We start from the raw sequence: 72,089 nt of genomic DNA, 5'->3' as shown, positions 1-72,089 counted from the left end.
TGAATGAAAAATTATTGCACATTCAAATGAGCAAAAATACAGACTTTTGGAATATAATAAGCAAATGCTTGGTGGAAGAACCACCCTCTTTCATAATTTATTGTAAAATGACAATTGATGGGTAGATTCTTCTCCCAAAAGGCAAGGTATCTTGATATAATTTTGTCATCTTAAACATATGTGGAAAATTTTGTCTGTCACCCACTAGGCAAGTGCAATTTAAAGCATTTGAAAATGCCAATTTGTTCAGGCAATGGAACAATAGTCAGAAAGGGCTGATGTGAGCCCCCCTTTAGTTATGGAGAACTATCACTGAGTAACCACGTGCCAAACAGTCCAGCTGACTTTTCAGAGAAACCATTTAACATCCAGGGATCTGGAATTCACTCATGGGGGTGGGTGTGACAGGCTGAATCATAGCCCCAAAGATATTCAGGCTCTAATTTTTCGGACCTGTGAATGTTACCTTATATGGGAAAAGGGTCTTTGCCAGTGTGATCAAATTAAGGATCTTGAGGTGGGAGATTACCCTGGATTAACTAGGCAGACCCTAAATGTAATCACAAGTGTCATTATTAAGAGGGAGACCGAGGGAGATTTTAAGACAGAAGAGTAGGCAAAGAAAACAGAGATTGGAGAGAAGGGGCCATGAGCTGAGGAGTGCAAGGACTGCAGCCCTAGAAACAGGAAAAGGCAAGGAACATATTCTCTTCCAGAGCCCGGAGGGAGTGCGGCCCTGCTGCTCTCCCATAGTCTCCCAGGGAGCACAGTCCTGCTGGCACCTGGATTTTGGCCCAGTGAGCCCCACTTTAGACTTCTGAGCTTCAGAACTATGAGACAATAAATTTGTATTGTTTCTAGCCACAAATTTGTGGCCATTTGTTACAACAGCCACGTGAAACTCATACAATGGGGGAGGAAAAAGCCTGAATGAAACAGAGACCACCACACTGACCCAACCTAAAAGCCTAAATACAACTAAAGACACCATAGTAACCTAACCTAAAGCCTAATTCCAACTAACCACCACACTAACCTAACCTAAACTAAACATTTGGCTTGCAAATGAGATATTTAGCCAAGCAGGAAATGACAGTGCAACATTTACCTTTGTCATGGTTTGGATTTGTTTCCCCACCCAAATTTCATGTCGAATTATAATCCCCCTTGCTGTTCTCGTGATAGTGTGTGATAGTGAGTTCTCACAAGACTTGGTTGTTTCAGAGTGTGTGGCACCCCCTGCCTGCTTCGCTTCTTCCTGCTCTGGCCACGGAAGGTGTGCCTGCTTCCCCTTCCCTTCTGCCATGAGTGTAAGTTTCCTGAGGCCTCTCCAGCCGTGCCTCCTGTACAGTCTGCTGAACTGTGAATCAATTAAACCTCTTTACTGCATAAATTACCCAGTCTCAGGTAGTTCCGTTTTGTTTGTTTCTGTTCGTTTGTTTTTGAGACACAGTCTTGCTCTGTCGCCCAGGCTGGAGTGCAGTGGTGAGATCTCAGCTCACTGCAACCTCTGCCTCCTAGATTTAAGCAGTTCTCCCTGCCTCAGCTTCTTGAGTAGCTGAGATTACAGGTGTCTGCCACCACACCCGGCTAATTTTTGTATTTTTAGTAGAGATGGGGTTTCACCATGTTGGCCAGGCTGGTCTCAAACTCCCGACCTAAGGTGATCCACCTGCCTCGGCCTCCCAAAGTGCTGGGATTGCAGGCATGAGCCACTGCACCTGGCCTCTTTACAATCTTTTTCTTACTTCCTGGAACTTGATTTGCACTTTCCTCTTGGTTGCTGTAGGTGTTCCTGGTGTGGCCCCGTGTTACACTCCCTCAGGTGTACCCAAGCACAGAGAGTGTCTTCCCGTAGCAGCTACCAGAGTCTCTCTGAGCCATAGTCGCTTCATTGATAAACTTTAGGGGGCTGAACTGGATACTCTTTTAAGGTGCTTTTCAATTCCTCTATCCATCATTCCAAGACACAATTATGTTGAAATTATTTTCCTGCAAGTTTCATAATTAAATTTTGCTCCTTTTAGACTCTTATTATTTGAATATCAACAGATCATCCACATGGCCTCAGTCTACTTGGCCCCAGAATTTCTTTTATCAATATTTGCCTTGGGATAAAGGACCTTTTCAATTTCTAAAATAGTCTTAGGACCCCAATGACTCTTGGGGATGCACCCAAGCAGCCAGCCAACCTCCTTATTTAGGGTGCAATAGTGGTATCTGGCTGAAAGTATGTCTGCTGAAATTTAATGGGATGATTTTGTGTTCCCTTTATTTTTTTCTTTATCCATTTCTTCTTACAGAAAATGTTAACTTCCTTCTCTGGTCCACTGTAAACATTATGTTAAGAAATGCTGTTTGGTGAGTGACCAGGTATGAGAATGAGAGATGGGTTTTAGGGTCAATAGTAACTCACATAGTAAAAGTCAGCCTCCAACCAAGAAGAGAGAAATGACTGTATCTGAAACAGACTGCTTCCTACGGGGAAGCTGTTTTAGAGGCGATGGAGAGCTAAGAAATGAAAAGGTGCCAATAGGTTCCCTAGAGATTAGTAACCGCAGAAAGCTTGGGTGCAGGGATAGAGTAAGGAGGTGTCGGCCCAAAGCCTGGAGGCTTGGCCACGGAGAAAGCACTGCTGCTGACTGCCGCATACAGTGACTGTTTTCCACTGGTCAACTCAGCCAGAGGCCAGCTGAGAGAGGGGAACTGTGGAGATGCAGCTGTAGGGACCAGTTGCCCCATGATATAGACCAGAGCAGGGAAATCATTAGGAATGGGTGCACAGCACATGTGTCCAGGAGCATGAGACACATGAATACGTTACCCTGGTTTGGAAGTGATTGCTTCTCATTTCAACGTGGTAGAGAAAAATAACTCTTTAAAACTTCTTAAAAGGAGTTTTATAGATGAATTAACTGAGACTCGAGGAGTCAGGATCCTGGTTAAAAACCTCTATGTGACTTTTCAGACCCAACCGTGGGCAATGGCAGACGTCTACCTGGCAGGCCTGCTGGGGAATCTGCCCTCCCCACATCGGGCTTGGTGCGCAGTTTGTGTATTGTAGTCTCTGGAAGGAGCTGTAGTCAAGGACTCAGGCCCCCTGGCCCCCTGCTCTTTGCGTGTTTGCAATCCTAGCCCAGCTTTCCTTCTTAGATCTTAATTTAATTTATTTATTTGAGACAGGGTCTCACTCTGTCACTGAGGCTGCAGTGTGCTGGCCTATTGTAGTTCACTGCAGCCTCAAACTCCTGGACTCAAGTGATCGTCCCACTTCGGCCTCTCAAAGTGCTGGGATGTCAGGCGTGAGCCATCACGCCCGGCCCATAGGCCAATTGATTTCTTTTTTTTATTATTATTATACTTTAAGTTGTAGGGTACATGTGCACACCGTTCAGGTTTGTTACCTATGTATACATGTGCCATGTTGGTGTGCTGCACCCATTAACTCGTCATTTACATTAGGTATGTCTCCCAGTGCTATCCCTCCCCCCTCCCCCCACCCCACAACAGTCCCTGGTATGTGATGTTCCCCTTCCTGTGTCCATGTGTTCTCATTGTTCAATTCCCACCTATGGGTGAGAACATGGGGTGTTTGATTTTCTGTCCTTGCGATAGTTTGCTGAGAATGATGGTTTCCAGCTTCATCCATGTCCCTACAAAGGACATGAACAGATCCTTTTTTGTGGCTGCATAGTATTCCATGGTGTATATATGCCACATTTTCTTAATCCAGTCTATCATTGATGGGCATTTGGGTTGGTTCCAAGACTTTGCTATTGTGAATAGTGACGCAATAAACATACATATGCATGTGTCTTTATAGCAGCACAATTTATAATCCTCTGGGTATATACCCAGTAATGGGATGGCTGGGTCAAGTGGTATTTCTAGTTCTAGATCCTTGAGGAATCGCCAGACTGTCTTCCACAATGGTTGAGCTAGTTTACAGTCCCACCAACAGTGTAAAAGTTTTCCTATTTCTCCACATCCTCTCCAGCACCTGTTGTTTCCTGACTTTTTAATGATCACTGTTCTAACTGGTGTGAGATGATATCTCATTGTGGTTTTGATTTGCATTTCTCTGATGGCCAGTGATGATGAACATTTTTTCATGTGTCTGTTGGCTGCATAAATGTCTTCTTTTGAGAAGTGTCTGTTCATATCCTTTGCCCACTTTTTGATGGGGTTGTTTGATTTTCTCTTGTAAATTTGTTTAAGTTCTTCGTAGATTCTGGATATTAGCCCTTTCTCAGATGGCTATATTGCAAAAATTTTCTCCCATTCTGTAGGTTGCCTGTTCATTCTGATGGTAGTTTCTTTTGCTGTGCAGAAGCTCGTTAGTTTAATTATATCCCATTTGTCAATTTTGGCTTTTGTTGCCGTCACTTTTGGTGTTTTAGACATGAAGTCCTTGCCCATACCTGTGTCCTGAATGGTATTGCCTAGGTTTTCTTCTAGGATTTTTATGGTTTTAGGTCTAACACTTAAGTCTTTAATCCATATTGAATTATTTTTTGTATAAGGTGTAAGGAAGGGATCCAGTTTCAGCTTTCTACACATGACTATCCAGTTTTCCCAGCATCATTTATTAAATAGGGAATCTTTTCCCCATTTCTTGTTTTGGTCAGGTTTGTCAAAGATCAGATGGTTGTAGATGTATGGTATTATTTCTGAGGGCTCTGTTCTGTTCCATTGGTCTATACCTCTGTTTTGGTACCAGTACCATACTGTTTTGGTTACTGTAGCCTTGTAGTATAGTTTGAAGTCAGGTAGCGTGATGCCTCCAGCTATGTTCTTTTGGCTTAGGATTGATTTGGCAATGCGGTCTGATTTTTGGTTCCATATGAACTTTAAAGTAGTTTTTTCCAAATCTGTGAAGAAAGTCATTGGTAGCTTGATGGGGATGGCATTGAATCTATAAATTACCTTGGGCAGTATGGCCACTTTCAGGATATTGATTCTTCCTATCCATGAGCATGGAATGCTCTTCCATTTGTTTGCGTCCTCTTTTATGTCACTGAGCAGTGGTTTGTAGTTCTCCTTGAAGAGGTCCTTCACATCCCTTGTAAATTGGATTCCTAGGTATTTTATTTTCTTTGAAGCAGTTGTGAATGGGAATTCACTCATGATTTGGCTCTCTGTTTGTCTGTCATCGGTGTATAGGAATGCTTGTGATTTTTGTACATTGATTTTTGTATCCTGAGACTTTGCTGAAGTTGCTTATCAGCTTAAGGAGATGTTGAGCTGAGACAATGGGGTTTTCTAAATATACAATCATGTCATCTGCAAACAGGGACAGTTTGACTTCCTTAGGCTCCTGCCCCTCACTGGAGGCTGGAGGAAGAATCAATGAGGACATCCTTCCCTGTTGCTACTCAGTTCTCCGTGCTTTCCACTCTGAATACTACTCCTGACTATAGGTCCATAAAACTGATGGAGCCTTTGTTTGAAGCTCCCTAAACAGACAGACAACCCCTGTCTTCAGTGACTCACTTGGCACTTGACTGGTGTACCACTCCATAGAGGAAGATGGCACGGGAGAATCGGTCTTGTCTCCAGTTTTATCTGAGTAGGAACCTGAGTATAATCTCATAAGACATCTGCCATTTATTGATTGTCAGTGTTTATCCAGCTATGAGTGCAGATGGGGTCAGAGCTCTTCTTCCCCTTGGCTCTTCATGGCCATATCTCGAGTAGTTGTAGGTCTAAGGGGGCTGACTTCCCAGAGAAAGGTCTCTTCCCCATTCAGGGTTATATAACTAGCCCTCTGTTCCTCATGTTAGAACATCTAAATATTTTGAATCTGCAGATAAGTAACAAATTAGGGTTTATTTTATTAACTCAGGGCTTTCACGTAGTAGTTTCTTACTAAAAATAAATGTAAATGATTATCAATTCAGTGAATTATAGGTGTTAAAATTATAAAGGCACTATCTAGCTAATCAAAATAACCAAGGCCTAGGAGGACTTTTTGAACACTGTTCTTTCTGCTTTTATTAACATTTATACTATGGGTTGGCATATAATCTTAAAAAATGATGAACTACATTATGAATATCTGACTCAAAAGAAGATGAGCGTTGTCTAATTTATTTAACATTTTCGTCAGTTTTAACTTTTTCTGGCTTCTAAAATCCAGGAAATAATATCAGCTCTCAGATGGCGGCAGAACCGTGGGCTCTATAGAGGTTACCCCCCTCCTCTTCTCTCTTTCCACTGGATTTCTAATATGTTTATCTCCAGGTTTTGAGGAAATAATTAGGTAATTAAGTGTTTTGGTTTGAAAGATCGCTTGTTGGACTGAAGAATACATGGAGCAGAAAATGCAAACAGAAGATCGTGGGTGGTCTCAACAAAGATCTTTCTTTTCTATTTTGCTTAATTACGTTCCTAAGAAGTTGAAAGCAAGATTTTCTGCAGATAAACTGTGGGGCAGATGAGTGCCTTAGGAAAATTGATAGTTGACTATGCTTGGTTGTGCCATTTCTGGGAACAAATTAAATTTCATGTAGGGAATTTGTTACAAAGATGATGAAAAGGCTAAGAAAGCTCGTGGAGCCATGGGCGTCCTGGAGATTAGCAACAGTGGGAAGCCTGGGCTGGAGGGATGGGGTCAGGAGCTGTCAGTCCGCAGCTTGGGGCCTGGGCTCAGGGCAGAAGCTGGAACTGGGGCAGGTCTGCCCTGTGGGGGTTGGGCTATGGCTTAGTTATGAAGATTAGTTAGTTCATTTTTTACCTGCAGAGTTTTTCAAGTGCTGCTGTCAAGAAACAGCTTTTGTTTCCTAACCAATTTTCAGTAAAGCTTTGGTGCCGCTAGGGTCTCAGCACTTGCATCAGGCATTTGTCCATTGATTAATTCATTCATTCATCCTACACATTCCTGCTGAGTGCCTGTGAAATATTAGAACCTGCTTTGTGTTAGGAAAGCAGGCTTCAGCTGTCATCAAACTGTGTTAGGGTTCTCCAGAGAGACAGAGCCAGTATGATCAACCAAAGGAGATGTATTAGGGGACCTGGCCGATGCAGTCAGAGGCAAAGTCCCACCGTAGGCCACTTGCAAACTGCAGAATCAGAGAAGCTGATAGCCTGGCTGAGGTCAAGCCCAAAACCTGTGTACTAGGGAAGTCATGATTAAAGCCCCCAGCCAGGCCCAAGAGCCCCCATCTTGGTGTCTGGTGCAAGTTCCAGAGTTCAAAAGCTGAAGAACCTTGAGTCTGATGTCCAAGGGCAAGAGAAAAAGCTTCTTGCTCTGGAAGGAGGAAAGCAGAATGAATCCCCTCTTCTGCCTGTCTATTGCTCCATTCGGGTCCCAACTGATGGGCCGGTGACCACCCACACTGAGGGCAGGTCTTCCTCTGGAAATGTCTTCTGGAAACTTCTGCATTGACACCCAGAAACAGTGCTTTACTAGTTGTCAGGCAGCCCTCAATCCAGTCAAGTAGACACCAAATATTAACCATCACACAAACCTAATGGACATTTGGTTAGTGTGCTTCAATAGTCATTATTTTTCTTTTCAAGAATGAGTCTCGTGGTTAAACCAGCCTAGCATAAGCATTAAGTAGCAGAGGAGACTGCCTTCAGCGCAAGGAAGGAAATTCTCACAGTGGTTCTATTTGGAAACTTCGTGATGGATGCCTATCAGTTTTCAGTTTCAATAAAGACCTAATTTTAAGGATGACTTTTTTTTTTTTGAGATGGAGTTTTGCTCTTATCACCCAGGCTGAAGTGCAGTGGCGTGATCTCAGCTCCCCACAACCTCTGCCTCCCAGGTTCAAGTGATTCTCCTGACTCAGCCTCCTGAGTAGCTGGAATTACAGGCATGTGCCACCTTGCCTGGCTAATTTTGTATTTTTAGCAGAGACGGGGTTTCTCCATGTTGGTCAGGCTGGTCTTGAACACCTGACCTCAGGTGATCCACTGGTCTTGGCCTCTCAAAGTGCTGGGATTACAGGCGTGAGCCCACTGTGACCGGCCGAGGATGACTTTTAACTTCTTCACCTGTAATAGAACTCAAAGTAAGGGCGTTTCCCTCCATAGTAACTGGCTTCTCTGCTCCTTCTTATGAACAGCGGTCACAGGAATGGCTTTGGTTTGTTCACTCCAAGTTAAATCAGCTGAATAAGGCTGATGAGTACTTGAGTATTTCATTCTTGGACAGCAGGTGAGGAAGTAGAAGGGAGCCACCCTGGCACTCCCATCACATGTGGATTCTCTCCTCCCGGAGGGTGTCTTTGCACACTTAGGAGATATCCTACCCCTGATTGTATCTCCTTTTTGAGACCATTAAAAAAAACAAATGAATAAACACACATAGATTTTGCTCCAAACCCTTGAATCTTTTTTGTATAATTACTTGATTTGGCAATACTCCAAATGACTATTTCTAGCTTAGGCTCCCCTACATTTCCTAGCCTACCTCTGCAGGTTCTCCAAATATGCTCCAAACAGGCTGCACATTGGAGATGCTACTTGATCTATTATGGGGTGATGTCCTGATAAACTCATCATACGTTGAAAATATTTTAAGTCAGAAATACATTTAGTACACTCAACCTACCAAACATCATAGCATAGTCTCGCTTACCTTCAACATGCTCAGAACACTTACATTAGCCCACAGTTGGGCAAAATTATCTGACATGAAGTCAGTTTAATAATAAAGTGTTGAATATCTCATGTAATTCATTGAAAACTGTACTGAAAGTGAAAAACAGAGTGGCTGTATGGAACTCAAAGTACAGTTTCTATGGAATACGTGTTGATTTCCCACCATTATAAAGCTGGAAAATCAAAAGCAGAAACATTGTAAGTTGGGGACCATCTATATTATTACCTGTTTTTAGAATCCTCAATCAAGGAATTTAGTAAGTTTAAAAAGAAGAAAGAAAATGTGGTACTTAGACACAATGGAGTACTATTCAGTCATAAAAAAGAATGAGATCGTATCATTTACAACAACATGGATGGAACTGGAGATCATTATATTAAGTGAGATAGGGCAGGCACAAAAAGACAAACATCATATGTTCTCACTTATTTGTGGGACATAAAAATCAAAACAATTGAGCACATGGAGACAGAGACGAGAAGAATGGGTACCAGAGGCTGGGAAGTGTAGTGGGAAGTGGGGGAGAGGCAGGGATAGTTAATGGGTGCAAAAAAGTAGAAAGAATGAATAATACCTAGTATTTGATAGCATAAAAGGGTAACTATAGTCAAAATAGCTTAATTGTATGTTTAAAAATAACTAAAAAGTGTGTAATTGGATTGTTCGTAACACAAATGATAAATGCATAAAGGGATGGATACCCCATTCTCCATGATTTGATGATTTCACATTTCATGTCTGTATCAAAACATCTCATGTACCGCATGAATATATACACCTGTCTATGTAAAATTTGTTTAAAAAAGAGAAAGAGGAGTAAAGTTGATTTTTCTTTTTCTGTCTTTTTTTTTTTTGAGACAGAGTCTCAGTCTGTAGCCCAGGCTGGAGTGCAGTGGCGCCATCTCAGCTCACTGCAACCTCCATCTCCTGGGTTCAAGCCTGAGCCTCCCGAGTAGCTGGGATTACAGGCGCCTGCTACCATGCCCGGCTGATTTAGTAGAGACAGGGTTTCACCATGTTGGCCAGGCTGGTCTCGAACTCCTCACCTTAGGTGATCCACCCGCCTCGGCCTCACAAAATGCTGGGATTACAGGTGTGAACCTGGCCTATAAAGTTGATTTTTCACAGAATTGTGTCTTATATTTTATTATATTTTATTATATTATATTATATTTTATTTTATTTTATCCTAACTGATGAAGCAGGGCTTAAGCATTTATGACAGTTGAAACTGTTGTGCTGCAATGAATATCTCATGCAGGCACTTTGGATCCAACTCAATTCATCATACATTTATGGTGCCAGATGCCATTTTGGAGAAGAAAGGGTCTTGTTCTCATGAAGCGAAGCTCACAATCTCATAGAGAAACAGACGGGTAAACAAATATACACCCACGGAAAGCACTTGATCATCGACCTCCTGGTAGGAGGGTTGATGGTAATTAACTGTCTCTAGGGGTAGGATGAGGTTTTGGAGGACTGGATGTCTGAGTTGAGTTCTGGAAGTTGGAGAAAACAAATTTCCGTTTTTTTGTTTCACGTAGGCTAGGAGCAAGTTGTGGCCAATAACCTCTCTCTTGACTTTTCTTCCTCCCGCCCTCTGCATCCCTGGCTCCTTCTCACCTTCAGGCCTCAGTAGGAATCTTGTCTGCAAGATTCTAAGACTGCTTGCCTCGAGTGAGCCCCTAGTCCCCCTGGGACAGCACACCAGGACAAGTTGTGTTTCCCTCCTACTCCATAGTGCAGTGCAGAATGAATCGTTAGCATTTAGGGGGTGGGTTTTGAGCCTCTCTCTCGCTGGATGGTAAGCTTCCTAAGGGTAGGAATCATGTCTGTTTTGGCCATCTCAGCAGAATCTACCTGAGTTTTGGGCAAACAACAGGCATTCAGTAAATATTGGTTGGAGTCTCGAATGTATGTGGCTTTTACTGTGGGAATAAAGACAAGTTTGAGCTTTGCTTCTACCCTGCTTTGTTGATGTGGGGATGACATCAAATGATTTATGAGTTCCAAGTAACCACTGATGGATGTAGTTCCTTATAAGATGCACTAACATAGAGTCTTATAGATTTACACATGCTGTTGGTGGGGGCCCATGCCAACGAGTTAAGATTGTAAGAAGTTTTCATTTTTTTCTTGAATGGGAAAATATTTACAAAGATTTTCTTCATTTGACAGCCTGGTAAGTAGCCTTCAATATCTCTCCATTTTCCACCCGTCTGATGTAAATTCCCCCTGCCAATTTTTTGTCACTCTCTAAAATCTGACCTCCTCTAGTTTAATTTATTTTCCACTACTCGCTTATACACAGTTTACAGTTTAGACAGGTCCTATTGAGCCCTCACATGTCAAATTCATACTTGGGTGTCTTTCACAGAGGTGCCACCACCTTTTATAGGGGACTTTCCTCATTCTTTGCCTTTAGTAACTTTTGCCAGATTCTTTCTCAGTTCATCTTCCAACTTCCCCCCTCCCTGGCTACTGGAGTCTCAGTGATCTCTCTGTCCTCTGAATGTTTGGTGTGTCTCTTGACCCAGCTCTCAATTCTGTCCTGTCCTTCAGTGCTCAAGGTGAGATCTCATGTATGGGGCTTACCTGCTCACCTGATTAATCTTGATTTCTTACCTGCAAAATACAGCTAATGCCTCTGTCACTGATGAAAGAGAGAGAAAATACTTCAAATACCTGGCTTGGCAGCAAGGCCGGATCCCTCTTATTCTCTGATTCTGCAGCCACAGCCCCCCGCAAAGCAGTGTGTTGCTTAAGAAAGGGAGTCTGATGGGCTGATTCCCAGTGGTGGACCAAGAGGTGGTTGGTGGAAGAATTGGGTAAAAGCTAGAGAGTGTGCCACCACTGAAATTAAGGGGGAAAGTTTTGTTTTCTCTGTTTTATATTGTAGGCCAGGACACAGAGGGTTATTTTGTCATTTTGCTTATGGAGAAGAGAGTCTGGGAAAAAAGTAGAAGCTGCTAGTGGTACATTTCTATGGGAAATATTTTGACAAAACTTTATCCTAAGTACTTCACATAATTTCTTAGAAGAGAAGGGGAAACTAGCCAGTTAACCATATCTACTCTACACAAAGCAGGGTCCCAGACTGGGGACTAGAGCAAATAAAAAGTACTGGACATGGAGAGCCAAGCAGGTTAAATGACTGGAGGGTGTCAAAAGGACGTTTACCTGCTGAGCCTCGAGGCATCCCTGAGCCTCCTTCCATGCATGGATGTGCACACACATACTCCGAGATGCCACAGACATAGACATGCGCACAGATACTGCCAGACACACACATATGGACACACTGGCACACAGAGATACATACTCACACAGAGATACATACACATGTGTGTATGCACACACAGATACACTCATACAGATACACACATGTGCACATAGATACACACAGATATATACGTGAACATGAAGACATATATGTACAGACATACACAGATACACATAAATGCACACACAGAAACCCAGACACACACATACACATGTGCACACAGATACATTATGTGCACACACAGATATACACGGAGATGTATACATACACACAGAGAGATACACTCATGCACGCAGATACATACCTGCACTCATACATGCACACAGGTACACAAATAGATACATACATGAACACACTGATTTATATGTACAGATACACATATGCACACAGATACCTAGACATACACACATACATATGCATGTGCAGACAGATACACACATACACACACCGATAAACACACAGAGGCATACAGATACACACATGTACGTGGACACAAAGATACACAGACATACACACATACATATATGCATGTGCACACATACACACATGCGCACACAGATATACACACAGAGGCATACAGATACACACATGTACGTGGACACACAGATACACAGACACGCAGATACGTGGACACACTTTCTTGCCTCTTCATTGCAAGGACACCTTCTGGCCACCAGGTGTCACTGTGTGAACCGCGCTGGAAGAAGCTGGGGGACGGGAGGGGGCTGGCAGTAGCTGTCATGGAGCCACTTTCTGAATGACCTTTAATGAAAACAGAGCTGCCAAAGTAGCTTGACAGCAAATTTTATTCGTAACAGAAAATCCATCCTAAGACTCACTGTAGAATTGCTCCAATTCATTTCTCTTATCTGAGATGGTCACAGTAAAAGCAGCTAAAGAAAAGAATCAAAAATTGCCCACTTGACTGGGCCCCTATGCATTCATCGGAAAGGTTAATTGGAAACGGCTTCGAGCCTCGCCATACAGAAGAGTCTCGGCGAGGGGAGGTTATTCAACTACAGCCAAATGAAGACTTTTCTTTCAGAAGCAGGTGGAGGGGACCCTGAGTCCTCAGGTCCTGTGCCGTACGTAAGAAATGATACGGAAGCCCCGGGAGCTGATACTCACATTCGCCTCTGTGCTTCCCTGCGCAGCTAGAAAAATTCCATCACTCCCTCCTGTGTAACGAGCGTCCTTAACAAGTCTCAAATATGCATTCTCATGCCAACAGGTCCTGCAACAAAGGCAATCTGCACATTTCAAAAATCAAAAGCAATTTGGTTAAAAGACCTGTAGTATAACATGGTACGTGCCTGTGGGAGCCTCCAGATGTGGGCTGCAGGCATTTCACAAAGGCTGAGCCTCTCCAGGGGGCACATTTTTTGCAGAAGTGGCTTCACCGTTATTTAGTTTTTATGATCCGACTCATAGTGGGATCTCCTGTGAGCCAGGAAGGGCATCGAAGTGTCCATTGCTTTTTTGGAATTACGTAGACTGTCAGGTTTCTGGTTTAATGAAAGCTTGACAAGGACTTCCCAGTTGTCATCTACTGAAATGAGCTTTGGTGTATTTAAGCAGAAGAAAGAATTATTGAGACGATATTGGGAAGGTTGGGTATCAAGACTCTGAAGATGGGCTGACATGGAAGAGCAGGCCCGGGGGCACGGCTCTCCTTGCTCACTGGGGACATTCTTGAAAGAGCCGTGCCACTGCTGCTTGTGGGTGTGAGGCCTGGCTGCTGACCTTGAAGCCCTTCTGACTGCTGCCTGGGCATCACCTTGGAGACTCTGCCGTCATCCCTGTCCTGTCCAGTCATCCATCCCAGAGCCAAAGCCCACCGGTGTCCTTTGCACTCCAGCTAGGAGACCCAAATCCGGATTCTTAGTCACTGTGATAATAGGCTGGCCAGACCATGCAAGGAATGTTGCCCGGAGCTCAGGCAGGAGTTTGGATGATGGTCAGCTACAAAGCCACAGACATCCAAGTAGATTGCCGGGATTGGACTAGAAATTGAGATCAGTTTGTGGGCGGGCTTCGAAAGGTGCTGGGTGATTACTGGGTATATACCCAAGGATTATAAATCATTCCACTATCAAGACACATGCACACATATGATTATTGCAGCACTATTTACAATAGCAAAGACTTTGAACCAACCTAAATGCCCATCAATGATAGACTGGATAAAGAAAATGTGGCACATATAAACTATGGAATACTATGCAGCCATAAAAAAGAAATGAGTTCATGTCCTTTGAAGGCCAGGGATGAAGGTGGGAACCATTATCCTCAGCAAACTAACACAGGAATAGAAAACCAAACACCACATGTTCTCACTCATAAGTAGGAGTTGAATAATCAGAACACATGGACACAGGAAGGGAACATCACACACCAGGGCCTGTCTGGGGGTAGGGTAAAGGGGAGGGAGAGCATTAGGAGAAATATCTAATACCTGTGGGCCTTAGAACCTAGATGATGTGTTGATAGGTGCAGCAAACCACCATGGCACATGTATACCTATGCACGTTCAACACATGTCTCCCAGAACTTAAAGTAAAATAAAAAAAAGAAAAGTGCTGGGCGGATTTGAACTTGAGGCACATGTAATGAGCCAGTGGACTAGTACTGAGACATTTTTATCACAAAGGTTCATATTTAGGGCCATATCCCGTGCTGCAGCCAGGCACCCAGATGCAAACACTCCTGTCCCTGCTACTCTCAGCATTCCTACTGCATTCTGGGATCTGGCCTGTCCAAAATGCTCTCTCTCCTGCATGGCTGTGTGCTCCGAGCCATGTCTGGCCTCTGTCAGCCACTTCTCCTGGGCTTATACTGCCATCTCACACGCAGCATCCCTTTTAGGGTTCCCAGGGCATCTGGTGCCCCAACCTCCACCATGGCCAATTCTAAGATGCAGCCTGCTAACAGGTGCTTCGTTAGAGTCACCTGGGGTACTGCTTAGTGCAATCTGATCAGAATCTCCGGGGATGGGCTTGGACCCCAGACTTTTTACAGCCCTCCCCAGGTGAATCTGAGGAAGCAGACTTTATGGTTTAAAAAGTCCATTCAGTGTTTACTGAGCTAAGAGGAAGCCGACTTTATGGTTAGAAATGAACCCGGGAGGGGGAGCTTGCGGTGAGCCAAGATTGCGCCACAGCGCTCCAGCCTGGGTGACAGAGTGAGACTCCATCTCAAAAAAAAAAAAAAAAAAAAAAAAAAAAAAAAATTCCATTCAGTGTTTACTGAGCTAAGAGGAAGCCGACTTTATGGTTAAAAAATCCCATTCAGTATTTACTGCGCTAAGAACGATGGTGGCAGCACCGTGGTGTTTGCTCTGGTGACATAAAGTGGCCTGGAGCATCTCAGCACCTCCTCTGCCTTCAGAACAGGGTGCTCTCCTCCACCTGTGAGCCTGGGAATGCTGTTTCCCTGTCCAACATGCCTAGCCTCCTCTCTCCCAGTCTGTGAGTCTTTCCCATCCTTCGGTTCTCTGCACCAGCGCAGCTTCCATTATGAGTCCCTCCCCTGCTCTTCCTGCCTGATCGGCCCCTTCTTGGAACTGTTGTCAGACTTACCTTCATTTTACTGCTTACTCTTGCCCCTTCACTTATATCCACGGATTCACCCTCCACTCTGTGTATGTTGGGTTTGCTTAAACATGTATGTCTGTGTCTAGAAATGCACAGCATAGCCCTGCCTTTCAGAAGTGTGTGTTAATATTATCTTCCGATTAATCTCCTGTATTAATATTAATTCATGTCTTAGCAATTGGACTGTAGGAGTTTTGATGTCTGGGATTGTGGTGGATACCTTGATGTGAACTTCTCAGTGTGTAATAGATAGTGACCCCTCTTGCTTACAGCAATGCACTGAGTGAATTTTTTAAACCATTTATGGCTATGGTCTGCCTTACAATGGGGGACTTCTCCCTAATAGAATACTTTTCATTCAGGGCTTACAGGAGCATGACACTGTACACAACTTTTATGATTCTTAGTAATAGCACAGTTGCTGACAGATAGGAGATGATACGGCCAAGTACAGGGAGGGAGGTTAGGAGTATTTTCTTGCTATCTTTAAAAAAATCATAGGTACGGTTTTATGAGTCCTTTCATGTTCCTGCCATGGTGCTGAGTGTTTATGTGCATTATCCACGTCATCCTCATGGCAACCCCAGGAGTTTCGTGTCACCAGTCCCATGTTATAGATGAAGATAAAAGGCACAGCAATGATGGGTAATCACGATTCCACGCTGAGTAGCAGAGCTGAGCTTCACCTCCAAGTCATGCCGCTTTTTCATGTTGCCTGTGTTTGTGTGCATGTTTGTGTGCATTTGTGTGTGTATGTTTGTGTGTGCGTGTGTGTGCATGTGTGTTTGTGCATGTGTGGGTTTGTGTATTTGTGTGCATCTGTGTGTGCGTGTGTTTGTGTATGTGTGTTTGTGCATGTGTTAATATGTGTGTGTGCATGTGTTTGTGTATGTGTGGGTTTGTGTTTGTGTGTGCATGTGTGTGTACATGTGTGCATGTGTGTATGTGTGATTCGAAATCAGTTACTCCGAGTGGAAGTCAGAGGGAAAGGAAATTCTAACGTGGTGTTGAAGACATTACTGCAGCATCAAAACCAAGAAGGAAAGGTCATGGGTGGATCGAGTGAGAATAAAAGGGTCGGTGGATGGGCAGGACCGGGGTGAATCCTAGCAGAAGAAGTTGCAAAAACCCAGCCCCTGCTTGGCAGAGACTGTTGTTTAGATGCAGGTGAGAGATCTCTAAGAAACTACCTGCTGTTTGTTGTTATTCCTTGTTCCCTCTGTAGGAGGTTTGGACAGGCACTCTCCCACTGACGCGCTTCTAACTTTCATTGTCACCTTTATCAACAGACTTGCCCCGTGGAGAGAATAAATTGGATGCATGACCAGACCTCTGAGAGGCTGTGTCTCCAGGCAGCTGGTGGGAAGCTGTCTGGAAACAAACACATTTTCCAGCTTGCTCGACCCTCACATGTCCAGAGCAGAAGGTGTGTGATGTGGTCTAACTGAAACTTGCCACCAGCTTGTCTCATCTCTCATGAAACTGCTGGAAGAAACACAGTGGATAATGACTCATTCCTGTGCTCATGTCCAGATAATAACTCTCACTTCTTAATAACTTCCCTCTGGCCATCGATATCTCAAATGCAATAAAATGTTGTAAGCTGGCCGATGATATTTTCATTAGATGTGAAGCAGTTTTAGCAAAGCAAGATATAGATGATACAGGGCAAAATGCTACCTCTGACCAAATGAAGAGGTGAGCTAGAAAGTACATGAAAATAGGACTTAAGGTCAGAACAGGGAGGCCCAGAGTTCCTTTTCCTAGGAGAGTGAGAGAATGCCTCATCTTCCTGTCCTTGTTGCTGATTGACTTGTCTTAGTGTTTGGAAGGCAGGCATTCACCTGGACTGGCCACGTGTGGGTGCTGCGTGTGAGGTCATAAAGGATGTGGCAGGATGCAGGAGCTACTTGGCTTTCATATGTTTGTGGGAGGAGGAGAATTTTGGCCTTCCACTGAAGAGAGCAGGATACTTCTCTGGGCTCTATTTCCACGTAGTAGGCTGTCCTCAGTCAAGTCCTCTAGCTTCTCAGGATCTCAATTTTTTGTTGTTGTGTTTTTGAGACAGGGTCTCTCTCTGTTGCCCAGGCTGGAGTACAGCAGCATGACCTCTGTTTCCTGCAATCTCTGCCTCCCAGGCTCAAGCGATCCTCCTGCCTTGGCCTCCCAAGTAGGTGGGACTATAGGTGCATGCCACCACACCTGGCTAGTTTTCAAAAATTTTTTTATAGAGACAGATTCTCCCTATGTTGCCCAGGCTGGTCTACAAACTCTTGGGCTCAAGGCATCCTCCTGCCTCAGCCTTCCAAAGTGTTGGTATTGCAGATGTGAACCACCACACCTGCCTTCTTTACTGGTGAAGCTGCCTGACCTAGGTTTCCATAGGCTAGTCTTAGTTTCTTTGGCCTTCTGTAACAGAATATCTTCAACTGGCCATGATCTCATTTTTCTCTGTGTGAAATCAGTTACAAAGTCTCCTTGTGCCCTTCCCACTCTGAAATCCTATGCTTTTGCCCTTTTCCAGTGACAAATCTAATAGTTAAACAGAAAGACAAAGCAGTAAGCTTGAAAACCAAAATCACAAGTCCGGATGGCACATAGGCGTTCAGAGGACAAGATGGTCATTGTGGACTAGATATTCCATGGGGGACTTTTGGCCTCAGCTGGACTCTAAAGGAACCCAGGACTGAGTCCTTGGAGAGGAAGATTCTGGAGGTTAGATGGAGAGGACAGCAGGAGCACTGGCCCCGCATGAGCTAGTGGCCCTTCCCTAAGAGGGAGAAGATCTTTGTCCTTCTGATGGAGAGTTTGTCTCATTTTTCTCTCTCTGTCTGTTCTTCAGAATACCCTGAAAATGTTTTTAGCATATGATTTCAGAATCCTCACGAAAAGCCTCAGTGTTTCTACAGTTATAGAGAGATTCTAAAAATGTGTGGATCAAGGGGTACCACTTCCACTTATTAACCTACTTGTGGTAGGTAATATATTCATCACATTCACTTGCATGTAGATATGACTCTCTTCTAAAGGCATATAGCCATTCATCCAAGTTCATACAGTAATTATCCAAGGCTCTCTGCCTCCAGTTACAAGAACTGAGTTAATGTGCTCCTGAGTCTGTCTATATTTTTAATGATCATTTCATTTCCCTCATTAAGCATTTAGGTTGGTCATTTGAAACGTCCAAATTGATAATGTTCTTTCATCTTTATGCGGTTTTCATGGAAGCATGAGAACTCCTCAAAGTCAGAGCAATGGCTCTAAAATGGATCTGCTCCAGTCACTAGAACTCCTGCATTCCCAGGACCAACACCTGCGTATCCAGGACCATGTTTCCCAGCCCAGAAACGACTCCTGCACACCCAAAGATACCCCATCAGCCCTCACCTCGCCTGTAAGCCTCCTTCCCAGGAAATAAAAGCAGAGGAACAAAGAAGCCACACAGTTGCATCTCGGGGATATGGAAATGAAATACACTGCATAACTGTTAAAGACTGAATTGTGTCCTCCTGAAATTCATATGTGGAGCCTTCATGCCTAATGTGACTGTATTTGGAGACAGGGGCTTTAAATAAGTCATTAAATGTTATCAGTCCATTCTCACCCTGCTAATAAAGACATACCCAAGACTGGGTAATTTATAAAGGAAAGAGGTTTAATTGACTCACAGTTCCACATGGCTGGGGAGGCCTCACTATCATGGCAGAAGATGAAGGAAAAGCAAAGGGATGCCTTACAAGGCAGCTGGCAAAGATAACTTGTGCAGGGGAGCTCCCATTTATAAAACCATCAGATCTCACGAGGCTTATTCACTACCACAACAGTATGGGGGCGACCGTCCCCAGGATTCAAGGATCTCCCTCTGGCTCCCTCCCATGACATGTGGGAATTATGGGAACTACAATTCAAGATGAGATTGGGGTGGAGACACAGCCAAGCCATATCATTAAGGTGAAATGAAGTCAAAAGGAGGGGGCCCTACCTCATATGACTGTGGCCTTATAAGAACAGGAAGAGACACCGGGGATGCAGGTACACAGAGAAAGGGCCATATGAGGACACAGCATGGAGATGGTCATCTGTAACCCAAGGAGAGAGACTTTAGGAGAAACCAACCCTGCCCACGCATTGTTCTCGGACTTCCAGCCTCCAGGACTGTAAGATAATAAGTTCCTGTTGTTTAAGCCACCCAGTCTCTGATATTTTGTTTTACAGCAGCCCAGGTAAACAAATGTAATAACAATAGAAGAAAAGTGATCTGTGGAAACAGAATAACCAACAGAATGGATGTCTTTCACATGACTATGAAAAGCTTGGAAAAGGATTCCACTAAAGCTGACAATTCTTTCATAGCTGGATTACGGAACAGTTGGACATGAAACAAAAAGAAAACGATCACAGCTGTCCCTCTGTGCCTGAAGCAGTTTCTAGGGGGAAATTCAAAAGTGAAAAGCCAAGCGGATGATCTGAGGTGTTGTTAACTCAAGTGAAGGCGCCAAGCATCAGGCAACCGGGACTTTCTGACCAGCATCGTGTTTTTGCCTGCAAAGCTCCTTATTAGTAGGGATTGGCACAACCCTGGAAATAAACTTTTCTAGGGTGACACATCTTCAGTGAGAACATTGTTTGAGGCCTCTGTGCTCAAGAGACCATGTTTGGTTTTTGAAATGTTTGGTTTTCTCCTTTAGAATGGAATAGCCTGGGGAGGAATAAGGAGTGTGGATGGCACCTGCCCAGGAGATGCTTTCTTTCTCCCTGTAATCCAGATACAATGCTATTTTTATCTATTAGGTGGCAAAAGCAGCAATGATTGTGCCTTTCATCTTTTTTAATGAGGTAAAGCTGCATGCCAGGGGATGTATTTAGCTATTCTGTTCTGCATAGAGCCTTCTGGACACTGATCTTGAACGATGTGCACTTGCTAAGGTTCCTAGCTTCTCCAGAGTAATTCCTGTTGAAGGCTTTCCCACCATCTTGCAGAGTTGGAGTCTGGGGCTGTTAAGAAGTTTAGGAAGAAAAACAAAGCAAAACAGAGAAAACAAACAAGCTCACCACCTTCATCATGTAAGCAAAGATATCTTATGAAGGAATTGGTTCAATTCACATAAAAACCTTGGTATACAGAGGCAGGAAAATATCATTATACCCGTTTCACAGAAGGAGAAACAAGGAGTGATTAAAAAGAAGGAATGAAGAGGAGAAGGAAGGAAGGAGAGGAGAAGGAAGGAAGGAAAGCAGAAAGGAAGGAGGATGGGAAAGAAGGGAGGAAGAAAGAAGGATGGGAGGGAGGAAAAGAAAGGAAGGAGAATGAGAGAGAGGGAAGGAAAGAAGGAAGGGAGGGATAAATGACAGAGGGAATGAAGGAGGGAAGGAAGGAAGGAAAGGATAGAGGAAGGGAGGGAGTAAGGCACAAAGGTAGGTGCGAGGGTCCAGGCATGAAGGAAATGTACCTTTCATGAGTGTGGTTACATTGAACTGCATGGGCTTTGTGTTGGAAACCATGAAGTCATAATGGACTCTTCTGAAATGGAGCCACCTGGTCTACCATAGTCTCTTCTGAAGAGACTCAGACAAGATGATGCCATGTAGGGTGGGTAAGAGGCAAGGGTCCAAGCTCCCTTTAGCTCTTCACCATGGTTTAGTCATTCAACCTTTTCACTAAGCTCTAGTGAAAGGCTTGAGCTTGAATCCCTGCATCATCATTTACTAGCTTTGTAGTCTTGGGTTAATAACTCATTTAATGAGCAAAAATGGGATGAAACTATCCACCTTTTAGGATGGCTATGATGTGAGCTCAGATTATGTGCAGTGGTTGCTTAAAAATTGGCAGGTCCTGTGGAGATGGAGCCGTGTCATTCTGTTCCTCGCCTTCAGGGCGTCCCGCAGCGTAGTGTGGTGCTCGCACCTGTTTGTGTTCACCATGAGTCATCGCTGCACCTGCATCTTGTGTCGTTTATGCGATAGTGATCATAATGGTAAGCGCAGCAGCTAATGTTCATTGAGTGTTTGCCACTCACCAGGTGATGTTCTAAGTGCATTTTATACATTATTTTATTTCCAGCACATTTTGAGGAAACTGGGGAAGAGGGATTAAGCAGCTGGACCCATGCCTTGCCACTGGTAAATGGTGGGCCTGGAATTTGAGACCAGGGACCTTGACTTCAGACCCCGTGATCCCAACAGCTCTACCATAGTTCACTCTCTTTCTAGCTTGAAATGTAGCTGCTGATTAATTCTTTATGCCTTTTTCCATAGCCGGTGATTTGAATAATTGCTTTTCAGTTAATGTTCTGATGATATCAAACCTTTTTTGCATTCCATGATGTTGTGTGTGTATGTGTGTGTGTGTGTGCAAGTGTGTGTGTGTGTGCACGTGTATGTGTGTGTGATTCTCTTGTTTTTAGTAAAAATAAACAAGAGGGTTTTCGTACCCACAGATTTGAGTTTTGAAAGCTCTGGTGTAGCACTGGGTTGGATGTGAGAAAGAGAGGAGAGGGAATTGTCATTTTCTTTTCCTGTAGAGATCTTTAAATTGAGATGAGTTATCTGACTGAAAGAGTAAGAGGGGTGCTAGGATTAAGATTCTAGGATGGTCTCTGAGGCCCAGGCTGGAAAGCATAAATTCGGTCCTCCCTACTGTGAGTCAGTGACTCTCGGGGGGATGTGGCAAATCCTGGGCTCTGAGTCCCAGGTTCTATTTCTCTCTGGAGGGCTATGTAGGGAAGGAGCGTGTCCAGCATTGGCCCAGGACATTGGATCTACCCACACAGACATGTTTGCTGAGAACTTACCTGGTGCCAGGCTTTGTACATTATGTCCTTGATCTCACAATAAAACCTGCACAGAAGCAATATTTTCTCCATTTGTAGAGAGGTAGAAATGAAGGCTTAGAGAGGTTGTAACTTTTTTCAGAACCCAAAACTCATAAATGGAAAAGGCCAGTTATGCCTAAAATTGGTATAAAACCTTGGAGAAAATATACTATACATATAAAAGCTGAGATAGGATAAATTACTGTTGTTTAAGCCACCCAGTCTATAGTATTTTGTTTTATGGCAGCCCAAGTAAACAAGTGCAGTAATAATAGAAGAAAACTGATCAGTAGAAACAGAAAAACCAACAGAATGGTTGGTTTAATTTCAGAAGATGTAGGTAAAGTTCTTTACAAGCCCCAAGCTTTCCCTTTATGGTTCTGTCAAGAGGCCTGAAAGCCATCCAAAATGGTACCCAGTCCTCCCACACATGTGTACACACACACACACACGCACATACACAACATCATGGAATGCAAAAAAAATCAAAGCTCAAACATTGAGCATGCCTCTCTCTGTGCTTTACCACCTAACATAATAAAGGTTTTTAAAATGTTGAACAAAAAATGAATTCTGGCTTGGGTAAACAAGGCTTGGAAAGGAATGAAATGCAGGCAATTTTAATTTACTGTCAGTAGCAGCTTCTTCCTTACTAGCATTTAAAGCCAATTAGCAAAGATGGAGAAAAAATTCTAAACATCGGAAACTTCATAAACAAAAACTCACTAATCCAGGAAGCTGCATGGCTCGCCGCCCAATTATACTCACAAAAGCAGCACACGGCTGTCACTGAAGAACAGCCAACAGTGCTCTGCAATGAATCGTGATGGGTGTAGAAAACGTCTGAATTATGTAATAATAGCTTACATCGGTATACCATTTTGATACGCGGTATCTCTTCAAACAGTCACAGCATCCCTGGGACACAACTAGGGGAGCCATTACTCTGCCCACTGAATGGAAGGGGAAACTGAGGTGCAGCCACCTGAACTGATTCTCCAAAGATTACATAACTGATCAGTGGGAGAATGGAACCACCACTCCTCAGTGGGACACCTTTTTCCTCTCTTTTTTTCCCTTGAAATTCATGAGAAGATAGATACAAAATGGAAGGATCTGTAGAAACTCCACAATTGGGGCTTATTTGGTAGAACTGTGGAGGACAGATCTGTTTAAATAAATGGGCCTTTCACCTGAAATTCTTCTCTTCCAACATGGTCACACGTGCATTACCCAATAGGGGATGTCAACTCACAATTAACATGAGCTATTTAATAAAGCCCATCGCCACGAGCCAGAGGTTTATGATAGGAAGTGATTTTATTTTACTACGGTGGACAGAACTCTCCATGATACAGCTGGGACTTTAACTCAGGTTTAAAAAATAATTGAAGAGTTGCTAGTCACTTGATAATGAGGGGAGATAAGCAACTCACAGAAGATGAATTGAGGAAAATGAGAGGAAAGGCTGAAAAGGAAGGTTGCTATAGCAACGACAGAACTCACCTTTTCCCCATAATGACAGTGAAGGGCAGAATGGGCCTTGGGTCCCAGTTGGTACCATTGAAATGGAAGAAATCAGGTATTCTATGGCAATTCTCTCCCAAGGCACTGCCTGGGTTATGTAGATCTCTTTAAGCTAAACTTCCGTGCTTTAAATCTTCTTTACCTCTTAGGACTCTTTTCAATCTCTCTTCATTTCTGTACCGCTTATCATTCCACCCATATTTTTGGCGAATTTTATCGTTTAGCCCTTAAATAGAATTGAGTTTTTCATTATACATTGACTCAGCGATCTGCAAGTAATGGATGCATTTAAAAATGACGACAATGGAACCTAAACCCAAAGAGTTGTAGACTCATTCAGAAGGCACCAGGGATGCGTTCAGCAGTGGGAAAGCCACAGTACCCAACTGCACAGAAGCATGCTCTTGTGGGAGAGCAACGAGACTCACAGGGACCCTCCAGGGCTTGTGAATTCACAGGGGGATGAGACTGCACCTCGCTTTGAGTCTAGATTATTAAGAGTTTTATTTATCATCACCAAGAGCTTTATTTATGATCAGTAAGAACTTGATTTAGAGGAAAGACACCTTATTTAATTGAAATTGTCGGGGAAACTTAATGAGGAAGAATATAATTATGATGCTCGGTAATTAGCTCTGTTGGCATGAAGCAGGCAGGGATCGGAGTGAAATGCTGAAAAGTAAATCGGGATCCCTGATTTCTGGGAGTTCTGGTCCCACCCCTAATTCCCTGGTCATCTGGGAGGAATGACTGTCATTTCTCCTCTCTCCCTTATTTTTCTTTTTACTGTTTTGCTGTATGTAATAGAGCAATGTATTCTTGAACTACAAGATCCTGGAGGGAAGGAATTCTCTTATTTATCTCCATAAAAGACCCAGCAACCCATTCTTTCTCTGGGATTTTCTTTTTTGTCTGTAAAACAGTAATTTTTTGGGGGGGATGTGGGAAGGGAGATCTTTTTTTTTTTTTTACGCTTTACCGTATCCCCTTATCTTTACCTCTTCCCTTCATTTGATTATTTCCCCCTGGATTTCTGATATCATGTTGTCGTCTTCTGTTGATACTTTTCTCTACTTACACTTCATATACTTCCTTTTTCTTTCTTCGTCTCTGCTACTGATGTATCTGTGCCAGTTGTTTTCCCCTCTGGTGATGTGTAGATTTATGAACAAAATGACTTAAGTTATTAGGCATACATTATGGCTTGAAGATAAACTAGATGGAGATTTAAAATGAACTTGTCTGTTCCCCAATTGCATTGATGTTTATAATGATGGCTTTAGAGGTTGGTTATTATAAAAAATGACTTAATGAAGGACAGCATATTTGAGTGAATGAGCTTAACTACTTGCATCTTACATGTGTGCAAAGCCAGTGGGCAGTGGTTTTTTTGTTGTTGTTGTTTCTCCAGTAGTATGGCACATCCATCTTCAATTATTTACAGGAATCTCATGGCATCTTGATTCCCTCAGCTTGTCAAAAAAAATTGCAATGAACAGCAAAGAAGACTATATTCAAGCTTATTGCAATTGGGGAAAGAGACTATTAAAATAGGGGAGAGACATAGAAATAAACTCTTAAAACAAGGGGGAGAGTTTGTCAGCACTGGGGTGAGCTAGCAGGAAGCACTGGAGGACTTTGGAGGGGAGGGTAGCCAATATGCTTAATTGTCTGTGTTTGTTAATTGGCATTTATTAAAGTTAGCCTCCTACCCTGCCACATAGGCACTCAGAGATACATACACAGAGATATGTACACATGCGTTTGTGCACACACAGATACAGACACTCATACAGATGCATACATGAATACACTGACATATTTGTACAGACATACACAGATACACATGCACACACAGCATGTGTACACACAGAGATACATATGTGCACAAACAGATATAAAAAGGGATGCATACATACACACATAGATGGGGAAACAGGAAACCTATCCTTTTGAATGACTAAATTTCAAAGAGATAGCTCCCAGATCCTTGAGAAAGGCGGTCTTGGGTTGCACAACTGGCAAGAGGCTGGGAGATAATTTACGTCTCAAAGGGGCAGAGAAAGAACTTACAATGATGAGTTTTCTAAAGTAAACATTCCAAGGAAAGGGAAGTCAGGGGTCTGGAATTGGGAAGAAGCCTGTCTAAAGTTTAGTCCTGCAGAGGGGTGCATTGACCTTGGCCAAGCTTAACAATTCATATGAAAATCTGATATATAGAAATATGCAATTTCTTGCAAGATTTATGTGGATTTATCATTAGCACTGGCCCAAAATGCAAAGGTGAACTAATCGTTGGCTAAGGAAACTGATTTTGACTGCAAGCCAAAATGAGAGACATTAAAATAAAAATAAACAGAACGTGGCAGTATCACGGAAACATGTACCAGTGGTGCTATGCTATAAAGTGTAACTAAAATTAACCTCACATTCTCATAGTATATGTTTTCCTTTTTTTTTTTTAACAGAAAAGTGTGTAATTTGGTAATTTTGTCTATATTTTGTTTTTTTAAACTTCTCTAATTTTTTATTTGAGGTCAAGAGACATTGAGACATTGTAGAAGATCAGGAACTTGCATTCACATATTGGTCATATGACTTTCTCTTAACTTGGCCAACCTCAGACTCTCTTATACAAATGGACACCATAAATGACTTGTATCATTGTCATGAAGATTGTTGTAGATGGTCAATAAGTGATGATTAAGCCAGACGTGGTGGCACTGCCTGTAGTCCCAGCAATTCGGAAGGCTGAAGTGGAAGGATCACTTGAGCCCAGGAATTTGAGTCCAACCTGGGCAACAGAGCAAGACCTCCATTGCTTAAGGAAAAGTGAAGATCAATAAGTGATTATCTTATTATTATTCTGTATGAAATATGAGAAGTGCCTTAAACCTGAGACCTTCTATAACCTTTAATTTTGAGAAAGGCTACACTTTGTGAAAACAAAGTTCTACTTGGCTTAGGGAGACACAGATTGCTATTTGTGTCTCCCTGTCACAATGTCTGTCACAGTGGTACAATGTTTTCAATTTTTAATTTTACTATTTTAAAATTGTCTTTTATTTCAATGGACTTAGGGGTACAAGCGGTTTTGGTTACATAGATGAACTGTACAGTGGTGAAGTCTATGATTTAAATGCACCTATCACCTGAGTAGTGTACCTTGCACCTAATAGGTAGTTTTTCATCCTTTACCCTCTTCTTACCCTTTCCCTTTCTGTGTTTCCAGTGTCCAAAACTGGGGATTAGCCCAGGAGGGTTCTTGGCTACACCCAGGAAAAGAATTCAAGGGCAAGCTAGTGGTGTTAGTAACTTGTGTTGAAGTGGCCGTGCACAGCAGAGGGCCTACTCTTTGCAGAGCAGGGCTACCCAACAGGCAGTGTGCCCAGAGTAGCAGCTCAGAGGAGCTCTGCAGCCATATTTATACTGACTTTTAATTACATGCACATTAAAGGGCGGTTTGTGCAGAAAGTTTTAGGATGAGGGTGGTAATTTCCAGGTTGTCAGACATACATGGGTCTGCCTGTCAAGAGAATTTGAGGAGAGGAATCTAGGGAGGGGCTTATTTGGAAGGAATGTACCGCACCGTGAGACCAGGTTTTTCACTTGGGGAAGGGCTGGGTGAGCTGTCCTCCCTCCTGAGCCTGGTGTGAGGGCTTCCAGAGGTCCCTTGGAGAGCTCTGAAATGTGCTTTTTTCTAGACGGACTCTGGTGGAAGAGACTGGCTAGTGCCCTTCTCAGCTCTGGGCAAAGCAGAGATGAGGTCCCTTCTGTTGTGTGGGGATCAGCCCTCACTGCCCTAGCATATGAGTGTTTGCTGTAGCCCAAATGTAGGCTACACTGGGTTATCCTGAGTGCTGTTTCCAGGACCACCTGAGGGAACAGAGCTCTCATTTGGAAGGGGGCAAAGGTGACCATGGGGTGCCCTGGGTGCCCAGTCAAGTGATGATCTGAGGCTCCGAAGAGCTTATGAAAACCACCATGAGAAAGAGGCAGTGATATTTTTGCCTGTGTCTCCACCGAAAATCTCATCTTGAATTGTAATTCCCATAATCCCCACGTGCCAAGGGAGAGAACAGGTGGAGTCAATTGAATCGGGGGCGGGGCGGGGGAGGTGGTTTCCCCCATGCTGTTCTCAGGATAGTGAGTGAGTTCTCATAAGATCTGATGGTTTTATAAGTGGTCGTTCTGACTGCATTCATTCTCCTTCCTGCCACCTTGTGAAGAAGGTGTCTTCCCTCCCCTTCATCTTCCACCATGATTGTGAGTTTCCTGAGGTCTCCCCAGCCATGGGGAACTGTGAGTCAATTAAACCTCTTTCCTTTATTAATTACCCGGTCTCAGGCAGTTCTTTATAACAGTGTGAAAATGGACTAATACAGGCAGCTATAAACGTCCACACTCACCCAGGATATTAGCTCTGCTATCTCCAGGCTCAGAGGATGTGAAACCTTCAGTTAGATGCTCTCCCTCCTCCCCAGCTTCAGTCTTGATGGGAGCAGTGCTGTTGGCTAGCAGGTGGAATGGACAGAGAGAGGATGAGAAGGAAGATTAGGGCCCCTTTCCCTTGGGGTAACATTAAAATCTTGGACCCAACATTCTAAGGAATGAGAATGAGTTTAGGAATGAGTTCATTCTAATGAATGAGCTGCATTTAGACTCAACATGAGCAAGGACCTCTCCAGTGACCTAGACTGACTGAGCAGAAAAGCTACTGGACCTGCAGAAGTTTTCGTCAGGGCAGGGGCAAAATTACTGCATGTGAATAAAGATCAACGTGATAGTAGGAGTCAAGAATAAAATAGCGCTTTTTAATGTCATGGGTTCTGCTCGCTCAACATGCCAAGTTATTTCATTTGAATATGATTTTTTTAATGTATTAGTTTGTTTCTATTAATATTATGTTTTCTTAGTAATTCCACTGTTTTGGACTAAAAAAAAAAAAAAACCCTTAACAGCTTCCTTTTGCAAATAAAATGGTAGTAGACACATAATTCAGACATTGTGTAAAATTTTATTAGTGAAGATTTTTTCCTGTTTTTTTAAATACTAATATTAAGCTTTTTTAAAATTTTACTTTAAGTTCTGGGATACATGTGCAGAACTTTTTTTTAACTAAGCAATAAATGTTATATTACATATGCTTACAATTACCATATTATTCATCATCCAGAAATGGGACATACTGTCTTTCCACATATGCTGAAATATTTGTTCTCACACAAAAACTATGCTTTTTGGGTAAAAATTTACCTTTTAACTGAGTCTGGCTGAGAAGTTACAATTTGTTTGCTGGTAGGCTGAATCCATTCATAGAGGTATAATCGTCTTTCATATACAGTAGCTTTTTTTTCTGTTTTTTTTTTTTTAATTTGTATTTGAATTCCTCTAGATAAGGAATGCCCTCTTCTGTCTGCCATTGTCACTGCAAATTCCTTTGCTTTCACTCAGCCTGATTCTGAAATTGCTTCAACTTCCTGACCCTTACATACTCCGGGGATTTTGACTCCTGCTACAGTTATAATGATCAATATGTGTTTTATATATATTTTTGAAAGACAGTTACAACTTTTATAGGGTTTATATATGAGGAACAGCAGTGTCTACTTGTGGAGTAAATCATATCAATGATTTTTTTCCCCAAAATCAACATGGAATATATTAAGAGTGATTGATCAAGTAACCCTCCCCTAGGTATAAGAAGCATGCTGTGATATTGAGTCAATTGGTTGCTCAATCACAGACATCTTTCACCGACAGAGTAACAGGTAAGAAAAGGACGAGTTTAATATATGGCACCGATTGCTACAAGAATCACTTTGAGGATTTCCTGGCATCTTTCTCATTTTTATTATTTTCTTATTTCTTTAAAGAATGCAATTAATTAAGAGCCTCAGTATCAGGGACTGAGCAAAGCTTATTTCCTTCCCAGTATTTTCTATTTGGCTTTATCCCCTATTTGGTGGTGGGTTTTTTTTTTTTTTTTTTTTTCCAAGACAAGGTCTCACTCTGTCACCCACGTTGGAGTGTGGTGGCGTGATCTCGGCTCACTGCACACTTTGCCTCCTGGGTTCAAGCGATTCTCCTGCCTCAGTTGCCCGAGTACCTGGGATTACTAGTGTGCACCACCCCACCCAGCTGATTTTTATATTTGTAGTAGATACAGGGTTTCACCACGTTGGCCAGGCTAGTCTCAAACTCCTGACCTCAAGTGATCTGCCAGCCTTCGCCTCCCAAAGTGCTGGGATTACAGGCGTGAGCCACCGCGCCCGGCCTTTACCCCTGTTTGACTGCATACGTTCTTGGGTGATTAATACTTTTACCTTAGTGTCTTTTAATCATAGGAAACACAATAAACTAATCATAGTTAGTGCTCCTACAGCAATGCTCATTTTCAAATCATATGAGAAGGCCTTGCTAACTGATGGTCGATGCTCACAGGTGTGTGGGCTTTGAGCAGTCACTACACCTTCCCTCTTCAGGCATGATGAGAGGATTCCTGCAGCGTTTTGCAAGAGGTAATTATGACACTTTCCCAGTCTCTGGTCAACTTCCCTTCCTGGCACAGATTGGCCTCTTTGAAAGGGGGTATCCTTTTCAATGAGATGCATGATGTGATTTTATAATTGGTAGGGGAAATTGGGGTCAAGGGAGTCCACTGAAGATTAAAAGCTCAGGCTGTATCTGTGAAGCTGCTGTGGACAGGAGGACAAACAATTTGATTTCCCTTTGTTTGCAGGGGTTGTGAGGATGCTTCTGGATTCCCAAGTCAAGTTCATGACTTATTCATAAACATACACTTAACTGATGTAACGTTAGAAACAGCTCTCTGAAGCCCACCTAAGTGCAATAACATCCCTCCCAATGGGGTGGATTCTACTTAATTTTGCTGGTGCTGGCAGTGCGTGCATATTATTTTGACTGGGAACATATTATTAGTGAGGATGGCCCTACATCCTGGTAATAATACGTTAGCCCTTTAGAAGGCAATCAAATAAATGTGACAGTAGCCAAGTGTGTTAGTGTCCTGAAAGAGGTGTCCTGAGACACGGGGAAGGCTATCTCCATAACAAAATCAAGAAATATTCCTTTCCCAGCCTTGTCTTCTCTCTGACTCATTTTATTTTTATTATGTGTAGTTTTTGAGACAGGGCCTCACTCTGTCACTCAAGCTAGAGTACAGTGGCACGATCACAGTCACTGCAGCCTCCATCTCCAGGACTCAAGCAATCCTCCTACCTCAGCCTCCTGAGTAACTGGGACTACAAACGCATGCCATCATGCCTAGCTATTTTTTTTTTGTATTTTTTTTGTAGAGATGAAGTTTCATCATGTTGTCCAGGCTGATATCCAACTCCTAGGCTCAAGTGATCCTCCTACCTTGGCCTCTCAAAGTGCTGGGATTACAGACATGAGACACTGCACCTGACCTCTGATTCATTTTAACTCATAAAACTTTGAATATGCAATTGTGTTTAATTATCTTTCTTATGTTTTCTGTGACAGGTTTTCTGGACTTGACCAACAAAAGCGGTTAATATATTCCCTATAGTTAATTTTTATTTTCTGGAAGATTAGGAGGCAGAAGAAAAGTGAGAAAGATATTGAGGAGGAAATTTCAGTTAATACACACTCAGACGCAAGCCCAGCCCCTGCAGTCATATCCTTCACTTTGCTGTGAGTGACAAATGGTGGTGACTTGTCACAGTGCTCTTAGTCTGAGGGAGGCCGGATGGGGTCTCACTGCACAGGGAGCACAGAATGGGAGCACGGCGGCTGGGGAGAGCCCTTCCCCCGTCCCGGCGCCAGCCTGATGGAGAGGAGATGAGACAGGCCAGGAGGAGGTCAGGTTGTGGCTGCAGATTAGGAAGGACCTGGTAGGGTTTTGATTGGGTTTTAGCTTTAATTCTGGGTGAGAGTGGAAGTCCTGGGAGGATTCTGAGCAGAGGAGTGACAAGCTGACATTTGGACGCCATCATGGTGCCTGCTGAGCCAGGGTCAGAGTGTCGGGGCCCAGGCAGAGCAGGGCGGGGCTGGCGCAGGTGTCTGTGTATGTGGTGGTGCAAGGGCATGGTGATGGGGGATGGTGATGGGGGTGGTCTGCAGATTCTGGAGATGCTTTGAGGCTAGAGCCGACAGGATTTCCTAATGATGGGCAGTGGGTGGGAGAGAGTGAAGAAAGTTGAAAGTGGATCTTGATTTTATTTTGTTTGTTTTTGTTTGAGCAATTCTAGTGAATGGAATTGTCATTAACAGCATAGGAAAGACTATGAGGGAAGCATGCTTGGCAGGGACAATAAAGGAATAGCATTTCTGCTTTGGGCAGGTTAAGTTTGAGATGCCAGTCATGTATCCCACAAGAGAGGCCATGCAGTTTGTTGGATGACGGGGTGTGAGTTCAGCTGGGCATGGTGGCTTGTGCCTGCAATTCCAGCACTTTTGAGAGGCTGAGGTGGGCAGGTCACCTGAAGTCAGGAGTTCGAGGCCACCCTGGCCAACATGGTAAAACCCCATCTCTACTAAAGATACAAAAGTTAGCCAGGTTTGGTCGCGGATGCCTGTAATCTCAGCTACTGCAGAGGCTGAGGCAGGAGAATCACTTGAGCCCAGGAGATGGAGGTTGTGGTGAGCTGAGACTGCGTCACTGCACTCCAGCCTGGGTGACGGAGTGAGATTCTATCGCAAAACAGCAACAACAACAAGAACAGCCAGCTGTGAGTTCAGGGGAGACATCGGGAGTCATTAGTGAGAAGGGATGGGGTCTAGAGAGAACAGGGCAGAGGTAGTGGTCTGCGTCAGAAAGCAAGCTAGCAAAAACAAAACAAAACAAAAAAAGGGTGGTGAGGAGAAGCCAGCTTGGACATGGAGATGGCTCTCTGGAGGAGAAGCAGGGCAGGGTCATGTCCTTAAGCTGAGGAAAGAAGGAGAGATGTTTCAAGGAGGAACAGCTGCATCCAAGCTACTGAGGGGGCCACACAGGAGAAAACTGACAAGACACTGCTGGGTTTAGGCAGCGATGGGACATTGAGCACCATGGTGAGAGACTCACGGAGGTGGTGGGAGAGAACTGCTGATGGAAAGGGGTTTAAGAATGACCAGGAAAGATTTAAAACAGAGGGAGCAGGTGATTCTTTTTCAGGAGTTTTATTGTGAAGGAAAAAGAGAGGAGGTTGTAGCTGGAGGGGATAAAGGTTATGAGTTTTGTTTTGTTTACTTTCCAAGATGGGAGAAAACCCCAACACTATTATAAACCAATGGGAATAATCTGGGAGAGTGAAAAAATTATGTCAAGAGGAGACGGGAGAGTTGCTGGGCAGTTTTCTTCAGGGCCTTGAGGAGAATGGCATTCAGTGAGCACCTAAGTGCAGGGTCCCTGAGAAGGGAGGGGGAACCTAGTGGTGAGTGTCTGTGGCTCCTGCAGGAGGGAGAAGATGTCAGGCCTTTCTGAACTCGCTTCTCGGCTTTTTCCTCCTCCATCAGCTGGGTATCAGTTCGCTGGGATGCTGGCTCCTGAAGTGGGACCATCAGGAGACACGTCCCTTCCTGAAATTTGGGAATTGTTTTAGGAGAGGGAGAAGAAAACTTGTCAACAAAAGAACACAAGGAAACAAGGTATGTGAGTGAGTGAGTGTGCATGTGTGGTGTGCACGTGAGTGTGGGATGCAAGGACAGGCCCCATAGTCTAGAAAATGTAAGAGGCTAAAAAACCCCATGTGAGAGTCCGCACAAGGGGTTATCTATAGACTAATCCTAAAAAAAAAAAAGCCTCAATTTCTATGGTGGAAATATCTGGCCACCTTAGAAAATGGTGGGAGGATAGTGGGCTATAGGATTTCTGTGTCAAATTAATAAGAATAAGGGAAAATGAGACATGTGTTTGATCTGTGTTCCACCTCGGAGTGCTCCTTTGGTTCGCAGTGGTCTAGGTGTGTGGAGCACAGCCTCAAACACAGATATGCATTTATGCAGGACATGGTCCCTGAACAGACTCAAGCTCTACCAGGAACCTATGGGGATCCCTGTCATAGTTTTATATTAGTATACAGTTTCCTGACTTTGATGGTTGTGCCATAGTTATATAAGACAGTGTCCCTGTTCTGAGAAAATACATGGAAATCTTCAGGGATAGAGTGTCTTGACGTCTCCAACTTACTCGTGAATGGTGTGGGAAAAATAGAGAGAGACACTGATAAAGCGAATGGGACACAATGCAATATTACACTTATATTTTTGCTAATTTACTCTAAGTTTGAAACATGATCAAAGTTGCTGAGTGGGGTGGGCCCGGCGGTCTGTTTCCCAGGCTCTGCCTCGTCCTCTAGAGCTTTATGAAGCTCCCATCCCTCCAGTGGCAGATGGAGTGGGCTTGGGGTGGGAGGTGCGGTCTCTATCAACCCCCTTCCCCATTTTTAATATGAACAATGGACACTTTCTCAATATTAGGTGAAGATCATTGTGCAAGCAACAGTAAGACAGGCCTTCTACCCTTTCTTCAGCTCAGACTGTGGCTCCCAATTCCTGCTCTGTGGGGTTTCTGCAGCCATCCTGCCCACCCTATGTATCGGTATCTTTTCCAAGTGTGAACGATTAAACAGCTCTGCTGTGTGGAAGCATAACTTCTGATGGCTTCTTACTCTGAGGAAGAAACACCTCTCACATTCGCACTGTCTTTCCCCCTTAAAAAGGTCGGGTATACCGGTATCTTTGACTGATGTTTCTCCTGGAGTTTGGAGTGAAGCTCTGCAGAGTAGAAGATATTGATGGGCTTCGTAATTATTAGGAAGACATGAGATGAGATTGGTATCTTTATTTAGAAATTCATCACTGTAGAATTATTGGCCATAATCCAAACAAATTCTTGCACAAAAGTACACATTTGGTTGGCCTACATAGTCTTTAGAATGAAGGAATATTTTGTTATGCAATTCTCGGTTTATCCTGAAATTCTGCCCCCTGTACTTTAGATCTGCCTCTACACATTAGGTTTGAATGGAATCGAATAGGACCGTTACGTTGTCTGAATTTATCCTACTTTATGTAATTGAAGGTTAGAAGCTTTTAAATGCACCATGGAAATAGATGCACATTTCTGTAGAATAAAGCTTCTCCAGAGAGCTTTCTAATGAAGCCACATGGTTGGCATATAGTAGATGCTAAAAAATTTGTGTTTTATCCTAGGTTTGTATCTAATTTTCAGGAGAACTAGACAGTAGGTGATTACCTTTCTGTCCACTGCTTAAGTATGGGTTACAAAGAACAAGCTTCTGGGGCTTAATTCAACAAAATCCAATAAACGTTATGGACTAACCTGGTAACAATGATAATAATATAAAAATATATACTATTATTATAGTAATATAGCGCTTACTGTGAGCCCAGCTGGTCTCAGTATAGTCCTATTTATTTATTTATCCCTTAAAACAGTGCAATAGCAGCACAATCAGGCAGGTACTGTTATAAACACTACTTCCTAGTGGAGAAGGCTGAGGCCTGCAGGTTAAGTCTGTAAGCTGGTAAATGGTAAAGTAGGATTCAAACTCAGGGGCTCTCCTTCCAGGGTCTGGGATCTTAGTTACTAGCCTACCTTCTCTGAGCGGCAGTCTATAGACTGGACAGTCTCACGGACACAGTAGGTAGTCACAGATGATGGGGGGAAGCTGCGGGTGTTAGGTGACGTTTCTGGGTAGCCAAGTCCTGCTGAGATGAGTGGAAGAGACCTAAAGGAGGCTTGTGTTTGGTTCGACAGGTGGACCCAGGCAACTGGGGTTCCAGGGTCAGTACTTGCACGGAGACGGGCGCTCAGCGGAAGTCCGTGGTGGTTACGGTAATGACTATCGTACGTTACGATCCTCACTGGCTCTTTGTAGAATTCCCTCCTCGCCTACCTTTGAAGTCCCAGGCATGGGACTGGGTTCAACCAATCAGATGTGACTTTGCTTTTAGATGAAGCTTGTTAGTAATCCTCCTCCTATTCTCTTTCCTCTGACTCAGAAACGTGATTTTCCAGAAAGCAGGGACTGCATCAACCTGGGTCTAGAAACAAGGATCAGGAAAGAAAAGCCCTTTCAGCCCCTATTCCTACCCAAGATGGGGATGTGGTCAGAGGAAAACACAAAACTTGTTGTCTGAGCCCCCTGAGAGTTTGGGATTGTTTGTTACTGAACGAACTTAGCCTATACTGACTGATACACAGCCCACTGTCCTCTGAGATGAAGCATCTCCATACCCAGTCCAAGCAGAATGGGGGTGTGAGAAAATAAATGGAGAGTTTTCATGTCTGATCCTGAAGTGCTTGGTTAGTTCTCAGGAATAACATCCTCAGCTTTTTACGTGGCCATAGAACCAAGGTTAATGGGTGCTGATCCTGGTGTGACCATTACAGACTCAAGCACTTGCTGAAACCCTCAGGAGCCTTATGAGATGAAGAATAAGAATTGTGCATGATATAGGATGCAGTCCTCATGAGACAGGGAGAATGATCTTGTAAGGTTACTCAGAAACTTTTCATTTTTTTTTTTTTTTTTTGAGACTCTGTCACCCAGGCAGGACTGCAATGGTGTGGTCTCGGCTCACTGCAACCTCCGCCTCCCGGCTGCAAGTGATTCTCCTGCCTCAGCCTCCCAAGTAGCTGGGATTACAGGTGCGTGTCACCACGCCCAGCTAATTTTTGTATTTTTAGTAGAGATGGGGTTTCGCCATGTTGGTCAGGCTAGTGTTGAACTCCTGATCTCAAGCAATCCACCTGCCTCGGCCTCTCGAAGTGCTGGGACTACAGGTGTGAGCCACCTCGCCCGAGCAGAAACTTTTCTTTTGAGGTTTGATTTTAACTCCTCGGATGGGATTGGAAAGTTGCTGCACTTCCCTACTCCCCAGGAAAGCCAGATTTCATTTTGTGGAACTGGTGAGAGGAGGCCACGCCCTGCTGCATGTCTCAGAGGCCTGTCACTCATGGGGTCATGGATGACTCTGCAAGTCGTCTCAGAAGCCAGCCCGGCTGCGATGATACCTGGGGGCCGGACAAACAAACCCATCATGGACGTAGAGAGTGGATTTCGGGGACTGCGAGGCGTGCCTGGCTCCCGTGTCACGCTGCCTTCACTGTGGGCAGATGCAGACGCTGGAGCAAGGTGACTGCTAGCTGCAGGCGTGACCATCCGCTGCAGTGGAGGGCCTGCCTCGGGTGTCCTGAGCCGGACAAACAAGGCTTATTCAGGGGACTGTTGGAGTGTTTGTGTCCCCTCCCACCAGGTATAAAATGGCCCACTTTCACCCAACATGGAGGAGGCGAGTCAAAGAGGTTCCTGGAATCGTGTAGAGGTGGCAGTCAATGGGAGAGCCAGGTCATGTACCTCCCCAGCTTACCTGTGACGATTTCCTCATTTTACAACACTCAGTCTGACATTAGTTCAGTGGAAGAAGATGAGAAATGGGAAAGTTGCAAGGAAGCTGCTGCGTTCACCTCGTGAAAGGCCACCAGGCTCCCACGGTGGAGGCAGCAGATGGGGAAGGGAGGAGGCCAGCATGCAGGCCCAATGTCTCCTCGGTGTGACCCAGAAAATGCGGGTATCATGGATGGAAATGGGCCAGGGAGGAAACGTGTGTGCCCCAGGTCAGGGGCTATGTTTATTCTGTTCAGTCTGTCCTCAAGCTCCCAGCACAGTGCCAGGCAAATATTTGATAGTCAATATTGGTTAAATGCTTTTAAATAAATGAATACATGAGTGCATGAACAAATGACATGGGGGTGGCTGTGGGATGCTGACTGCAGGAACTGCTGCTCAAGAGCGAGGTCTTGGCTGGAGAGAGAGTTCCAGTTCATCTAAAGCCAAGTGCTGGGAGCACGTGTGGTCTTCAGGAGAGGCAGCACAGCACAGACGGAAATGTGCTCTGCTTTTGGGAAGGGAAGCTGGATTTTCACGAGAGAGCATAGGGTGCTCGTCTCTATGGCCAATGAAAACCCTCAATAGTTTGATTTTCAAATGTCACTTACTGTTAGATTTGTCACCTGAACACTCTCTGAGGCATAAAGTTGAAATTATAGGCTGCGTGCCGTGGGTCACCTGTAATCCCAGCACTTTGGGAGGCCGAGCTGGGTGGATCATTTGAGGTCCGGAGTTCGAGACCAGCCTGGCCAACCTGGTGAAACCCCATCTCTACTAAAAATACAAAAAGCCGGGAGTGGTGGTGCATGCCTGTAATCCCAGCTACTTGGGAGGCTGAGGGAGGAGAATCGCTTGAACCAGGGAGGTGGAGGTTGCAGTGAGCTGAGATTGCGCCACTGCACTCCAGCCTGGGCGACAGAGCAAGACTCCATCTCAAAAAAAAAAAAAAAAAGAAAAAAGAAAAAAAAGTTGAAATTGTAAATATGGATTCAATCTTTGATTTGCACCTAGTTTAGTTTTCAGGCAAGAAAAATAATGATCACTTAAGAGGTATAACCATGATTGCCTGGAATTGAAGTGGCTGTTTCTTTTTCAGAAAGCCATCATTTCATCAGGCAGTTTTTACTTGCCTTCAAATGCCTGTGTTTCTTCTGTGAAGTTTGAGGGGATAATGCAGCTCAGTGCTACACAATGCATTTGTATTCCTCTTTCATTGAAAGCTTTTGCTGTCATATTTGAAAATCAGCTCAGACGGACACTGCAATTTGCTAAAATCAATATAATTAGAGAAAAAATTGATGTGCTGAGAAGAGTTCAATGCAAGGAACTGTTGAGCATGATTGAAATGCCTAATGAGCTGTGTGTCTTCAAAGTCTAGGATCTGAACCACAGTGAAACCTGGACTTTTGTAATGGAAATTTTATGTTAATGCTCTGTTCCTCCACGGCAGAGCAATACTTGAAAAAAGTCTGGATCTGGAGTTATGTCCCTTTTAAAGAGTGGTTCAGGCTTCACACCATGACACCAAAATGTCCTACTCACACCTAATTTCTTCACATCATTAACGTTTACCTCTATGGTTGTGGTGGGGTGTGAAACTGTTAAATTCTTTTGAGTCCCAATTTGTGCTTTTAACAGCTGAATTCTCCTTGGTGTTTCTCTAAGGCTGTTGTAGAAATCACTATTTCCTTTCTATCAGCGCAGGGAGCAATCTGTGTAATGTGATTTGGCTTTGTGTCCCCACCCAAATCTCACCGTGAATTGTAATAATCCCCAAGTGTGAAAAGCAGGACCAGGTAGAGATAATTGAATCATGAGGGTGCTTTCCTCCATGCTGTTCTCCTGATAGTGAGTGAGTTCTCACAAGATCTGATGGTTTTCGGGGCCTCCCGCTTCGCTTGGCACCCATTCTCTCTCTTGCTGCCCTGTGTAAGTTTCCCAAGGTCTCCCCAGCCATGCATGCAGAACTGTGAGTCAATTAGAGTCAATTAAACCTCCTTTTTTTTTTTGAGACAGAGTTTCGCTATTGTTGCCCAGAGTACAATGGTGCATTTTGGCTTACTGCAACCTCTACCTCCTAGGTTCAAGCCATTCTCCTGCCTCAGCCTCCCAAGCAGCTGGGATTACAGGCACCTACCGCCACGCCCCACTAACTTTTTGTACTTTTAGTAGAGACTGGAGTTTCACCATGCTGGCCAGGCTGGTCTCGAACTCCTGACCTTAAGTGATCTGCCTGCCTCGGCCTCTCAAAGTGCTGGGATTACAGGCGTGAGCCACTGCACCCAGCCCTCTTTTCTTTGTAAATTACCCAGTCTCGCTATTTCTTCATAGCAGGATGAGAATAAACTAATACACAGGGTTTAAGCGAAGATTTTGGTTTTCGCACAGAAAAGCAAATCGTGTGTTGTTTGTGGCTGCAACATCATTTATCAGATGGATAACTAGGCTTTGTCCTGTAAAGCCTCTGATTCTGTCTGAGGCCCAGGATTTTGGCTTGGAGAGTTCATGGGGGCTGGGCGCAGTAGCTCATGCCTGTAATCCCAGCACTTTTGAAGGCTGAGGCAGGCAGATCACTCCAGGTCAGGAGTGCAAGACCAGCCTGGCCAACATAGTGAAACCCTATCTCTACTAAAAATACAAAAATTAGCCAGTCATGATGGTGGGTACCTATAATCCCAGCTACTGGGGAAGCTGAGGCAGGAGAATCGCTTGAACCCAGGAGGCAGAAGTTGCAGTAAGCTGAGATCATGTCACTGCACTCCAGCCTGGGAGACAGAGTGAGACTCCCTCTCGAAAAAAAAAAAAAAAAAAAAAAAGTCATGGGGTCTCATTCTTAGAGCATCCTATCGGCAGTGAGAGGGAGGGAACAGGAAGTCTGCTGGCGTGGGAGAGATGATCAGTGGCGCTTCTCAGGAGCCGTGTGAAGAGGTTCACTGAATGAACCAGAACTTTTCATAGAATACGTTTTCTTAGCGGGAAATCACAGCCAAAGAGGTGGGGAAAATGAGGAGGGAATAGGCTTTGAGCCAGGCAGCGGTGGAGGCCACCCTGGCTCGGCACAGCTGTGGAACTTTAGTTGCTGCTCCACCTCCCCATCACCTTGTCTTCTTGTGGGAAGGGATGATGAGGCCTCCCCATGTGGTGACTGGGAAGACAAAAGGGACATAATGTTTTAACGGTGTCGAAAAGAAGGCAGCATCCCTGTCGTGGGTACAAGCTTCTTCTTATCTGGCTTCTCAGCACAACCACACAGGACTGTAGTCCTTGGCTTAGACTTCACCCTGGAACACTCTGGAGGGTTTTAAAGAATTTGGATATTCATAGAGATGAGGAATATAAGCAAATGACTGACACTGTGCTGTGGGAAGTGAATTTGGAGTAACAATCACATACACATTCTCCCACACCCACACACCAGCCTGATGACCACGCGCCGGGAAGCTGGTGTCTCCCTCCGCATTCAGCCTCTCCACATCAATGCCGTTGACTAAGGGCGTCTATGGGGAAGGATACTACCTTCCTCCTTGAAACCTGCTGGGCTTATTTCTGGTTTCTGTGCTGCTCTGTGCTGCTTCTGCTTCTTGTTTTGAAGGCACCTAATAGAGTTGGCAGAAACTTCCAAGCAGTTGCTATATCGCAATGTTGGGATTTTAAGCAAGTGTTTTTTTCAGTCGATTTCAAAGGAGGGTTCACCTCCTTTGAATACACTCTGTAAGGCCACAGTGCTAGATGCTTCTTATCGAGGACGCCTCAACTCCGTCCATGTTTGACCTGTGTTTCTGCAGTGGATCGCTCTGCAAGGGGTGCTGTGCTTCACCCTGCTGCCTTGGTTTTCTGCTCATGATTCAGTGGTGGACGTGGCTTCTGCCTCAAGTCGTTTTTTTTTTTTTTAGACGGAGTTTCGCTCTCGTCACCCAGGCTCGAGTGCAATGGCGTGATCTTGGCTCACTGCAACCTCTGCCTCCCGGGTTCAAGCCATTCTCCTGCCTCAGCCTCCCAAGTAGCTGGCATTAGAGGTGCCTGCCACCATGCCCAGCTAATTTTTGTATTTTTACTAGAGACGGGGTTTCACCATGTTGGTCAGGCTGATCTCCAACTCCTGACCTCAGGTGATCCACCCACCTTGGCCTCCCAAAGTGCTAGGATTAGAGGCGTGAGCCCCCAAACCCAGCCAGTCATTTTTTTGACAATAGTAAATTTCAGGTTATGTTGGAAGTGAGAAGGATCTTTTATGGAGCAGAAACATAGTTGTGGGACCTCGATAAGCAGTGTCACTAAACACATGCTGTAACTCACACGGACTTACCATCTGCATGTCAGCTGCAGGAGGGCATCTGCTGCCTGGCCTATTGCAGTGGTGCTTTGGTAATGGTGCTGGAGAAGCTGGTGATGAATCCGAGGAAGATGCTGTGGTCACTGTGGCCCCATGACTGCTCAGGACCCAGTCTCCCTCCTCTGCACAGATCTTATGTAATCCTGCCAAAACTCACACAATGCAGGCATTCATTTCACAACGAAAAACTCGAGAGAAGTTTAGGTGACATTGCTTATATATAGACAAGTTGAAATTTGGACCCAGATATGACAGAAGGCAAAGGTCTTGTTCATTAAATTTACCTCACTCTACCATCTTTTCCTGTGAAGGAGTAACTTTTTTCATTCCTTTTTCCCTGTTACTTCCTCTTCTGACTCTTATTTAGTTTTTAATTTTATAGCTGGATATTTTGATCTTGATTAAGCTTTAATATGAACCATGCTACTGGAGTATTTTAAGCAGAAAGCACTGGCATTTCTTTGGGTATGGGTCAGGTGGGCGGGTATTATGGACTGTATGTTTACGTCCCCCCCAGATTTCATCTGTTGAAATTCTAACCCTCAATGGAGAGGTAGTAAAAGGTGGGGCCTTTGGGAGATGAGTAGGTCAGGAGGGTGCAGCTCTCATGAGTGGGATTAGTGCCCTTATAAGAGGAGCTAGGAGATCATGCCTCCCTCTCTGCCACACAAGGATACAGTGGGAAGATGGCTGTCAGATCTGCCAGCACCCTGATCTAGGACTTTCCAGTCTTCTGAATCTTAAGAAATAACTATTTGTTGTTTAAGCCACTGAAGTTTTCGGGGATAGTGGCCAGAACTAAAACAGTAGGAGGGTATGGACAAGAAGGCCACCGAATCAGTCTCCCTCATGGACAACTGTGCCTAACACGGTCCCCAGCACTTAGTCGATACTTAATAAATGCTGGTTGAATGAACAAAGACATGGATATGAAAGGACCATCATTACGCCAGTCAGTGATTTCAGTCCTTTAAAGGTGTCAGGTTTGCATGTTGGTCCATTGTCAGGTGTGGCAGGTGTGTTGGACGCTGCAATAATCCCTTCAGTAAAGGCCTCCTTGCCGCAGTTTTGGGGGCAGCCGTGCACAGTCTCCTGCTCTCAGCCCCTTCAGAGGTCACTGCAGCTGCAGAGGGCCACCTGACCCCAGTTCTGCCCTCTCAGATGACCCCTGGCTGATGGATGCAGGAGGGTGAGCCCCCAGCTTCTGGCCCTACTCTGGATGGCTCTGCAGCGCCCATCCAAGGGCTGAGCTCCCAGTGGTTAACAAGGCTATTTGGGGTCTGCCTCCCAGTTCGACTTCTGCTGTGCCCACTTCTGCCTCCTTTCGTCTCTTCCTCTCCTTAATAAACACCCTGCACATCAGTAGGCTCAGAGTGGGCTTTCTGGAAACCCAGTCTGGAGCACCAGGTGGCTGAGTATGGGCGGATGTTTTTTGTTTTTTTTTTCTCCCTCCAGGCTTCATACTTGTCATTCCCAATGCTACTATTAGGTGATTGTGTATAAGGAAACGTAATGAATAGGCAACATTTAGAACACTCTTGTTGTTCTATAATATGTCCATATAGAGTAAAGATCTATTATTAAATATGGATAATTTGCATTTATATATAAACGTAAAGCCAAACTTTTATTTGAAACAGATGATAAAGAAATGGCAATGCCTAAGTACCTCTGAGTGCTTTCTCTTTAGTGTAACTGAAATTAATCACAATTATGCATACTTTATTTGTCTTAGAGTGTGATGTTTCCTGCTTATACTTTTCTCAGTATATTTTTCTTTAGAATTTCAAAGATGTTGCAATATACAGATAAGATCTTGATGTGAACATTGCTTTTTGTCCTATGACACTTGATTCTGAGTTTAATCCAGTTTTATGTTCCCAACATAAAAAGATGAAAAATGATATTACGCCCACTCAATATTACTGTGTATGTCTTTTCAGTGGAAATGATCAGTTATGTCTCCTTCCAGAGATTATTCTGTTTATCAACAAACAGTTACAGCTTGTTCTTTCTCTCTTTTCTCTCTGCTTCTTTTTCTCTGCTCAGACTATGACAAAGAGCATCACAGCAACCATATGATGTGCCTGTATTTGGCTACATGTCAGCGTCCCTTCAAAGGTTCCCATGTCTAGAGTGTGGGGATCATGTTTTGATTCTCCTTCCCCAGCAGAGTGCTCAACATGTAACTGGGGATCAGCAACTTTTCCATAAGTGGAAGTGAGAGGTGACAGCGTGCTGGCAGCCCTCACAGCCCTCGCTCGCTCTAGGCGCTTCCTCTGCCTCGGCTCCCACTTTGGCAGCACTTGGGGAGCCCTTCAGCCTGCCGCTGCACTGTGGGAGCCCCTTTCTGGGCTGGCCAAGGCCAGAGCTGGCCCCCTCATCTTGCGGGGAGGTGTGGAGGGAGAGGCGCGGGCGGGAACAGGGGTTGCGCGTGGTGCTTGCGGGCCAGTGCGAGTTCCGGGTGGGCGTGGGCTCCGCGGACCCAGCACTTGGAGCAGCCGGCCAGCCCCACCGGCCCCAGGCAGTGAGGGGCTTAGCACCTGGGCCAGCAGCTGCTGTGCTCAATTCCTCCCCGGGCCTTAGCTGCCTTCCCACGCGGCAGGGCTTGGGACCTGCAGCCTGCCATGCCTGAGCCTCCCCCAGCCTCTGTGGGCTCCTGTGCGGCCGGAGCCTCCCCTGAGAGTGCCGCCCCCTGCTCCAGGGCGCCCAGTCACATCAACCGCCCAAGGGCTGAGGAGTGCGGGCGCATGGGTCAGGACTGGCAGGCAGCTCCACCTGCAGCCTCTGTGTGGGATCCACTGGGTGAAGCCAGCTGGGCTCCTAAGTCTGGTGGGGACTTGGAGAACCTTTATTTCTAGCTAAGGGATTGTAAATACACCAATCGGCACTCGTATCTAGCTCAAGGTTTGTAAACACACCAATCAGCACCCTGTGTCTAGCTCAGGGTTTGTGAATGCACCAATCGACACTCTGTATCTAGCTACTAGGGTGGGGACTTGGAGAACCTTTGTGTCCACACTCTGTATCTAGCTAATCAGGTGGGGACCTGGAGAACCTTTGTGTCTAGCTCAGGGATTGTAAACGCAGCAATCAGTGCCCTGTCAAAACAGACCACTCAGTTCTACCAATCAGCAGGATGTGGGTGGGGCCAGATAAGAGAATAAAAGCAGGCTGCCCCAGCCAGCAGTGGCAACCCGCTCGGGTCCCCTTCCACACTGTGGAAGCTTTGTTCTTTTGCTCTTTGCAATAAATCTTGCTGCTGCTCACTCTTAGGGTCCACACTTCCTTTATGAGCTGTAAAGGTGAAGGTCTGCAGCTTCACTCCTGAAGCCAGCGAGACCACAAGCCCACCGGGAGGAACAAACAACTCCAGATGCGCCGCCTTAAGAGTAGTAATACTCACCACGAAGGTCTGCAGCTTCACTGCTGAGCCAGCGAGACCACGAACCCACCAGAAGAAAGAAACTCCTAACACATCCGAACATCAGAAGGAAGAAACTCCAGACGTGCCATCTTAAGAGCTGTAACACTCACCGTGAAGGTCTGCAGCTTCATTGTTGAAGTCAGTGAGACCAAGAACCCACCAATTCCGGACACAGAAGGACGAGGAATAAAGGGTGTTCCGGTGGGTACATGTTGGCTCCTTTGCTCAGCTGAAGTGACCTCTGAAGCCTGTTCTACCTTTCACAGTGGGAAGAGAGGAAAGGGTCACTAGAGTCATGTGTAAAATGTGGCTCCATCACCTCAAATCAGGGATGAATGCCTGCCTATTTCTGGATATGTCAGGGAAGGCAGACACAGAGAGTTAGAGAAAGGGAAAGAGAATGAGACAGAGAGAGACAGAGATAAGAAGGGGGAGAGGGAGTGAAAAAGAGAGAAGGAGAGGGTAAGGGAGAGGAAGGGAGGGAAAGGGGGAGAGAGAGAAAGAGGGAGGGAGGGAGAGAAACAGAGGAGACAGGGCTGAGATACCAGACAGTGGATTTAGAGTTCCTGGTTCCCACAAGGCTCTTTGTGTGAATCCGAACAAGTTTTTCCCACTGGACAGCTGCATTCCTATGGGTCCATGGCTTTCCCACTGGGCTGCATCATGATATGAATTAGAAAATGTCATCTTTAAGTTGGAGATTCTCCACCTCAGCACTATGGACATTTGGGCCAGATAATTCTGCTTTGGTGGGCTGTCCTGTGTAGAATGTTTATAGTAGCATTCCTGGCCATTACTCACTAGGTGCCGGTAGAATGTATGTCAAATTGTGACAATCAAAAATGTGTTCAGGCATTGCCAAGTGCCTTCTGGAAGGCAAAATTGCTCCCTGTGAGATCTGCTAACTTAAGTGAACATAGCTGCGTGCCGGAGTGCATGGTTTGGAGAAAGGATTGTAGATGGGTTTTTAGTCGTTCCCCAATGACTTTCTGGGCTCCAATTGCTTCCTTGGCCAGGTACACTTGTGCAGTGCACAATCTCCACAACTGTACATAGCAGTCCTGCTGGTTCCTGTGTATTCCTGTGTCATGGCTGAATCTCTTCCACTGGGTTCTCTGGGACACTCTTGAGTCCTTTAAGCAAATGTGCCCTTTATACATTGTCTGTCTTGACTTTAGTTTTATTTGTAGGTGAACAGCCATTGTTCTCTTCTTATCCCTCCATCTCTGTTTATGTTTCATCAGAAATTTCAAAAGATGCTACTCTGTTTATGTTAGCACAAGTAGCTACTGTGTGTGTTTTGAAACTTTTTGCAAGTGTGAAAGTGTTTGGTTTGAAAGGTGTTACCTGTATTCAACACTCATCAAATCTCTTCTTCAAGGGCCTTTTCTTTTTTCTCTGACCTTTTATTTTTGGACCAAACACCTCTAAGACACCATAGAGTGTATCAGTTTCCTTACAAAAATGTGGCATCATTCACCTTATTAACGCTGTTTGATCTTTGAGAAGTGATAAAGGTGTGATGTGAAACATAATTTCTCATAACTTGAAGATACTCCAATTAGCATATATGAGATGGGAAAAAATAAAGAGGGTATTTTCTAATTAATTGAAAATCATGCTTAGATTTAGAATGGTGTTTCCCAAACTATCAGGTCTGTAAGTTCACAAGAAAGAATCACCACCATTTTTAAGTAACAAAAATAAAATAATATTTTGAACAAGTTGTTTTTATTTCTTATTATTATTTTAAACAAGTTATTATTGAAAGGGTGATCATGATTGCAGTTTCTCCCTGCAGTATCTGTTACCAGGCTCACAGGTGCAAAGTCGGAGTGCTAGGTGAGATTCTGCAAGTGTCCAGGCTCTTTTCTTTCTATCGAATGAAAAATCTTTACTCTCAATTATAGGTTGTCAGGAATGACAGCAATTGTTTGGTGGCTCTGTAATACAGTTTTGGATATTTTATTAAATATGGCCCCCGAAATTATAGAGCATTTTCTTACTCAAGAAAACGTTCAGACACTTGAGACACTAAATCGATGAGCGTCTATTGCTCTCAGAGGCACGATGAATGTTTGAGCTTTCAAGGTTGCAGGGAGTGAATCCCTAATTCATGTCTGAGCTACATTTGGGCCTAAAAATATTCTTTTTCCATGTTCGATTATAGTGTTGGAATGTGACTTCTAAAGACGCTCCATAATATGTCATCACATTTGCTCCAGCAAGAAAAGAAAAGCTCTTCCCAGATCAGCCCTCACCTCGGGTCTCCAGCCACAGTGGCCTTTCTGGACCAGCCGTCCTGGCACCTGCTCATCCCTGTGTGTTTGCACTCATCTCCCCTTAGTTCTGTTTGCATGCCTGGCTCTTTTGCATCTTCAGATCTGTCCTCAAATGTCACGTCTCCAGAGAGGCTTTTTCTAAAGTGGTGCCCCTCGGTCACTCTCAGTCCCATCACCCTGTTTAATTGCTCCCCATCATTTATTGCAATCAGTAGTGACTTTGTTGACTTGTTTACTGTGTTTTCCCACTAGAAAATAAGATCCCCAAACTTGGGGCTGCATTGCGTCCACAACTGTGTTTCCAGTGCCTGGAACACAGTAGGTTCTTGATAGACAAGACTGGATTTCTAAATGGTTACTTCTTCCCGGTAGACAGTATCTTTTAAATCCTGTAAATGTATTTAGATTTTGGTTTCTTCTCTGCCTTTTTTAGACGAAAAACTAGTTTTCAATGGAGAACATTATTTTGCACTTTTTCTTCCTGAAAAATAAACCTGGTTTATCAGGGAGATGACTATACTTTCTTTGAAAATGATGTGAGGGCTTTGATGGCTTTATGTTGCTCTTTAGAAAAATCTCACAACTTTCAATCCACTGGGATGCAGGAGCACATGGAACATTGGTCCATTAAAGTCCAATTTTCAAATAATTGCTATTGGATTTTTTTAAATCTTTCTTTCTTTTTCAACTGTGTGGAAGAAATCACACTTTTGGATGAATTGTCTCAACACATGTAATTTCAAAGTCTATGCTTCCATGAAAGTCCTGCTCACAATTGTTATAGGCTGTGTCCCCCCCAAATTTATATGTTGTAGCCCTAATCCCCAGTGTGATTTTATTTGGAGATAGAACCCTTAAGGAGGTAATTCGAGCAAATGGGGTCATGGATGTGGGGCCCTAATCAGATAGGACTCGTGTCCTTATAAGAAAATAAACAGACATCACTATCTCTTTCTCTCTTTCATATAAGCACACAGGAAAGGCCATGTGAGGACACAGAGAAGGCAGCTGTCTACAAGCCAAGGACAGGGACTGATGTGGTTTGGCTGTGTCCCCACCCAAATCTTGTCTTGAATTGTGGTTCCCATGGTCCCCACGTGTGGTGGTGGGACCTGGTGGGAGGTAGTTGAATCATGGGGGCAGTTACGCCAATACTGCTGTTCTCGTGACAGTGAATGGGTCTCATGAGATCTGATGGTTTTATGGAGGGCATTTCCCCTGCACATGCTCTCTTGCCTGCAACCATGTAACATGTGACTACTCCTCCTCCTTTGCCTTACACCATGATTGTGAGGCCTCACTAGCCATGTGGAACTGTGAGTCAATTAAACCTCTTTCCTTTATATATTACCTGGTCTTGGATATGTCTTTATTAGTGGTGTGAGAACAGACTCATACAGGGGCCTCACTGGAAACCCTGACGGTACTTTGATTTTGGACTTGCAGCCTCTAGGACTATGAGAAAGTAAGTTTGTTTTTCCTAAGCCACCCAGTCTGTGGTATCTTGCTATGGCAATCTGCACAGGCCAATATATCAATATATATATAATTTTGAATTTTTCAATTCAGCTTACTATTCTCATCACTAGTTCTGTGCTATATTTCAATTAATACACTTTGAACCATTCATTTTTTTTTTTTAATTTAGGGATAATGCACAATATAGTACTAAACATCAAATGTCAACTTTAATGTAAACTGCAACACTCATTTACAAGAAGAGTTGCAAGTTGTCAACAAAAATTTAGCTGATTCCAACTGAGTACACGTGTTACCTTTAGAAAAGTAATGATTCTGAAGATGACAATGAGATTTCTGTAAAAACTATAATTAATGTAGCATTTCATATATTTGAAATGTGTGCAAAAAATAATTTTGTTGCTATTTCCTCTGAAGCAGAAATGAATTGAAAACCACTTGTTGTGGGTCTACATTGCAAAATACAGAGCCTCCTTTTCTAACTTTATGATTTGAGGATGTTGACTTCTGATGGGTCACGAGTCTGAGGGCATGGTGTATTAATCTGTTCTCATGCTGCTAATAAAGACATACCGAGACTTGGTAATTTATAAAGGAAAGAGGTTTCATTGACTTACAATTCAGCATGGCTGCGGAGGCCTCAGGAAACTTACAGTCATGGAGGAAGGAGAACCAGTCATATCCTTCTTCATGTGGCGGCAGCAAGGAGAAGTGCCAGACAAAAGGGGGAAAAGCTCCTTATAAACCCATCAGAACTCATGAGAACTCATTCACTATCATGAGAACAGCATGGAGATAACTGCCCCCATGATTCGATTACCTCCCACCAGGTCCCTCCCACAACACATTGGGATTATGGAAACTACAGTTCAAGATGAGATTTGGGTGGGGACACAGCCAAACCATATCAGTTGATGAGGGAGCTTGCCTTTAACTGGTACTGAGTCTGCTAAGCTGCATTTACAAGCAGAGAGACAAGTTTTAAGCTTCAGGTCTGAAGACACTGGGGTATATAAGACATGCTGGTGACCTCTGTGCCTTATGGAGCCACGTCTGCCACTTCTTCGCTGTGCAATGTGCCCTGGGAGGTTGACCTCTGTTGACTGCATCAAGAGGTGCCTTTGCCCTCTGGCCTTGATTGGGTTCAGGTGATAGGAAGTACCTGCAGGAGATCAGAGAAGGGTAGGCTCAACAGTGCCCACACCCTCAATGGTGCCCATGTCCTAATCCCTGGAACCTACAAATAATGACCTTATAGGCACACAAGATTTTGCAAAAGTGATCAGGCTAAGGGGCTTGAGATGGGATGATTGTCTTGGTTGGTCCAGATTGACCCAATGTCATCACCAGTGGCCTTATCAGACAGAGGAAGGAGGATCAAAGCCAGAGAAGGAGATGTGATTGAAGCAGAGATTGGGGTGATGCAGCCATGAGTCCAGAGGACCTGGCCACGTCTAGAAGCTGGAAGCAACAAGATGCAGATTCTTCTCTGAGGTCTTCAGGAGGAACCAGCTCCAGTGACATCCTGATTTTAGCCCCATAAGACTCATTTTGGACTTCTGACCTTCAGAACTTTAAGAGAGTTTGAAAAATACATCACAGACCACTGGAACATGTTTTAAGTGGCAAAACTATATCGTTCTCTGTTCTTTTTAGCTTTTCACCTTGGGAAGGAAGTTGGTTCATTTTTTATTTGAAATGGAATTGTTTCTGTTGTTTTCCTAGACCTGGAGAGTGAAGGAAGCCATCCTTGAGGAGTCAAGACAAACTTTGGATGTAATTCCTGTTGATTTCAAGTAGCTTCTCTCTATATAAGACAGTAATATAATGGAAACATTTGTCCTTCTGCCACTAACACAGACATTTGTGTTGTTTTAAGCCGTTAACTATTTTGGTAAATTCTTACAGGAGCAATAGGGAGGTAATTAGAGGGGGAGCAACAATGAGATGAGGGAGCTTGTGTTCCCTCCTCCCACGCTCCCTGGGGGTGGCGTCTGATATGGTTCCGGTCTGTGTCCTTGCCCAAACCTCATGCGGAACTGTAACCTTCAGTGTTGGAGGTGGAGCCTGGTGGGAGGTGATTGGATCACGGGGGTGTATTTCTACTGAATGGTGCTGTCCTTGAGATAGTGAGTTCTTGCGAGATCTGGTCGTTTGAAATTATGGGGCACCTCCCTCCTGTCTCTCTTGTTCTGCCTTTGTCATGTGAGTTGCCTGTTCCCTCTTCACCTTCTGTCATGATTGTAAGTTTCCTGAGTCCTCCCCAGAAGCCAAGCAGATGTCAGCACTATGCTTCTTGTACAGCCTGCAAAACTGTGAGCAAATTAAACGTCTTTTTTAAAATAAATGACCTGGTCTCAGATATTTTTTATAGCAATGTGAGAATGCCCTACTACAGCATCAGTGAGCTGCACACGTCTCTGTACTTTCCTCTCACTTCCCTTGAGGCCCAGGGATAGGAAAGAAAAACTATCCAGGTGCCCCACCCTTGCAAATAGAATTTCTTCTACACTTCTCTCATTTTATAGGAGTTTGAATTTGCCATTTTTTCCTGCTGAGCTGCTATGAGGTGTAGCAGCAAGGAAGCGATGACAGGACTATGCGGGAGATGAGCTTGCATGGTAGCCTCCTGTCTCTGGCCAGAGTCTGCCTTTTTAATTGAATCCCTTCTGGGCCCTAATGAGAACGAAATACATCCGCCCAACTGATGACCTCAGTCCTGAAGCCCCAGTGCTGCGGTTGCTATTTCAAAGGATCAAATTTGATTCATGCGGAGAACATTTCTCATGGGTTTCCAAGGGTTAACAATGGGAAAGATAGAGTGAAGGAGATGGGATTAAACCACTGCCATGAGAAATTAAAGATGTGTTATAAAATGTATCAGAAAACTTAAGAAAATTAACTCTTCTCGTGTTTTTAAAAACAATGCTTAAAGAACTCTTACGAGTATCCTATTAATTTTTTTTGTTTAAAAACAATTCCCTTTTTTTTTTTTTTTTTTTTGGGACAGAGTCTCACTCTGTCATCCAGGCTGGAGGGCAGTGGCGCAATTTCAGCTCACTGCACCATCTACCTCCCAGGCTCAAGCAATTCTCATGCTTTAGCCTCCTGAGTAGCTGGGATTACAGGCACAAGGCACCACGCCTGGCTAATTTTTGTATTTCTACTGGAGATGGGGTTTCAATGTGTCGGCCAGGCTTGTCTCGAACTAATGACCTCAAATGATACACCCGCCTTGGCCTCTCAAAGTGCTGGGATTACAGGCATGAGCCACTGTGCGTGGCCCAAAAACAATTCTTAAAGAACTCTTATTTTGAGAATCCTCTTAATTTTTTGAACTTTTGGAAATAGGACAAAAAAACTCTTTGGAGAAGGGGAATAGGTCTCTGTGGAAGGAGAAGAAAGTTTGAACAAACCATCCAATGGGAAGCAACGAGGCGACAATTTCTCTTTTCTTATCCCACTGCTATTTTGTGGCTATGTACTGTCCTGGTAGTGTTAATAATGTAATCCTCTGCTGTGATTTAATGGCAATGTAAGGTTTCACGCTTAATTTTCTGGTAATGTTTGAAAAATACATCACTGACCGTCAGAATGTGTTTTAAGTGACAAAACTATCTCATTCTCTTTTCTTTTTAGCTTTTCACCTTGGGAAGGGGGTCTATTTACTTTTTATTTGAAAAGGAATTGTTTTTGTTGTTTTCCTAAAGCTGGAGAGTGAAGGAAGCCATCCTTGAGGAGTCAAGATAAACTTCGGATGTAAGGTCTGTTGATTTAAAGTAGCTTCTCTCTCTCTGAGACAGTAATATAAATGAAGCATTTGTCTTTCTGCCACTAATGCAGTTCTGCCGTTTGTAGTGGCCTGGGCTCCCTCTGGGTGGAATGTTTCACCAGGCTTTGTGAGAAGAAGAGAGCGGGATTCTGACCCAGGTGCTGCTGCTGGAGGCTCTGTGACACCTGCACATTGTCACTTAACATGCAAGGGCTGTCCATGGTCACTGTCTCTTTACAGTGCATGATGTAATTGGTATTTCATGACTATAATATAAAAAAATGCTCAAGTGTCTGTGTGGATGATTGAATAGAAGAGAAACCTACTCTTTGCTCATAACACAGGGTTTTGTTTGTCCTATCTTCCCTTCCAGCTGAACGGTCACTGGGTCACAGAATTCCACCGGGAACGGGAAGAGCCTCTGGAATAGTGCCCACAGTCCTGCCTTCTGTGCTTGGGGTGAGTTGGGTGATTGGAGCCAACCTAGGCCTTGGGATGAGGCAGAGTAGGATCCGCAGGCTGGCTCTGCCCTGCCCAGTGGTCAGGGACAGGTGCTCCGGGTGGGGGCTGTGCAGGCTGGGTCCCTTCACTCCATAGGCTCCTGTCACCTTGCTCTCAGCCATTGCTGCAGGCGAGCATTGGGCGGGCGGATTTCTCACAGGGGATAGACAACTTCAAAGGCATGGTTGCTGTCTATCCTGTCACCCCCATGCACTCACAGGATGAGATTTTTTTTAACCATTTGGCAAAATAAAATTTAACTGTCAAAAATAAAGGTCTGATGCTGCCTATGAACGGTTTCATATTTCATCCTTAATGCTTCTGTCTCTTTTTTTTTTTTTTGAGACATGGTCTTGCTCTGTTGCCCAGGCTGGAATGTAGTGGCACAATCATAGCTCACTGCAGTCTCAAACTCGTGGGCTCAAGTTAGCTCTGATGTTAGCCTCCCAAGTAGCTGGGACTACAAGTGGGCACCACCATGAACATTTTTATTTTTATTTTTTTAAGGGATGAAGTCTCACTATGTTACCCAGGCTGGTCTTGAACACCTGGGTGTAAGAGACCCTCCCACTTCAGCCTCCCAAAATGTTGGGATTACAGGCATGAGCCATCATCCCCAGCCCTATATATATAAAAACTTCAGGACTATTATTTATCTCCTAAAATCAGTGTAGAGTAATTTTTAAACCCACTCGCCTGTATTCTGCATATCAGCTTTAGTTGCTTTCTCTTGCTGAGCCTTCTGCATTATCCAGGATTGTTTTATTCTCTCAATAAACACAGCCATTTCCTTGAACAGGGGAGGTAATACCTGCATAAGTGTACGTACAGTATGTAGCAAACCATGTGGGTAATTCCTAAACTATTTTGCTTTGCAATAATGAAGAGTTTGAAAACCCTAGGTGAGTATTGGCCCTCTGGTGCCTCGCTCCCTCAGCTCTCTCTTCTCCATTTTCTTTGCTGCTTCATGCTTTCCTCCATCTTTGCTATGTGTCCCCTTCTTTCCTAATTCTTTTGCCTTGGAATGCTGCTTTTAAAATACGGTTGCTGGCTTCTCCAGCTTTCCGTATTAAATTTATGCTAAGTCCTGTATCTTGGTGGCAGCGCATCAGTCTTTCCTCGGCAAAGTCCTTGCTGACGTATCCTTTTTGTCCTCTACTCCAACGTCTGCTCTGCAAGAGGCGTCTGGCTGCAATGCCTCATGCCAAGCTGCTTTGAAATCATTTCTGAAAACGTACCATTTTGCTGAAAACGTATTTCTCTAGTGGAGTCTCCAGTGACAGATGGTCTGTTTCAATATTTTCCTGCCCATAAAAAATCCCAATAGTCATGGAAAAGAAATGTATACCTTTGTAAGGAGCATTTTGGGTGGGCTTTCTAGGGTTGGTTTCTTTGCTTGTTATTTCCTGCTAGAAGTATGTTAGATGGAGGCTGTGTCCTATTATAGAGCCGTGTTTTGCATAAAGTCTCATCAACTGTCAGCATCATGACTTAAAATGTGATAATGAGATAGAGACATTTAAGTTCCAGATTGCTCAGACAGTGTGGAGTCGATCATGCCTGCATAGCTGTCCAATTCAAGCATGCATGCAGACACGTGTGTGTCTCTTTCAGCGTTCTGAGTTGGATGACAATTTTACTTTGGATGGATTTTATGATTTACATAGAATTATATACATCTTCTTTAAAGTCTTTTGCCCAAGTTGCACTGAGACTCTCAGAAGGGTGATTTTCAATAGGGAATCCTGGTACTTACGGTTGTAACATTTGAGAAGAGCTAACACTTGACACACTTCCGCATTTTCAGCAGCACTGTGAAAACTACAAATTCATTTACACGATTTGTTGAAAAACTGCAGAAGTTCTTTAAATTTTGTTTCTTTTTTTGAGACGGAGTCTCGCTCTGTTGCCCAGGCTGGAGTGCAGTGGCACGATCTCAGCTCACTGCAAGCTCTGCCTCCCGGGTTCACTCCATTCTCCTGCCTCAGCCTCCCAAGTAGCTGGGACTACAGATGCGTGCCACCACACCTGGATAATTTTTTGTATTTTTAGCAGAGATGGGGTTTCACCGTGTTAGCCAGGATGGTCTCGATCTCCTGACCTCGTGATCTGCCTGCCTCAGCCTCCCAAAGAGCTGGGATTACAGGCGTGAGCCACTGTGCCCAGCCTAAATTTTGTTTGTAAAAGAAGTGAGAGCTAAAGGTAATAAAATGACAGACGAGAAAAAGAAAATAAATTTGAGAAGATTAAACCCTCAATAATCCCATCTTTGCTGAAAGTGGGCAAAAGGCAGGTTGCAAAAAGCAGCAACAATGGGTGTATCCTCAGATTTGTTGCTGCTTTTTCTTCTACCTGGAAAAGCTTTCCATCATCACTTAGTAACATATAAAATCTGAGTGTTTCAGACTAGAGAGCCAATGTAAATACTTCCAGGGTATGTAGGCTTTCTTGACGGTCTTTATGAGGACTAATAACAAATTGTATACCTGTTCTCTTTCTTTATAGAGTTTTCAAAATGAGTTCTGGGAAATGTTAGGCCATGTATAAAAGAAGAGGTGGTCTTGAGAAAGGCCATGGTACCCGTGGCTGGAGGTCCTGGACACAGCCTTTCCCTCATCTCATCCATGGAGAAAGTTCCCTGTATTAGTTTGTTCTCACATTGCTATAAAGAACTACACAAGCCTGGGTAATTTATAAAGAAAAGAGGTGTAATTGACTCACAGTTGTGCAGGCTGTACAGGAAGCCTGGCTGGGGAGGCCTGAGGAAATTTTCAATCATGGCAGAAGGTGAAGTGGAAACAAGCACATCTTCCATGGCTGGAGAAGGAGGGAGAGAGGGAAGGGTAAGGCACCACATGCTTTTAAACAGCCAAGTCTTGTAAGAACTCACTCACGATCATGAGAGCAGCCAGGAGGAATTCTACCCCTATGATCCAGTCACTTACCACCAGGTCCCTCCCCCAACACTGGGGATTAAAATTTGACATGAGATTTGGGCAAGGACACAAATCCAAACTCTGTCATTCACCAACATGTTATGACACCTACCGCTCCTTGCCTCAGTGCTCGTCTTTGGCTAGCTTCAGTTGCCAGTTTCTGGTGCTTCTTTAATGGGTTTCTTAAATGGTTTTCGGAGGTTATGTAAAATTGTGTCACCGAAATATGTGTATATGCATGTGTGTGTGTGTCTGCACACATGCACATGATCTCCTGGGGGAGAGATTCAAACATTTTCATCATGTTTTCAAAAGATGCCGGGATCCACGGAAGGTTAATAATTACTTCTTCTTGTGTCCTTGTTCAGCATGCATTCTTTCAGTGAAATTAGGTGAATACATCACATAGCCTGACAATGTGAATATAGATTGTGCTATAATTTAAGTGTTTCTTCCAAGAAGCAAATGTTGAAAGCTTAATCATTAAGACAACAGTGTTGGGAGGTGGGGCCTGATGAGGTTGATGCCATCATGATGGGAGTGAGTGAGTTACTGTGAGAGCAGGCTCCTGATAACAGGATGAGTATGGCCCCCTTCCACTGCTCTCTCACACACACTCTTTTGCCCTTCTGCCTTTCGTCATGTTATGATGTGGCAAGAAGGCCCTCGCCAGATGCCAGCCTCTTGATCTTGGATTTCCCAGCCTCCAGAACTATAAGCCAATAAATTTCTGTTCATTATAAATTACCCAGTCTTTGCTGTTCTGTTACAGCAGCACAAAACAGACTAAGACAGATTGCAAAGTCAAAAGGCTTTGGAAGCAAGGCGGGTAAAATGAAGGACCACAGCAGGTGATCTACAAGGCAGTAGGGAGTGTTGGAGCCTGTGGGCAACTTGGAGAGTGGTGGCTTATTTAAGGACACCCTAATTCAGTCAAAAAGTTTACATTCAGCTCAACTGCTGGCTGAATATGGTTCACAGGGACTGCACTGCCATTTATGACAACCTTTGCTTGTTGAGAACAAGAGAGAGAGATAGCCTCCTCCTTGTCTTTATTTTCTGTTTATCTGCTAGAAATGCAGAACCATAGTAGGTAGATGGGATAGGAGCTGGTCATCACGGGTCCCAATCAAACAATATCCTCACATGATTTACAAGGATTAAGTCCTTTCAAAGTGTTCAGTTGAACCTAGAACAAAGTAGAGAATTTCTGACATGACCTGCTAGTTTTGCCCAGCACGGCATGGCCTCTGCCTGCCTCTCCCACTGTCTCTGGGCCTCTTGCTACTCTCCTCTCCTCTCACTAAGCTCCAGACTTCTTTCTTCTCTCTACGTGCATCCGGCTGTTTTCCACATCACAGTCTTTATTTCTGCTCTTTTCTCTACCTGGAAAACCTTCATATTTACTTTCATAGCTAACTCCTACTCAGTTCTTTAGGTTCTAGTTCATATTTTTTGCTTAAGGTATTAGTATCCTTACTGTTCATAGACCGCAAACTTCTTGAGAGCAAGGATCATGCAAACCATTTTTGCTGCTGTGCTTTCTAACACAGCGCCTGACACCCAGTAGGCACTTAATACACATTCCTCGAATGAGTGCACGGCAATATCAATGATTAGAGATGAATAGATGTCTGGGAAAAGCTGACCTCTTGGGTGAGGCTTCACGGATGGCACAGCCTTGGTGTGGTCACCATATCCCATGGACTGACTCTCAACTTTGTAGGTTTCTGAACCTGAGTTGTATGTCTGTCAGGACTCAGTGATTGATTGACCCCCCTAAACTTATGGGAGACTGTGGTTTAAACTAGGATGCTGATTTTAAAATTCATTATAAGACTGGGCCCAGTGGCTCAGTCAGCATTTTGGGAGGCTGAGGTGGGCAGATCACCTGCAGTCAGGAGTTCAAGACCAGCCTGGCCAACCTGGTGTGAAACCGAGTCTCCACTAAAATACAAAAATTATCCAGGCATGGTGGTATACACCTGTAATCTCAGCTACTCAGGAGGCTGAGGCAGGATAATCACTTGAACCTGGAAGGTGGAGGTTGCCTGTGTGACAGAGTGAGACTCCATCTCCAAAATAAATAAATAAATAAATAAATAAATAAATAAATAAATAAATAAATAAATTCATTATAAAACTAAAACTTCTCTTATGTCTGAATGCTTAGGTCAGCCCACCGATGTATTTTCTCATTAGACATTGATAAACATGGAAAAAAAATAGATAGTGGAAGGATTAGAAGATAATATGGAAGCAGAATATGATCTAGAGCCCTGTTTGGCCACCATAGCAGGTATGGGATATGAACAGCTGAGTTAATTGAGCAGGTTAATGGGGATGGCCTTGCCTTCAGTGGTATTGGAAGGAACCTGACAAATTATTGATCCATTTCTAGACTCTAGGCTATTGCCTAATAATTTGTGTTGTGTTTCCTCTGAAAAAATAAAAGAGGATACCAAGATTCAATAGATACCAAGCACTCATTTACATTGCCAAGCCTTTATTGAATAGCTAGATCTCCTCTTTCTGCTTTTGACCTCAGAGACATAGTTACTTGTAAAATGATTTCTGCAGATGGTTAATCTAATGTAAGGTGAATTAATTTCAATAAACTTTCAGAAGGTGAACTTACCTTGTCTTTGACTTCGATCCTGTGTGCTAACTTATTAATAATTACTAAATGATTGTTGATGGAATACATACTGTTTGAAACCAGTTCGTCTTAGTTCTTTCAAGCTGCTACAACAAAAGGCCTGAGACTGTGCAGTTTAGACACAATAAAAATATGCCTCACAGTTTTTTTTTTTTTTTTTTTTTTGAGATGGAGTCTCGCTCTGCCGCCAGGCTGGAGTGCAGTGGCCTGATTTCGGCTCACTGCAACCTCTGCTTCCGGGTTCAAGCGATTCCCCTGCCTCAGCCTCTCAAGTGGCTCGGACTACAGGCTTGCACCACCACACCCAACTAATGTTTTGTATTTTAGTAGAGATGGGGTTTCACCAAGTTGGCCAGGATGGTCTCGATTTCCTGACCTCGTGATCTGCCTGCCTCAGTCTCCGAAAGTGCTGCGATTATAGGCATGAGCCACCACTCCTGGCCATGCCTCACAGTTTTAGGGGCTGGAAATCTGATATCAAGATGCCAGCTGACTGGGTGTCTAGTGGGAGAATCACTTCCAGGTTCATAGATGGCACCTTCTTGCTGTGTCCTCACTTGGTAGGAGGGGCCAAAGTGCTCTCTGGGGTCTTTTCCACAAAGGCATTAATCCCATTCACGAGGGCTGTGCCTTCCTGACTCAGTTACCTCCCAAAGGCCCTACCTCTCAATACCATCCATTTGGGGCTTAGGATTTCTACCTGTGAATTTTGGAAGAATTCAAACATGAGACACAGCCCTGTGCCATTAGGACTTACTGCCCATAACATTACCTGGTGAATGATGATGGGGAAAGAGGGGCCACAGTATTATCTAATTTTGGCTTGTTTAAGTTGAGATCAGTTTTCCCGTAGGTATAAAAGCACATGCAAACAAAGAACAGCTCATAGTAGAAGACATAGAAATACAATACATGTTCAAAGAAGCAAACCTATGTTCTTTTAAAATTAATACAGTACTTCAACATTTCATGCAGCTACTGGAAAAAGAATAAGCCTTTATCTTTTTAGTTCATGTAAAAGCACTTTGGAATGGATTTTTTCAGGATTGGGAAGTAGCATAAAATTAATGTCCCTTAAAGTCACCTTATAGATTTTCTGTCTGAGACCCCATTAAGGCAACCTAAGTATTGCCATGCTTGCATGCTGACCAGAGTAGAAGTATCACTCATATTTAGAGTTTTAAAAAATGCAATTACAGGAGAAATCAACTGGTGTGGCTTTTGTTTTTTCTTTCTAAACCCCGGCTTAAAGCGCAAGTGCACAATTCTCAGAGCAGGGGACCATGACCATCTCACAGTATTTATAGGCACATACGAGGCTCATCAGCAGATGCCAAGTCTCTGCTGCAAAGGCTGTAGCCCTACAAAGGCTGGAGACTGGCGCGGCACATATTTTATTGTGCCGGACAATACAAAGGTGGAAGGCTGCTTTATATAATTGCCTTTTGCTGTTGCATAAAAAAGGGTGGATGTTGGACAGGCAAAAACAATAACTATTTTCTATGGTTGTCTTTATACATTTTATGTAATTTTAGTTTTGTCATATTATGCCAAGAGAAAAAGTTGACAGATCAATGTCCAGTAGACTTGTTTTTTTTTTTTACATACGGCTAAACATAATTCATATGATTAGTAGAATAATGTCTTTGGTGCTCCCATGAAATCTATGAATTCCCAATATGTGCAACTTGCAAATATTATGTTATTTGGAAAAAAGCATCTTTGTAGATGTGATTAAGTTAAGGGTCATGAGATGGGAAATTATCCAGGTGGGCCCCAAATGCCTTCAGAAGTGTCCTTATAAGAGAGAGAGGCAGAAGGAGATTTCACAGACACATAGCTGATGTGAATATGAAACAGATTTAAAGGTGCTGCTGAACTGGAAGGTGGGAATGATGTGGCCACAAGCTGAAGAACGTGGCTGTCACTAAAAGCTGGAAGAAACAAAGCATAGTTTCTCCCCTAGAACCTCCAATGGGTGTGTGGCTCTGCTGAGATCATGATTTTGGCTCAGTAATGCTGATTTAAGACTTTTCGCCTCCAGAACTATGAGAGAATATATTTCTACTGTTTTAAGTTTCTACATTTGCAGTAATTTGTCACAAGAAACACATATAAGAAGTAGCCAATATATTGACTGCGTTAGCATTTTAGCATTGAAATCTTGTAAAGGTGTCATACATCATCAAGATGGGAGAATTTAGGTTTCATTTCCTGCTCTGCTACTAGCAACTTGCTTACTTCCTGCCTCTAATCAACTATTTTTCAGTCAAGGGAGAAACGATTTAGACAAGCTCAAGACCTTGCAATAACTCTTTTAATGGTCAGTTTTATTTTTCCTTTGGCGCAAAAGGGCATTTGTAGCGTTACTCACTGGATGTCCTCCTATGTGCCTTTGTGCTTTCAAATGTTATATTCTTGGCTTTTTCTAGGACCATCGTGGTTCACCAGGTTCACACTCCTTGACTCGATATTCAGCTCCAATTTTCGTTCTGTTTAACTGAAAGAACTGCGTGGTTCACAGAGACCTGGACATGCAACCGTTAGAATTAAATTAGCACGCAAGAGTGCCCTGATGATCTTCACAAAGACACAGAACCCAAGTGCTTTTGGAATTGTTTTAGCACCGGGTTTGGAGCCAAACAGTCTCACAACTCCCACGATGACCCAGCTTTTTTCACACCTCTTAAAGTCGCAATATGAGTTTTGTCTTCCCAAGGGTAATTTTGGTTTCTTACAATGGTAAGAAAGAAAAGTATGGAAAATGATTAAAATAAAAAAGGGGGCATACAAGGGGCAAATATCTTCAAAAAAAACCTGTGTCTTTGCTTAAAATGATGTAGAGAAGACAGTGAAAGAACCAAACTGTCACAGCAAATTCTTTACAAATTAATGCCATGATTCCTCAGTACTGTCGAAATTACAGTTCTGGAGAGGCTGTGAAAACAACTTCCATTCTGATGACATGGAATCGTTATATTTTTGTGACTATATAGCTGACAATAAAATGAGCAATGATAACAATTCTCAAGAAATGTAGGTAGATTTGCAGAACTCTAGGTGGACAGGTATCATTCATGCATATTGACAATTAGCAATATGGAGATAGTTCTTATGGAACTTATGTGCTACACAAAATACAACTTAAAGTTGGTTATGCGTCAGTTTCCTTTCAACTGAGATCTTCCAAATTCTTGGATTGAAGTTCTTACACATTACATGGATTCAATGTACCCAATCTGATTGCTGGGTTTTTTTTTTGGATGCATTTTTTAAGTCTTATGAAATGAGTATATTATTATTTTTAATAATGCTTTTATATTAGCTAATGGATAATTTTAAACCTTCAATAGAGAACATTTGGAATGATTGTCAAAGAGTGATAACATATATACTATAATTTAAATATTTGCTTCCTCAAACTCATATTGAAATTTAATTGCCACATTTAATTGCCAGCATAATGGCATTGGGAGGGGGACCTTTAAGAAGTAATTGGGCCATGAGGGCTCCACCTTCGTGGGTGAGTTTAATGTCTTAATAAAAGGGCTTTAAGGAGTGATCTCTCTCAGCTCTTTTGCTCTTCTGCCACGTGAGGAAGCGTGTTCCTCTCCTCTGGAGGAAGCAGCATTTGAGAGGACATCTGGGAGCAGAGACTGGGCCTTCACCAACACTGAACATGTTGGCCCTTAATGTTGGACTTTCCAGCCTTCAGAACTATGAGCCAATAAATTTCTGTTAATTATTAATTGTCCAATCTGTGATGTTCTGTTATGGCAATACAAAACCAACACAATATGCTTTTATTGACAAGTGTAGTGTGTCACTGTGGTGACATGTCTATTGGTAGACATATCTACTGTTCACATTTTATGCTGAAAAGTGATTCATTATCCAAGGAAAAAATACAATTCTCTCACACCCCGGTTTAATAACTAAATATAATTGTACTTAATAAAATTAATTCAAGTCTAATTTCTGGTAGAATATGCTGATATCTAGTTTTGATTTGGATACTATATGAGTTTGATCATTTCAAATTAATGGAAATGGTCAAGCTATTAGGACTTAAGACAATAGCATGTATTATTCTCTTTCTAATACTTCATCATGGATAAGCTACTATACATTTCTAAATATAATTTCCAGTTATTCAATTAATTAGTGCTTAATTATTAACTCATTTTAAGTGGCCTTTGCATGTGGCTCAGTCATTCAAATGAGGCTACTGTCTATCTTGAATTTGGGGTTACTTTATATTGTGTTATTCTCTAGCTAAATTTTGTTTGCTGTATCTTTATTACATTTCATATATATGCAAAGCAGACAGCAAAACATAACAATGAAAGACATTAAAAACTGATTAAAGGTCATGAAATCAGTACTCAAGTTTCTGCTTCAATCACTTCATGAAGATTATCTAACACGAGAGGACCCCATCTACTAAAAATTCCTTATCCTGAAGTTATACACATATGTACGAGCTCCTCATCAAATGATCTCTAGTCTCAGGTCTCAGACTAGTGTTTAGGTTTCCATTTCACATATCGATAGGTGCAATATGCTGCTTGCTGAAATATTATTCCTTCTAGCAATGAGAATGCTGCTGGTGATAGAGAATTATTTGCTAGTTAATTAGACAATATCATAAGATAAAGTTTTCTCCAACCATGCTTCTCTCTCAAGACTAGTATAAACAAATGCCAAATTAAACATTTCAATGGAAATGAACTGGTATGGTGGTTCAAACTACATATAAAAGTAAAAAATTATAGTGAATTATTTAAAATATAATCAAGATGAAATCTTCCTTCTGGCAATTACAGAGTAAAATAATCTTGGATCCTTAGAATGAATTACTCTTCTCAGAGACAGAGAAATAAGTTCTTTGAAGAGAGCAGGGATGTATCCAAAATATATAGAGTTGTAAGACAGTTTAAAGATAAAACTAAATGAGTGTTGTGGGCCATTGTGAAATAAATATATCATCAGCCATCTCCAAATACAGCTTGGCTTGCTTAGTTTTTATGAGACAATTAGAATGGGTTGTTTCAAAGTTTCAAAGTTAACGGAAAGGAATTAACTGAGGGCATGATATATCTTAGGGTTTCATTTTTTGCGGGCCTTTCAATAGACAATATGGTGTATTAAATTACTTTCATTGCTGTCTTGATTCTGATGGATAGGTGGGCATAGAGTCTCATTAATGTATGTGCCTAACAGATGTTATTCAAGCTGTCTGTGGCATCGGCACAGATGGGCTGGATATGTGGCCTGCCAACAAGACAATAGATGGATTTTATCTCAAAGACTCTATTCTCATTGACTGGAGAAGTGCAACTGGCCAATAAATGCCTGAAAGTGTCCAATGGAGAAGTTTGAAGTTCAGCATTGGGAAGAATTACATGCAACACATGTGGCTTGAGCACATGCTAAGGGTCAGGCTCCCTGTGGGGCACATGGTCAAGCTCTTTATGACTTGCAGTCTTGTGTGCAAGTAACTGTAATACAACTCAGAACAGAAGGTCCACCAGAAAGATAAGGACAAAATCCATGTGGGAAATTAAGTTCAACCTGAAGGGTGGGTTTACAGAGGAGGGTGAATCCAAATTGAGCCTTGAGCTATGATGGGGCTTATATGAGCAAATCTAGTGACTGTACACTCAGTGAAAGGAATTTGGGGATGAAATAACACAGGCAAGAAAGATAGGACATGTTCTAATTGGTATCTGTATTACCCTGATAGATTAAGAATGAAGTAGAGCATGAAATAGAAAAAGTATATTAGTCCCAGCTTATGGAAGGTGTTTAATGCTAGGCTAAGGATATATATATATGTATTTATTTTTTTGAGATGGAGTCTTGTTCTGTCACCCAGGCTGGAGTGCAGTGGTGTGATCTCGGCTCATTGCAACCTCCGCCTCCCGGGTTCACGTGATTCTCCTGCCTCAGCCTCCTGAGTAGCTGGGACTACAGGCGCCCGCCACCATGGCCAGCTAATTTTTTTTGTATTTTTAATAGAAACGGGGTTTCACTATGTTGGCCAGACTGGTCTCGAACTCCTGACCTTGTCATCAACCCGCCTCGGCCTCCCAAAGTGCTGGGATTATAGGCGTGAGCCACCATGCCCGGCCGGCTAAGGATTTTTGTTCTATATACAAAGAGGATCCATCAAAATTTTTTGAGCAGAAAAATAACCCAATGAATGTGATGTGGTAGGAAGATACCTGGGTGGTAATGTAGAGGAAGCATTGCAGCAAGACCACTGAAGGCAGAGATACAATATAGGGGAACGCAACGCTATTGTACTGGGTTACGTCAGTGGCAATGAAGGCTTGAGTTTGGGAAGTAGTCTTGGGAAAGTTTTAGAAGAAATGGGAGTCATAAATGAAAGCCATTTTACTATGATGAAGGCATCAAAAATGTTAAGAGACACTGGAGATACTGGAATAAAGCAGAAAATGTCCATCTTTTTGCAAATCCACTCTAGTATTCAGAAAAGATGAACTGAGCTTGACATATTTATAGGAAAGGCAAGTATTATGGGGAGAGAGAGTTGTTCATATGAAGACATGTTTAAAATTTCAGGGTTTTAAGATTTGAAAATGCAATGGATGATATTATTTAAATTCGATATCTTCAGTTTTTGCAAAATTATTGAATTTCTGAGTTCTAGAACCATGTGGTCGTCATTGAAGCATGTAGAACACAACACTAGAAAAAATGGAAAGGCTTCTTCTTGGAGGGATGGTAAATATATGCAGCCTATATTCTTGGATTGTGAGGCCTTGCAATGCTCTTCCTTCATCTGGAGAGACCTCTCCTCTTCCCTTTCCCCAGGGCTGAAGAACAAGGAGGGTGTCCAGATAAGTAATTTTTCTGTGCACAGTGAATTAGCAGGCAAAGAAAATTGCTCAAAAAAATTGGTAAGAATTTGGGATCTTAAAGACAAGGTAATTGTGGTAGCCTCTGTGGATGTAGGGAGAAGGAAAGGGGGAGAGAGAGAGAGAAGGAGAGAAAGACAGATTGTTCAAGGTATTGAGACTTCAGTACTTGAGTCATGAGAATGTTGTCTAAGTGTCCTGGACATAGCAACTAAACTTTTGTATATTTCTTCTTTATAAGGATCTTATACACAAGATCTTGGACTACTGTTGTGTTTCCCTAGAAATCCAAAGTCGGCTAGCACCCAGCTCATATGTCATCACCCTGGGATGTCTTCCTGTGTATTGCTGTTGTCTTTGTCTTTCTTGGAGCACTGATAGTGTACTGTGTACAACTCACTGACAAGACTTACATCAGTGAATCATGTGTAGATTGCTAGCAAGTATTCCTGGAGAAGTTACTGAAACTCTGTGATTCAGTTCTGTAAAAGAGAAGATTGAAATAGTACCCAACATGGTGTATTTAGAGTATTAAATCAGACAATTCATAGAAATGGCTGTGCTCAGTGCCTTCCACTACATAAAGCTTTGATTCAGCGCTACTGTTGTTACCGTCTGTGTATTCCAGGACAAGACTGGGGATGGAATCAGACTCAGGTAGTAGCGTATTCCTTTGAATCTCAGAGTTACAAAGTGGAGGTTCTATAATGATTAATTGCACAAATCCAGATATTACCATAAACATTTTAGCAGCGACATATCCTGATGCTCAAATTCTCAACTGATTGCTTGGCCAGGGACAAATGTAGCCATAAACAATTTTAGAGCAATTTTGACAGTCAGAGATATTTTATGTGACCATCTCCATTGACTTTGGAATTGAAAGATTCTACTGAATTGTCATATGAAGGATATTGCGATTATGTGAATTGGAAGAATGGTGTGAAATGAAGAAAGAGAAATCATATAAGCTATAGTTGAAGAATACAATGTATTCTTTTTTAATATACACATTGCAGCAGGTTTATCATTTGAATTTAAAATCAGAGCCGGATGTCCTTGTATGCCATTTATTCAATTTTTGAGGGAGAAAATACTAGTTTCAAATGTATCATGAAATGACATTACATTTACCACCCACCAGCCTGTGTTGATTGAATAGTCCTGCATGTTCAGGTGCGACCTCTGAAAGTAAAGCAGAAGTGAAGATATAAATACAATAGGCTCATTGTCTGTAGATAAACTGGAGAAATAATAAACTTGTTTTTCTAGGTAACATATGACATAGAGAATTTCTGATGCAATATTGAAAATGCCAGAAATGTTAAATCGGTAGGCAACATTAAGAACTATAAGAACGGTTTTGTTCTTGTGCCTGGCCACCCAAGAGAAACAACAATATAGTACTTTCTCCCGTTAATGGTATAATGAATCCAGAACTGTTCTGTGGGATGTTTCTTAAACTTAGGAGGTGATAATCTCTCTTACCCTATACTTATTTCAGTACAAATCAGTTAGAAATTTCTTCTTTAAAAAATTTCTCTTGGGTTTATTTTCTTCTTTCCATGCTTGCTTTTGCCATTAAAGCTGAGCTCCTTTTCAACTTTGGATTATTTTTGTGGTCTCTTGAAAAGTCTTCCCACTTAGGAATGCATTCTAGATGATTGTATGGGGTTAATATTTTTACAACACTGCTTTTATCATGTCACCTTCCTGCTCTAAAATTAATTATTACTGTCTATTTTTCTCACCTCATCCAATAAATAGCTGTTTCTTCACATTTTCAGGCTCAGCATTCCAGTCCCACTCTGTCTCTCTCACTTATTTTTTCCCACTCATCAGTATTATTGTGATTCACTTGGAGCCCCCGTTGCAAGCACTTCTGCTTCTCTGCGCCATGTTCCTTCTCCCCTTTATGCTTTGCTCTGTCAGCTTCATCTCTTTTCTGCCTCCTGCGAGATCCACCTGTCTATATCGATTCCATCCTCAAAGCCTTCTTGCTGCAAACTTGGTCATGATTTACAAACCCAAATCAGCTCCAGTATGTCCTCTTGCACAGCAGTGGCTGTAAATACCCTGCTGCCATGGTGAGCACAAAGGATGCACAATCTCTGGCAGCTTTCCAGGGTTGTGAGGTCATAGCTGAGTCTTAATATTCTTGTCTCCCACAGGACTCTTGGGACATCAGGGTGGGCTACCTGGTATCTTATCTGCAAGAGAGCCCCAGGGCTTAGAATGATGAGGGATTTAGAGTGATAGTTGGGTCCTGGTATGGTTTGGCTCCCTATCCCCATCCAAATCTCATCTCGAATTTTAATCCCCATCACCCCATGTGTTGAGGGCAAGGCCTGGTGGGAGGTGATTGACTCGTGGGGCTGGATTTCCCCATCACCCCATGTGTTGAGGGCAAGGCCTGGTGGGAGGTGATTGACTCGTGGGGCTGGTTTTCCCCTTGCTGCTCTTGTGATAGTAAGTTCTCACGAGATTTGACAGTTTTATGAAGGGCTCTTCTCCCTTTGCTCACTGTCTCTCACTTGTGCCATGTATGACATGCCTTTGCTTCTCTCTCACCTTCCTCCATTATTGTAAGTTTCCTGAGGCCTCCCAGTCATGCAGAACTGTGAGTCAATTAAACCTCTTTCCTTTATAAATTACTGTCTCGGCTGTGTCTTTCTAGCAGTGTGAGAACAGACTAACACAGGCCCTGAGATTCATGGGTTAAAAATGGCCCTGTCCCCACTCCCACAATTGCTGGTAAGAGATAGGGAAAAATAATCAGGGAACAGGTTGACCATTTGCAGCAAGTGCATTTGAAGGCCCCTTCCAGGCCGCTCTGCAGACTTTTCAAGTTCTTCAGAGAGGTCTTGGCATGAGTGAAAAAAACACACTCCTTTGGGGACTACAGGAGGAGTTGCCATTACCTGGAAAGGAAGCTTGTCTTCATCTTACAAAGGACAGTAGGATAAAGGATGTGGAGTGGAGAAAAAGACCTGAAAAGAGTAAAAGACTGTGGGCAGGGGAAGCAGCAACAACACCATCAAGAAAACCCAAACCAGCAGGTACTAAGGAGCACCAGCCCCTGGGACAAACTGGGCGGGGGGGGGGGGGCGGTGCAGAATGAGACAGAGACAGGAGGATGAGGGAGACAGAGGAGGATGAGGAAGAGAGAGAGGCAGAGAGAGAGAAAGAGAGAGGAGAGAAGGAAGGCAGAGGCAGAAGGTGTCCTAGAAACTACTCACTATGTTGGTGCCCAGGTTAAATGCTATTGAGAATTATTGTAAACCCTCAGATCTTGAGGGCTTTGTGTTCTGAGTCAATAGATGCAACATTAAAGTAATAAAGACTGCAGTCTTATCTATCAGAAACAAAAGCACATCTGTGCTTAGGAAGTGACTAACACATTTTCAGTCCCAGATTTATTAGGACATCCCACATGGGTCAGGCCTTCAGGGCCTTTGCAGCCCCCTCTGGGATGTTTGGCCGGGTGGATACGTTTCTTCTCGGGCTGTTTCATGCCCTTCCTGGATGAGGCTCTGCGTCACAGGTGCTTGAAGAAGTGTAAACACATCTTGTTTCTTCAGCAGTGTCTTAGTTCATTTGTGTTGCCATAAAGGAATACCTGAGATTGGATAATTTATAAAGACAAGAGGTTTATTTGGCTCACGGTTCTGCAGGCTGTACAGGAATCATGGTGCTGACATCTGCTTCTGGTGAGAGCCTCAGGAAGCTTCCATTCATGGAGGAAGCTGAAGGGGAGCCAGCATGTCACATGGCGAGAGCAGGAGCGGGAGAGAGAGGGAGCAAGAGAGGGAGGGAGAAGGGGCCAGCCTCTTTTAAATAACCAGATCTCATGTAAACTCACAGAGTGGGAATTCACTCATTACTGCAGCAAGGACAGCACCAAGCCATTCATGAAGCATCTGCCCCCATGGCTCAAACACCTCCCACTAGGCCCACCTCCACTGCTGGAGGCCACATTTTAGCATGAGATCTGGAGGGGACAAACCATCCAAACCACATCAAGTAACAGAATAAAAAATGCATCCTGGTGTGTCCTACTAGTAGAAGCTTGGAGTCCTCTTTGGGCCTTTTTTATGTCAAAGATGATAAATTTCTATTTTTATTTTAGAATCTTAAACATAATCCATAAGCTGTGAAGGCAGGTTCCAAATAGGTCTGAAAGTGGTTTGAGAAATAGAAACGTAAGTGCGTCAGTTTACAAATGGCTACTTTGAAGGAAAAGAAGACTGAACTCAGCATCAGAGCATGGCACAAGGATGTGCCTGTCTCTCAGCCATGCTGGGCGCTGACCCCTTTGTAAAACCCAGAGCAATAACACATGTTCTCCTTGTTACCATGGGCTTTGTGCAAATCAAGATAGAACGGAATGATTATATGTGGAATTTATTGTCACGTACCCTGTAAATACAGCATGTTAAATATAGTTATACATTTCTTAAAATCGTTACAGTTTCTAGACAAACCTAGCACTCTTTCATTCAAATAAGGTGAAGATAGAGCAAATAGGCTTTCATAGAATGCAAATTCAAAAATTGCAGTAAGACTTATGGCTTGGAAAAATTCAAGTTTTTTTAAAATAGAAAAGTGTTGCATTTTACTAGAATGTTAGATAAGACATCAGTACTGTAAAGGTATGAAGAAATAATGGTTGAAGAAGGAATTCTCCCTAGACAATTCTAGATAATATGCATATTATTCTCATCTTGGGTGAAACATGATAGTGGGATTAATGCTTTCTGCCAAACAAATAATTATGTGTTCTAGTTATTCAAGGGAATCTCAAAACTGAAAGTTCATAAAGTCCTAATACCGTTCCATATTTTTTTTTTTTTTTTTTTTTTTTGAGACGGACTCTCACTCTGTCACCCAGGCTACAGTATAGTGGCCCAATCTTGGCTCACTGCAACCTCTGTCCCCCAGTTTGAGCGATTCTCCTGCGTCAGCCTCTCGAGTAGCGGGAATTACAGGTGCCAACCCTGCCTCACTATTTTTATTTTGTATTTTTAGTAGAGAAGGAGTTTCACCATGTTGGCCAGGCTGGTCTCAGACTCCTGACCTCAAGTGATCCATCCACCTTGGCTTCTCAAAGTGCTGGGATTACAAGCTTGAGCCACCACACCTGACTTTTTTTTTTAACAGATCAACTATTTACTTTTAATATGAAGCAACCATTTCCTTGTCCTTGTCCTGAAGTCTCCTGTGGCTTCATTTGCTCTCAACTATGTTTGCGATCCTGTGCTTCTCTTGGGCATCCATTTCTTAAGCGTCCAGAGCCTAGGGGTGATGGACTATTCCTTTTATACACTGGAAAAAGCACTTTTTATATTAAAGGAAAAAAAATGAGGTGGAGTTTTGTCTGAGGTCAATATTAGGTTTCCTATGAGATGAATCATATTATAGTTACTCAACTATACTGTTCTCAGCTTTTCCTAAAATTCCTTTCCCCTGACATAAACAGAAACACACACAAAGCCAAGACATTTAGGCAATACCAGAATCACTCCTTTCTGCTAGGAGGCTGCCAGGTGTGTGAGAATTTCACATCTACAATTTACCTCCTATGGGACTTAAGTCTCCCACCTGGACCAGTCTTGCTTCTGGGGTTGGGAATGGTGTCGTTTCTAAGTTTTGAATAGAAGGACTCACTCCCCACACCTTCCTGCCACTTTCTTCATCTGAATTTGAATTTTCTTTCTTCTGTATTAGAAAGTTCTTACAAGTTTTTTTTTTTTTTAATTTTAAAAATGGTCCTTGCCAGTGATTTGCATAAATTGGGGTGACAGATGCATTTTATGTAGCAGCATGCCCTCTCTAGAGTGCTTTTTGCCAGGCAGTTTCTAAGGGCCTGGATCCTAGCCAATGTCAGAAGGAGTGTAATAAACTGATAAAAATAGAACCGGATGGCAAAAGAAGATAACTAGCTGACGGAGAGGCCCTTTCTCATGCATTTTTTGGGTGGCAGCAGGGTGCTGGTCAAGGACCACTATTGATTAAAGAGTATAATTGAATTGTTTGCAACTCAATGAATAAATACTTGAGGGGATGGATACCCCATTCTTCATGATTTGCTCATTTCACATTTCATGCTTGTCTCAAAACATCTCATCTACCCCAAAAGTATGTACACCTACGATGTACCCACGAAAATTAAAAATTAAAATTTATAAAGGGCCACTGTTGATAATAGGGGTGTATTTGGAAACATCTAATGTACTGAATTTTCCCCCATCAAATGAGTGAAAGAAAAGATTGCAGGGGGTGGTGAGGGCACTATGCATTCTAAGTTTAGTGCAATAGTAAGAAAATTAGTGCATTGCATGGGGTGAATATGAATAATGAGTATCAGTGTGCATGCCATTTGGAATAATCATTCTAGAAACAAATCACCCACACAATGAAAGTGATTTCACTGAACAGGATTGATGGCTTTGAGGTCACCATTCTGTTGGTTCCCTTGAACACAGACTGGGCGACTGGTATGTTGCATATGTCCCTCTTGTATGGGATGGGGATTACTTGTTGGCAAAGACACCATAGATTTTCTAAAAAGAGACTTGGAGATCATCCATTTGACAGTTGTACAA

The 72,089-nt window shown here is 43.3% G+C and overlaps 1 long non-coding RNA gene across 1 annotated transcript; it reads left to right on the top strand.

The window, feature by feature from the left end:
* Positions 1–21,059: 21,059 nt before the first annotated feature.
* LOC134730952 (uncharacterized) lies at positions 21,060–56,685 on the top strand. Its single transcript, XR_010112892.1, has 7 exons — positions 21,060–21,462; positions 31,336–32,865; positions 33,310–33,441; positions 44,821–45,172; positions 52,372–52,496; positions 52,878–52,963; positions 55,511–56,685. It is a non-coding gene; the product is annotated as an uncharacterized LOC134730952 (long non-coding RNA).
* Positions 56,686–72,089: the final 15,404 nt, after the last annotated feature.

This window comes from Pan paniscus, chromosome 7, assembly GCF_029289425.2.
Source record: "Pan paniscus chromosome 7, NHGRI_mPanPan1-v2.0_pri, whole genome shotgun sequence".
Lineage (NCBI taxonomy): Eukaryota > Metazoa > Chordata > Mammalia > Primates > Hominidae > Pan > Pan paniscus.
The sequence above is the reverse complement of the archived record's forward strand: the minus strand, read 5'-3'. Positions and strand labels throughout refer to the sequence as shown.